This window comes from Schistocerca americana, chromosome 1 (assembly GCF_021461395.2).
Source record: "Schistocerca americana isolate TAMUIC-IGC-003095 chromosome 1, iqSchAmer2.1, whole genome shotgun sequence".
Lineage (NCBI taxonomy): Eukaryota > Metazoa > Arthropoda > Insecta > Orthoptera > Acrididae > Schistocerca > Schistocerca americana.
In genome coordinates this window covers 649,409,691-649,481,779 of record NC_060119.1, presented here as the reverse complement: position 1 = coordinate 649,481,779, position 72,089 = coordinate 649,409,691, and positions in this window count along the sequence as shown.

The window sequence follows — 72,089 nt, the reverse complement described above, 5'->3', positions numbered from 1 at the left end:
GTTTTAATGACCAGTACTGTATATCCCCAAACGGCTAACCCAGTCCATGGTGCAGTCCCAATGTATGGTTGCGTACGTAACAGCTTCGATGGACAGTAAGTCTGAGTTTCAGTATTTCGTACAACTACTAACCCAGTTTAAAACTAGGTCAATATGGACTGGTGAAAGCGAATGAAAGGGGAAACCGCCAGGTAGAGTTTTTCACAGAGCACAATTTAATCACCGCCAACAGTTGAACTTATAAAGAAGTTTGTACACGTGGAAGAAACGTGGAGACGCCGGATGGTTTCAGATTGATTACGTAATCGTAGCCCAGAGATTTCGGAACCGGACTTTAAATTGTAAGACACTTTCAGGGGCAGATGTGAACTCTGACAACAATTTATTGGTTATAAACTGTTGATTAAAACTGAAAAAAATGCAAAAAGGTTGGAAATTAAGGAGAGAGGATCTGTACAAGGTGAAAGAACCAGAGATTGTTGAGAGGTTCAGAGGAAGTATTAGGCAACGATTGACTAGGAGAGGATAAAGGAATACATTACAAGGCGAATGTGTAGCTTTGAGAAATGAAATAGTGAAGGCAGCAGTGAATCAAATAGGTAAAAAACGGAAGATCTAGTAGAAATTCTAGGATAACTTAGGAAATATTGAACTTAATTGATGAAAAAATAAAATATAAAAGTGCAGAAAATGAAACATGCGAAAGGGAATACAAACGTCTAAAAACTGTCATTGCAAAATGGGTAAGTAGGAATCGCCAGAGGACAAAATATATATGGCTCAAATGGCTCTGAGCACTATGGGACGAAACGTCTGAGGTCATCAGTGCCATAGAACTTAGAACTACTTAAACATAACCGTAGCGGTCGCGCGGTTCCAGACTGTAGCGCCTAGAACCGCTCGGCCACTCGGCCGGCGCTAGAGGACAAATGTAAGGTTTTAGAAGTATATATCATTAGGGGAAAGACGGATACTGCCTACACCAAAAATAAAAGAAGCCTTCGGAGAAAAGAGAATCACATGCATGAAGATCAAGAGCTCAGATGGCAAGCCAGTCCCAAGCGAGGAAGAGAAAGCTGAGAGGTGGAAGGAGTATATACAGGGTCTATACAAGAGAGATGTACTTGAGGGCAATATTATGGAAGTGGAAGAGCACGTACATGAAGATGAAATGGAAGATACGATACTGTCAGAAGAATTTGACAGACAAAGATCTAAGTCGAACGAGATCCCGGCAGTAGTCGACGTTCCGTCATAACTGCTCGTAACCTTGGGAGAACCAGCAATGACAAAGCTTTTCCATCATATGCGACAAGCTGTACGAGACAGAAGAAATTCCCTCAGACTTCAAGAAGAATAAAATAATTCCAATTTCAAAGAAAGCACGTGCTGACAGGTGTGAATATTACCGAACTATCAGCTTAATAAGCCATGGTTGGCCGACCGCGGGGAAGGTCAGTGGGAACACGCGAGTCAATACTGACACTACGACATCTTTCAGAAGATATATTAAGGAAAACCGAACCTTCATTTATGTCGTATGTTAATGTAGGTTTAGAAAAAAGCTTTTGATAATATTGACTGGAATACTTTCTTTGAAATTCTGAATGTAGCAATACAGGGACGAAAGGCTATTTACAACTTCTACAGAAACCGGAGTCTAGAGACATGAAAGGGAGGCAGTGGTTGAGAAGGGAGTGGGACGAGGTTGTAGCCTATCGATGATGCTATTCAGTCTGTGCACTGAGCAAGCAGTAAAGGAAACGAAAGAAAAATTTGGATTAGGAATTAAAGTACGGGGTGAAGAAATAAAAAATTTGAGATTTGGAGAATACATTCTCTCAGAGACAGTAAAGGACTTGGTTGGTTGGTTGGTTGGTTGGTTTGTGGGATTAAAGGGACCAGACTGCTAAAGGACTTGGAAGAACAGTTAAACGGAATGCACAGTGTCTTGAGAGAAGGGTATAAGATGACCATCAACAAAATCAAAACACGGATAATGGAATGTAGTCGAAGTAAATAAGGCGATGCAAAGGGAATCAGATCAGGAAACGAGAGACTTAAAGTAGTAGATGAGATTTGCTATTTGGATAGCAACATAACTGATGGTGGCCGAAGTAGAGAGAATACAAAATGCATAATGGCTGTGGCCAGAAAAGCGTTTCTGAAGAAGAGGAATTTGTTAACATCGATTTAAATCTTAGGAAGTCTTTTGTGAAGATATTTGTCTGGAGTGTAGCCTCATCTGGAAGTTAAACGTGGACGACAAACAGTTTACACAAGAAGAAAATAGAAGCTTTTGTAATATAGTGCTACAGAACAATGTTGAAAATTAGATGGGTAGGTCATGTAACTAATGAAGAGGTACTGAACAGAATTGGCGAGAAAAGAAATTTGTGGGGCAACCTGATTAGAAGAATCGATCAATGAGTAGGAAAAATTCTGAGACATCAACGGATTACCAATTTAGTACTGGAGGGAACATTGGTGGGTAAAAATCGTAGAGGGAGACCAAGAGATGAACACAATAAGCAGATTCAGAAGAATATGTTGCAGTAGTTATTCGGAGATGAAGAGGCTTGCATGTGGAGAGTTGCATCAAACCAGTCTTCGGGCTGAACGCAACAATAACAATAACAACGAAATGCTGTCATGATCTACTCATTAAGCTTATAGACTTACATTAATGGTTTTAGCGCAATAAGACAAGTATTACCGTCAGAAAGTGTGTATATAACTTGAGGCAGCGTAATCCACAGCGTGCAAGTTACCCGGACTATATTCATTCATTCATCCTGCATTTCCAGTATTTGAGAATGACAGCATTTAGCTGCTTCCAAAAACCAATGTCATAGCTTTGCAAAACTTCTCTCGCTGATGCTACTCCTCCCCCGCCCCCCCCCCTTTTTCTCGAACCTCATCACCCATCTCACAAAATGGCGAAAGTAATAAAGTCTCTCTCTTACTATATTTTCACTGTTGGTGTAGTAAAACCTCAGCATCTGACATGACTTCTTAATTTATTACGTTTCTACTACCAACTATTCGCTACACGTTTTGCAGCTGGTGTCCACATATACTACAGAATGCACCTAAAGCTTTGTAATACCGTACGAGGCATAGAAGGGTTGGACAAAAATATGGAAACACCAAAAACACAACACAACACATTACCATGTCTAATACGGTACAGGAAACCCCATTGGGATTCAAAACAGCTTCCTGTAGTCTCGGAACGGCTAAATACAGTTCGAGTATGTATTCAAGGGAATCTGATCTTCCTGAAAAGTGGTAGCAAGTTCAGATAACGGTGACGGAGGTGGATGGCGATCACACACCCTTCTCTCCAAAGCAGACCACAAAGGCGCAATAATAATGAGAACCAGAGGCTGTGGTGACCAGGGGAGATAAGACAATTCATCCTCGTGCTCACAAAAACGGTGCTGAATGATGCGAGCTGAGTGAACAGGGATTCTGTGGTCTTGGAAGACATTAGTTCAAATGGTTCTGAGCACTATGGGACTTAACATCTCAGTTCATCAGTCCCCTAGAACTTAGAACTACTTAAACCTAACTAACCTATGGACATCACACACATCCATGCCCGAGGCAGGAGTCGAACCTGTGACCGTAGCGGACGAGCGGTTCCGGACAGAAGCGCCTAGAACCGCTCGCCACAACGACCGGCGAAGACATTAGTGATGCGACAGACCTCTGCTTCCGCTTCCACACATTTTTTCACATCTACATTCATTTGCATGAAGTGTTAGTGAATTTCTTGGTGTTTGACTACTTACTATTTTCAATTAAATTTAATGATTACAACACACATATTTATAACTACCAAGGACTAAATGAACAAACGCATAGATTTTTCCTGAAAATGTGTGCCTGTCGTGATTTCCGAAATCCCATATGCATGCAGTCTGGTAAGGCACCAGAAGCGTGAGACGTTGCTTATGTAGCAAGAACGAATAGTGTAGGTGTACATTTTTGGAATATCACAGAATTTACGCTTATACTACAAAAATGAAGGTTTGAGCAAGAGTCGAAACTTCGCCTCATACACTTCCGTCTTACCTAGCTCGAAAGCTACCCACTTGACCACTATGAACTGTTAACGCCCGCCACATACAGATACATCAGTTACATAATAAACGCTTGAAATTTCTCTTGCGATTTTCTCAGAATTCAACTTTTGTGGTCCTGTCCTCCTCAGTTGCTCATAATACTACGGTATATTGATAAGTTTCACATATGGACCGTCTGACAGCAACTGAATAAAACACAATTTTAGTGCCATACGCGTTTCGCCTTTATTTTCTGCAAGGCATCATCAGTGGCCTGGAATATGTACATATGTTAGCTATTTTATTTACATTTTTGTCACTGTGCCTATAGGTTATTAACAGTTCTGGTGGATGGTATTTCCTATTAAGTAGTAATGTTTTGAACTGTACTTACAGGTTGCGTAGACAGTTTCTTACATATTACGCTCCTGTTGCATTTTTGGTGTTGTTCTTCTTCCTATGAGCGCCAGTTTGCTGTTTTTTCCACATTCCACAGCACTATGCACTGAACGCTTGTTTTAATGCAATGTTTTGGTTTCTGTTGCCGACTGTCAAATGTTTTTGCCAAAGATCGAATATTACTGCCAAACTTATGAGCGTAACTATTGAAGTATCTGTGGTCTGTTCGTGTATGCGTTTGTGTATGTGTGCGTTTGTGTATGTGTGTGTGTGTCTGTCTGTATTTTGGTGTTATACACTCCTGGAAATGGAAAAAAGAACACATTGACACCGGTGTGTCAGACCCACCATACTTGCTCCGGACACTGCGAGAGGGCTGTACAAGCAATGATCACACGCACGGCACAGCGGACACACCAGGAACCGCGGTGTTGGCCGTCGAATGGCGCTAGCTGCGCAGCATTTGTGCACCGCCGCCGTCAGTGTCGGCCAGTTTGCCGTGGCATACGGAGCTCCATCGCAGTCTTTAACACTGGTAGCATGCCGCGACAGCGTGGATGTGAACCGTATGTGCAGTTGACGGAGTTTGAGCGGGGCGTATAGTGGGCATGCGGGAGGCCGGGTGGACGTACCGCCGAATTGCTCAACACGTGGGGCGTGAGGTCTCCACAGTACATCGATGTTGTCGCCAGTGGTCGGCGGAAGGTGCACGTGCCCGTCGACCTGGGACCGGACCGCAGCGACGCACAGATGCACGCCAAGACCGTAGGACCCTACGCAGTGCCGTAGGGGACCGCACCGCCACTTCCCAGCAAATTAGGGACACAGTTGCTCCTGGGGTATCGGTGAGGACCATTCGCAACCGTCTCCATGATGCTGGGCTACGGTCCCGCACACCGTTAGGCCGTCTTCCGCTCACGCCCCAACATCGTGCAGCCCGCCTCCAGTGGTGTCGCGACAGGCGTGAATGGAGGGACGAATGGAGACGTGTCGTCTTCAGCGATGAGAGTCGCTTCTGCCTTGGTGCCAATGATGGTCGTATGCGTGTTTGGCGCCGTGCAGGTGAGCGCCACAATCAGGACTGCATACGACCGAGGCACACAGGGCCAACACCCGGCATCATGGTGTGGGGAGCGATCTCCTACACTGGCCGTACACCACTGGTGATCGTCGAGGGGACACTGAATAGTGCACGGTACATCCAAACCGTCATCGAACCCATCGTTCTACCATTCCTAGACCGGCAAGGGAACTTGCTGTTCCAACAGGACAATGCACGTCCGCATGTATCCCGTGCCACCCAACGTGCTCTAGAAGGTGTAAGTCAACTACCCTGGCCAGCAAGATCTCCGGATCTGTCCCCCATTGAGCATGTTTGGGACTGGATGAAGCGTCGTCTCACGCGGTCTGCACGTCCAGCACGAACGCTGGTCCAACTGAGGCGCCAGGTGGAAATGGCATGGCAAGCCGTTCCACAGGACTACATCCAGCATCTCTACGATCGTCTCCATGGGAGAATAGCAGCCTGCATTGCTGCGAAAGGTGGATATACACTGTACTAGTGCCGACATTGTGCATGCTCTGTCGCCTGTGTCTATGTGCCTGTGGTTCTGTCAGTGTGATCATGTGATGTATCTGACCCCAGGAATGTGTCAATAAAGTTTCCCCTTCCTGGGACAATGAATTCACGGTGTTCTTATTTCAATTTCCAGGAGTGTATATATATATATATATATTTTATGTTATCATTTCCTTTATTAAGTGTAGTAGGGAGCCTGTGCTGATGTGTGTTTGTTCATTTGTCACATGTTTGTTTCTGCTATGGCTTTCTGGATGTGGAAGTTTTCTTGCATTTGTATAAGATGTTTGTCATGGTTGCTTATTCTCATTATTTTCATTTCTTGTTCCATGTTTGTAAGATGATGGTTGTAGTGTTTTAAATGCTCTGCAAATGTGGAATGGTGTGTATCATACTTCCAACATCTGATATGTTCTTTGTATCTTGTTTCAAAATTCCTGCATGTCATGCCTATGTATACTGCATCACAACTTTGACATTCAAGTTTATATATTCCTGATTGTTGGAATTTGTCCCTCTTGGTAGCTGGCTGGCTTCGGTGTGATTGAAGGGTTTGCCCAGGCTTATATGCTATTTTGAAGCCCTGTCTCTTTAGGATGTTTGCAATTATGTGTGTTAGTTTATGTGTGTAGGGCATGGTGTACCATCTGGTTCTTTTCTGTGTGGTGTTGTCATTGTGTGTGTTTGTTGAGTGTGTTTGTAAGTTTTCAGCTTGTGAGTTCTTTTGTATTGTGAAAATGTTGTGTTTGTTTTTTATTTGTGTTTTTATTTTTTGATTGAGCCTGTGTACCACATGTGTGTCATACCCGTTGTTCCTAGCTATTTGTATGATCGTGTTCATTTCTTGTTCATAGTTTCTCTTGCTAAGTGGGATTCTGTTTAATCTATGTAACATGTGTCTTAGTGCTGCAAGTTTCTGACTTTGGGGGTGGTTGGATGTGGAATGTATTATTGTGGCCGTGGCTGTTGGTTTTCTAAAGATGTTAAACGTATGTTTTCCATTTTCTTTTTTAATTGTAATGTCAAGAAAATTTATTTGATTTACTTTTTCTTTTTCAAGTGTGAATTTTATGTTCTTATGAGCTTTGTTTATTTCTGAATGGAGTTCATCTATTTTTCCACTTGGCTCGTCCACCAGACAAATAATGTCATCCACGTATGTGTACTAATATATGATTTTGAAACTTTCATTTGTGGTTATCTTATCAAATATCTAATTCTCAAGGTGACTGATGAAAATGTTTGCTAGTGTTCCTGATATTGGTGATCCCATGGGCAGTCCATCAGTTTGTAGATAATATTCTTCCTCAAACTGAAAGTAGTTTTGAACAAAACTACTTTCAGTTTGAGGAAGAATATTATCTACAAACTGATGGACTGTAGTAGTTTTGAACAAAACTACTTTCAGTTTGAGGAAGAATATTATCTACAAACTGATGGACTGCCCATGGGATCACCATTATCAGGAACACTAGCAAAAATTTTCATCAGTCACCTTGAAAATCAGATATTTGATAAGATAACCACAAATGAACGTTTCAAAATCATATATTGGTACAGATACATGGGTGACACTATCTGCCTGGTAGACTAGCCAAGTGAAAAAACAGATGAACTCCATTCAGAAATAAACAAAGCTCATAAGAACATAAAATTCACACTTGAAAAAGAAAAAGAAAATCAAATAAATTTTCTTGACATTACAATTAAAAAAGAAAATGGAAAACATACATTTAACATCTTTAGAAAACCAACAGCCACGGACACAATAATACATTCCACATCCAACCACCCCCAAAGTCAGAAACTTGCAGCACTAAGACACATGTTACATAGATTAAACAGAATCCCACTCAGCAAGAGAAACTATGAACAAGAAATGAACACGATCATACAAATAGCTAGGAACAACGGGTATGACACACATGTGGTACACAGGCTCAATCAAAAAATAAAAACACAAATAAAAAACAAACACAACATTTCCACAATGCAAAAGAACTCACAAGCTGAAAACTTACAAACACACTCAACAAACACACACAATGACAACACCACACAGAAAAGAACCAGATGGTACACCATGACCTACACACATAAACTAACACACAGAGTTGCAAACATCCTAAAGAGACAGGGCTTCAAAATAGCATATAAGCCTGGGCAAACCCTTCAATCACACCGAAGCCAGCCAGCTACCAAGAGGGACAAATTCCAACAATCAGGAATATATAAACTTGAATGTCAAAGTTGTGATGCAGTATACATAGGCATGACATGCAGGACTTTTGAAACAAGATACAAAGAACATATCAGATGTTGGAAGTATGATACACACCATTCCACATTTGCAGAGCACTTAAAACACTACAACCATCATCTTACAAACATGGAACAAGAAATGAAAATAATGAGAATAAGCAACCATGACAAACATCTTATACAAATGCAAGAAAACTTCCACATCCAGAAAGCCATAGCAGAAAACAAACATGTGATAAATGAACAAACACACATCAGCACAGGCTCCCTACTACACTTAATAAAGGAAATGATAACTATATATATATATATATAAACACCAAAATACACACACACACACACACACACACACACACACACACACACACACACACACACACACACACACACACACACACATACACAAATGCATACACGAACAGACCACAGATACTTCAATAGTTACACTCATAAGTTTGACAGTAATATTCGATCTTTGGCAAAAACATTTGACAGTCGGCAACAGAAACCAAAACATTGCATTAAAACAAGCGTTCAGTGCATAGTGCTGTGGAATGTGGAAAAAACAGCAAACTGGCGCTCATAGGAAGAAGAACAACACCAAAAATGCAACAGGAGCGTAATATGTAAGAAACTGTCTACGCAACCTGTAAGTACAGTTCAAAACATTACTACTTAATAGGAAATACCATCCACCAGAACTGTTTATAACCTATAGGCACAGTGACAAAAATGTAAATAAAATAGCTAACATATGTACATATTCCAGGCCACTGATGATGCCTTGCAGAAAATAAAGGCGAAACGCGTATAGCACTAAAATTGTGTTTTATTCAGTTGCTGTCAGACGGTCCATAAGTGAAACTTATCAATATACCGTAGTATCTCTCAGAATTACTTGCTACTTACGCATTATGTTGTCTTAATTGCCTACTAAAGGTGTACAAAGTTTGAACCAAATACGTGATCCCAAAGCCGTGGTTTCCCCTTCTTATTTTGACTTCCCATAGTATTTCAAAGGATTTTCACAATATATTCTTAATTCTGAAATGTGAAGTCATGCCTGGACGTCATATAGGTGACGTAATATCGACAAAATATGAAACAATACTTCAAGAATGGGACGTAAATCACCAATCAGTGCATTGTATTGTTCTTGATAGTGGATCTAACATAATAAAAGCATTGCAGTTGTCTGGATTTGCTGATGTGAGTTGTCCAATAGACCAGACAGAACTTTGTTGTCGAGCTGCTATGGGATCATAAGTGGCTCCTTCAACCTACTGCTACATTGAAAAAATATTATCACCCACTTCAGCAATTCCTTGGTCGCAAACACCGAGCTGGCAAAATTGCAAAGGGAACGCATTAATCGGTAAATATTGTTAAATACATATAACTGAATTTTAATTTTATGGTATATCTTTAGTGTATGTATTGGGTATTTTGTTTATATGAAAATCCTATCTGTTAATTTAATTACCACTATTTTTAGCTGAAACAACTTCCGTATGATAGAACGATTTTCAAAGTTCAAGGATACTCTAATTTTTTACCTATTTTCAAAACCAATCACGATGATCTCCACTGGAGACTAGATAAAAATTCAAAATTTTTTGGAAATAATAAAACTATTCGAAGAAATTACTACAAACCTAAGCAGTTCTCAAGCGAATATCCCATCATCCGTACTGCTTGTAAGAGGTCCGAGCAGATGTAATTTCAATGTATTGCTCACGCGCTGCCGGCGATATGTAAGGTATAAGAGAATCTCAGACCAGAGAGCAGTGTTGACTGCAGTAGGAACTGTGTAGCTGTAGCAGTATGTTGTTGCTAGCGAGCAGTCTAGTCTGGTGTATCGTGTTGGCTGGGCCGGTCGTGGTGCAGCGATGCCGGAGCCTGAGCATTATTGTATATGGTAAAAAAAGCAGCCTCGCGCATAAGTAGTATTGTTACCTCAAGTCCTATGTAAATGTTTTAAAAAATGTCCTAATAATAATCTTTCTCATAAAAAAAATAACTTTTAACAACCATTCATTTCAATTTAAAGAATTTACTAATTTCTCCAATCCATGATCATCCCGATTATTGCAAAAGAAAAATCAGTTGCTTCCTTTCATAAATGACAAATCTATCGGCCAGCATTGCACAGGGCTGTGCCAGAAAAATTTATTGTAAGAGCAGATATACATATGCGTTATCGGGCGACTTCATTGAGGTAAGAATTTTTCTTTTTTTATTCAGAATGATCTTTCAGGGCCATGACGCAGCACTGCTGACGTCCAAAATTTACCAGGTTAAATTCACAGTCAATTATTGAAAAGTTATAAGTGAACGATAATTTAATTGAGAGGTTAGTTACATTGTATTATCACCACGTTACTGAATTTATTTTTTGTTGCGACGTTACACAGAATGTGAACGACATAATTATATTTTTTACTGTTGAGAGGTTTAGCAATTTTTCTGTTTTGAGGTTACACTAAATGAGGATATTATTTATATTACTTACTTTATTTTGTGGGGAGGTTACACTTGGCGACAACCGGCCAGGATCGTATTTTTGTGAATTTCTGAGAAGTAGTAAGTTATATATCTGCTCTTATTTACTTAAATGTAGTTTGCATCTGGCGCAACACATTTACTAATTTGTCACTCTTTCTTTCACAGATCATCGGCAATTTATTGCTCTTTGTTGTGTGTTTGTTCCATTTTTGCTTCGTCTTTGTTTCATTTTTGTGCTTAATTTTGATTTGTGAAAAATGCCGCGAAAAACTGTTAACAGTACATCGCGATGTGCAATGATTGAAATAGCCAACTCGAATAATTTGACCGATAATACTTGCAACACTCAGTGTAATAGCGATAATCCTCTAATTACTGATAATCAGTGCGTACTGACCACTAGTAATGATTTTAATTCTAATGATTTTAATTCTAATGATTTTAATTCTAATGATTTTAATTCTAATGATTTTAATTCTAATGATTTTAATTCTAATGATTTTAATTCTAATGATTTTAATTCTAATGATTTTAATTCTAATGATTTTAATTCTAATGATTTTAATTCTAATGATTTTAATTCTAATGATTTTAATTCTAATGATTTTAATTCTAATGATTTTAATTCTAATGATGAGTAAACAAATTCAATTACGTCCACAGTAAATGTAACAATTGATGACGCGGCACGTTCTGATACAATGAACGCTGCCCAGTTTGACACACCCGGTTTGCAAAATTTGAATTGTGAACAGATAAATTTTTCTCACGAAGATGAACAATTTAGTCAGACTACGTCAGATTTATTTGATTCCGATGTAGTGGCCAACAGTGCACATCCGATTGGCAAACCTTTTCAAGAATCACAGAATGACCAAATGGTTATACAAAACGTGACACATACAGATACATCATCACACAGCACAGAGAATACAGCAGCTAATTTTGGCATGGACCAAGTTATAGCATTAATGCTACAACTTAATGAAAATTTCAAACAACTAATTAATGAAAATAATGAAAATCTCAAACAACAACTTAATGAAAAACTAGACAGCAATTCCAAGCAGTCGAATGATAAACAAGACAACAATTTCAAACAACTTAATGAACAGTACAAACAACTTAGAGAACAGATTACAGCCGTTGCCATGCAATGTCATGATACCAAAGAACAATTACGTGAGGAAATTAAGGCTTGTGCTAGGAATAGTAGTGAAGAAATTAGGTCTATAACACAAGAATTAAGTAATATACATGCAGCCACACCTAAATTACTTAGAGATGAAATTAGTACAGTCGCTAAACAATGTTCTAAAAACGCAACACAGTTACGCGACGAGTTTAAATTAATGTCATCAGAACTTTCACGCACACTGGATGCGAAAGTAGACACGCAATTTGAGCAACAGAACAGACAAATTGACGAACGTTTTAATCACCACCCACAAAACAGTGAAACGCGTTACCGTAAATTTATACAGGAACAGAATAAAGTAAAGCAAGAAGTCATGGAAACAATTACTGCACAGAGACAGGAAGATAAGCGTAAATTGTTTGCGAAAGCAAAAACATACGTAGACAATAATATTGCTACAGTATCAGACGAAATTAATACTATCAAACAGTTGAACACTGAATTGCATGATGAAATCTCCACTCTTAAAACAAAAGCAGACAGTCACATAGTAGACTTTCAGACAATGACCAACAGACTTGAAAAGTTGGAACTAATGTAGGATCCCGATGCCATCAAAGCAGACGTTAAAAAATTGAACAAAACCACACGTGAAATACAAAAACAAATTAATGCTTGTGATACTAAAAACGATGATCAGGTAAAAGCACTGACTGAAAAATATGATGAATTGGCCAGTCGCATTGATGTTATCGAAAATAATAATGACACCAAATCAGACGATACGTCACCAGTTTCGTTTAATAAAACACCCGAATTCCAAAACTTACACCAGACAATCAGTGAGATAGGTTCGTCCAATAATACATTACGTAGAAAATTGTCATCTTTACAGCATGAAGTGACAGAGATGAAAAATATTTCAGCCTTTAACACATCACAGCATACGCCACTTTCCGAACATTTGTCAGACTCACACAGCCAGTATAATTTAGGTAATTTACAGAGAGTACGTGACTTAGATTCCGAACAGTCACAGACAAACAGATTATCATTCAATCCTGAAACTGTTCATACAGAGACGAAAATTTTGATTACAAACACGTTCTATCCGTTAGGAAATTTAAGGTATTTAAAAATGACAGAACACAGATTCACGCTTTGGACTGGATACAACAATTAGGCTTTGCATTTTCACCAGCATTGCCTGTAATGCAGAAACTAGAATTGGACTGGATACAACAATTTGTTTTTGAATTTTCACCGGCATTGCCTGTAACGCAGAAACTAAAATTTATTTGCAGCGCGTAAGGGACCTCAGGGGATTCATTACACTTCGATGAATATGTGCCGTAGCGTGCACAGGGCCCCGAGTCGTAGTAGTGCTATTTCATCTTTAGTTTTCTGCACTGCTGCCTTCTCTTTTACTATCCTTTATCAAAACAGCTCTTCAACTATCGATCTATCTAGAATTAAGAATGAGTACAGAAAACCTGATACAAGTTTTACCTGAAAGTGACAGTTTTCATTAGACACTCCCGAAATGACAAGAACTACCAGCGTAATTTTAATAAGTGACAAAAGTTTAATCATCAGTATGTACAAAATTTTCAGCAATCGCAGACACATTTAGGCAACAATAGAGGTTTTTTCCAACAACAGCAACAAAACTAGCCGGTTAGCATACCTAACCAACAATGTAATGTGCAAGGTCAACCAAGCTTTAATGTTTCGCCGCCTACACGTATAGCGTCGGCTCCGCCAAATAGTAACGCACAGCAACAAGGAAATCACTACGTACAGAACACACATCATTTCGATTCCTATCGCAACGCACCGTATAGCAATGACTATCATGACAGACGCAAAAGTAATGAGCACAGATTTCAGCGTACATTTAATAACAGTAGGTCTTTCCAGCAGCAGAATCATCCGCAACAACAGATTATCATGAATGAACCAGACACGTATGTTCGCAACTACAATACACCAGACGAAGCCGACTATGACGTTATGCAAATGATTTCCGATAAAGGTAAACAGAGCAGTGCAAATACAGACGACGAACGTACAGAGCTACGCAAAATTCTTTTACAGCAAGCTCCACTTTTTGACAACGTCCGTGGTACTATGTCCGGTTTTATGTATGAATTTCAAGTTAAACAGCACGACACATTTAAAGCCAAATATTATCCCATTCCTTATATCCACAGAGAACAAGTTAAGAAAGAATTACAAGCTATGCTAGACCAAGGAATTATTGAACCGGCAGTTAGTCCGTACATAAACCCGCTCCATATTGGAAAAAAAAAGATGGCTCACTTCGCCTCGTACTTGATTCGCGTCACATCAATGACATTATTATTAATGAAACAGATCGCCCACAGACACTAGAAGAACTTCTACAGAAATTTCATGGTACTGCTATTTATTCCACGTTAGATTTGAAATCGGGATTTTGGCAAATTCAGCTCCATCCGAACTGCAGAAAGTACACAGCTTTTCTCTGTTTTGGTGACTGTTATCAATTTTGCAAATCACCGTTCGGTTTAACTATTTCTCCACCAGCATTTATTCGCGGTTTGAATAGTATACTTCCGACAGAACTTAAAGACAGAATCACAACGTATTTAGACGACATCCTTATCGCCGAAGCTAACTGGTCTGAACACAATTTGATTCTTGAACAACTGTTGCAAACTTTTCGTGCACAAGGACTTACAGTTAATCTTAGCAAATCGCACTTTGGCAAAACTTCCATAAAATTTCTTGGACATGTGATTTCAGCAGAATGTATTGCGCCTGACCCGGAAAAACTTCAAGCTTTACGTGACATTACTGTTCCTACGACGAAGAAACAACTACGCAGCTTTTTGGGATTAGTTAACTTTTTACGTACATTTATTCATTACTCTGCTTTAGACACCCCTAGATTATGCCAGTTGACGGGTAAAAACACTATTTGGTCATGGGATAGCCAAGTACATTCTGAATTTGTTAATTTGAAACATGCCTTGTTGAATGCACCACTTTTATCACACCCAGATTTTACTAGAAATTTTTCCATTGCCACCGACAGTTCTAACACCGCTTTAGGCGTACACATTTTTCAGGAAATTGAAGACGGTACTACAGTAATCAAAAACATCGCCTTTGCGAGTCGCATTCTGTCACCTGCTGAACGCAATTATTCTGTTACAGAATTTGAAACGTTATGTGTTGTATGGGCATTTACGAGATTTAGGCATTTTCTTTATGGAAGACATACTACCGTTTACACAGACCATAGAGCTATCCAGTTTTTACTTTCAGCAAAATTTACACACAACAGATTAAGCAGATGGAAACTTTATTTACAGGAATTTAATTTTACAATTGTTCACATTCCCGGTACACAAAATATTGTAGCAGACGCACTATCCCGTTCTCTCAGCAACAATCAGCAAGACATCGCAACCAACTTCTGCCAAGCAAATTTTAGCGTCCTGTACATTCAACAAGTTGCATTCGAAAATTTTATTTCGTCATCATTACGAGAGATAGCACAAGAACAGAACAAAGACAACGTATGGAAAGAAATTAAACGCCTTTGGCAAGATAAGAATAATGTTACCATTAGAAACCATTACACTGTATGCAATAACATTCTGTTTCGCCACTCTCACCCTGACAGCAACAATTGGTTACTATGCATGCCTGAAGAGCTTGTTAACAAATTAATTTGGTATACTCATTTAAGTTACGCACATTACGGAGCCAGAAAATGTTTTCTTATACTGAGACAGAACTGTTATTTTGCCAACATGGAGAAACGTATTCGACGAGTTTTAGCGTCACGTAAAATCTGCCAGAAAGCTAAGTCAGACACAACTTCACATATTCCTCCGTTACATCCTATTGTACCTGTTAAATTGAGACACATGGGCGCTGTAGACATTTTTGGTCCGATTCCCAGAACTAATAGAGGTTTTTGCTACATCTTTGTCGCTGTTGAACTCACTTCGAAATTTGTTACCTTCACTCCGTTACGCAAAGCTACTGCTAAATCTATTTCGAATGCATTTGTAAAACATTTTCTATTTCATGTAGGGCATGTATTGAAAGTAATTTCCGACAATGGACCACAGTTTCGATCTGTTTCATGGACCCGTATGTTACGAGCTACAAACATTTCTCCGATCTATATATCCAAGTATCACGCTTCTTCGAACCTTTGTGAACGTCTAATGAAAGAAATTGGTAAACTACGTAGAATATACTGCCATAAAAAACATATTGATTGGGATACACACATACTGTCATTCCAGGATGTCATTAACTCCATACCAAATGAATCTACTATGCTATCTCCGACTGTTATATTGAAAAATGTTGAACCAGCCAACAAAATTAAAGACCTAGTATCTTTTCCTACATCTCGTCGACTATGCCACCATGGAATAATTGACATTGCACTCAACAACATCAAACGTGCCGCAGAGCGCTGGAGAAGACAGCAAAAACAGGTTTGTACACGCCGTGACTTTCACGTTGGATAGAAGATATTAGTACGTACACACTATTTATCCAACAGAGGAAAGAGTAGATGCAGTAAATTTGAGCTTCTATACGCAGGTCCATATCGAATTTGCAGCATTCCTCACCCCAATGTAGTACATGTCGAAACTTTGAGAACCAGAAAAAGCAAAGGCAATCACCATGTCTCCAATATTAAACACTTTATTGAATGAATATACTTTACAATTTATCACACTGTAATGCCATTTCCTGAATTTTATATGACCACTTATGCAATTATATTTATATGAACACTTACTGATAATTATAATATTTTTTCCTGGCAAGTGCCCGGCAAGGTAAGGTTAGCAGGTCGCTTTTCTTGTCGTTACACATCAGACCGTGCACATTTTTCCAGATAAACTTACATATTTGATGACCACTTATGCAATTCTATCAATGTGACTACTTACCAATGATTATCATATTTTTTCTTGGCAAGTGCCCGGCAAAGTAAGGTCGCTTTTCTTGTCGTTAGACATCAGACCGTGCACATTTTCCATTTTTTGGTGTATGAATGATTGTTTTCCTATCGAAAGTAGAATTTTTGTCTGTATGCACTATAAAATCTTTAAGATGTAACAAACACCAGTTGACATTGACATTTTGCCTTATGATATCTCAATATCGTGACTATTTTACATTTTTTGCTACTACATTATGATACTGTGTGTACATTTTTGGCACTTGAAAACTGTCTATGTTTTTGACCTAATACGTTTTCTTTCATGCTATGCTTAATTATATCACTAGAAACAAGTTTTTATCTAATGGGCATATGATTTAAATGCAAGATATTAATCCTTATTCATCATTTTCAGAAAGCAATACCGTGAAAAAGAGATAAATTAAACAACCACAGTGGTTTACTATGAAATGGGAATTTTACCATCAGAATGAAGGAAAGAAAATGCAATATCTTGTCATGAAGAGTAAATGGATCAGAATTAACAAGCATTAACAAGAATATACTATACACATCGTATGATAGCAGTCTATTCTTTCAGAATACGAGGCGATTCATGCAGGCTGTCAGATAGAACTACAGATGTTAGTTTTAGTGATGAAATATGCTAGAAGTAACAAACTCTATACTATGAATAGTTGTATGAAGTAAATGGTAATTTGAATAATGAAGTGTCTATTTTTTTGCAGATGGTAATAAATGATGACGAATGGTTGTATGAAGAATATGGTAATATGAATAATGAAGTTTTTCTTTGCAGATGATGATAATGATGAGGTTTATATATTTTCTATTAATTAAGAGATGCTATGTAGTTATTTAAGCATTTGTTGCAGTTCCTTTTGACAGTATGTCTTATGTCGCATCGTATAATGACTGAATGCTTTGGAAAGGACAGCTAGAGTACATACATATTAAGTACACTTTTCATTACATGTTAATTCGAAGTTCACTACTTTTCAGCATAATATGCGTTTCTTCTTTCAGCTCAATAATCCATTTTGTATTTTTTCCAGGAGAAGCTATTCATGAAATTAATGTGCTATAAGCAGTTAGTCATTAAACCTGTTCTAGTACTTGCATTTTTTGTTACCCAGTTGTGTCTATCATTGATGAATGTTATCACATATACTCTACTTGTTTCATAACGTTGCTACAGCTGACTCATGACGAATGACGTTATTAATCCTTATTTCCAGCAATAAGTCAAAAGCAAATATTTTCATGCCCCAGCAATTAAATATCGATCCCAACGCAATGCATTGCTAGCACAAAAATATTTATTACCAGTCCCAGCTTTTACCGGTATACAACCAAATAATGCTACCAGTTTAAAATACATTTCTAGTTCTAAATATAATACAAATTTCTCTGTTGTATTGAATCCATTATATCTATGTATTATTGGACCACAGACCTTGAGTAATAGTTACAGTGTGTTACATTTTAAATATGTCCTATGTTTTGAATGATGAATTCTGAATAATACTGCATAATGTTTTGTAAAACTATATGAATACTTTGTAACTGGCCAATGAGTGCCAATAATTAGCGCAATCAGATGAGTTATGAATAGTGTTTTGTAATATTCCATACTTGCTACATGTTTAGTAACTGGGCAATGAATGCCAACGATTACTATAATTAGATGAATTATGTGTAAATGCTATGCCAATAATTAACTCATTTTGAATGATGACTTCTGAATAATGCATAAAACAATACTTTGTAACTGGCCAATGAATGCCAATATTTACTGTAATTAGATGACTTATGAATAATGTTCTGTAATAATTACTGTAATAAGATGACTTATGAATACTGTTCTGTAATACTCCATACATAGTACAGAAATGTTTAGTAACTAGGCAATGAGTGCCAACAATTACTCAAATTGGTTGATAGATTAGTGTAATTCTCAATGATGACTAGCATAAGACTTAATGTCCTTCACCTTCTGACCTAATTACCAGAAATTGCTGCAATATCCGTTTGTCCTGTCTATCCTCATGATCATGGAGCACGATATTTGGTTTTGCACTAACTCTACGTTGGTGAAAGAGTATGGATTCTACAAGAATGTGGTGTTGACACATCCATCTGTCCACCACCTTGAACGATGGAGATGTTATTATGGTCCTACTGTTTGGTGTACCTAATGTACTACCAAAATGATAACATACAATATTAATACAACATCTCAGTGTCTTGGCTACACTGATAACTACTTCAGGGAAGAGAACTTCAGATTGTCTCACTTGGTGTTGTGCTTCTGTAGAAAGATATGGACTTTCAGTGCAGCTACGTGCAACCTACTGTGCTACAACCATAATTCAATCCTCCCATTCCTTTCCTAGTTCTTGTAAAATGGTAAAGACTTATACAATGCGTTTAAATTCGTGTAAAATGATACAGACTTATACAGTGCGTGTGCACTTTGTCATTTGTTAATATCTTTTGTACTCATTGCGTATACTTTTTGTCATTTCTTGATATATTCTGTACTCAGTGCGTGTGCACTCTATTTCATTACTTAATATGTTCTGTACTTATCAATAATGTATATACTCTGTGACTGTAGACTTAGTAACTAAATAGATTTTAGAAAAATTTGTTGCTCATGGCAAGTCCAATTGACTCACCATCGCTACCAAATTTGTGCGCCCCCCCCACCCCCCCCCCACCCAGTGGAGGGTTATGTAAGAGGTCCGAGCAGATATAATTTCGATGTATTGCTCACGCGCTGCCGGCGATATGTAAGGTATAAGAGAATCTCAGACCAGAGAGCAGTGTTGACTGCAGTAGGAACTGTGTAGCTGTAGCAGTATGTTGTTGCTAGCGAGCAGTCTAGTCTGGTGTATCGTGTTGGCTGGGCCGGTCGTGGTGCAGCGATGCCGGAGCCTGAGCATTATTGTATATGGTAAAAAAAGCAGCCTCGCGCATAAGTAGTATTGTTACCTCAAGTCCTATGTAAATGTTTTAAAAAATGTCCTAATAATAATCTTTCTCATAAAAAAAATAACTTTTAACAACCATTCATTTCAATTTAAAGAATTTACTAATTTCTCCAATCCATGATCATCCCGATTATTGCAAAAGAAAAATCAGTTGCTTCCTTTCATAAATGACAAATCTATCGGCCAGCATTGCACAGGGCTGTGCCAGAAAAATTTATTGTAAGAGCAGATATACATATGCGTTATCGGGCGACTTCATTGAGGTAAGAATTTTTCTTTTTTTATTCAGAATGATCTTTCAGGGCCATGACGCAGCACTGCTGACGTCCAAAATTTACCAGGTTAAATTCACAGTCAATTATTGAAAAGTTATAAGTGAACGATAATTTAATTGAGAGGTTAGTTACATTGTATTATCACCACGTTACTGAATTTATTTTTTGTTGCGACGTTACACAGAATGTGAACGACATAATTATATTTTTTACTGTTGAGAGGTTTAGCAATTTTTCTGTTTTGAGGTTACACTAAATGAGGATATTATTTATATTATTTATTTTATTTTGTGGGGAGTTTACACGCTGATTCAAGTTTTTGTGACCACTTCACAGCAAGAAGTAACAAAGACTGACAATTCAGAATAATTCCAAATTTAACAAGCAAATTACGCGATAAATTGAATTCAAGCACGAGATTTGGAGAACTAACTAAAAATGATAAGTACACAATTACGATATATTTAGATCCGCGATACAATTCAAAATTTTTCAATGGCACCGTCACAGAGCACGTTGAGTCCCAAATACTTCATTTGATGATGATGAAAGCCAGAGATCCAAACTCATCTCAAGATGACTGCATACCTACTAGCTCTAAAAGTTGCCGATTTACAACTGAAAATCAGCCTTCAACAAGCTGTGGCTTAATCACAGAATATTAGAAACATAGTTACAAATGTTAGAATTTATGTTAAGTATGAATGAAGATCAAGACCCGACTACTACTAACGAAAACGACAATCTGCTTTTGATACTACAGTCAAACTTGCTGGAGTACAAACAGGAAAAAAAGAAACTTCGTGGCAGATTAAAACTGTGTGCCGGACCGAGACTCGAACTCGGGACCTTTGTTTTTCGCGGGCAATTGCTCTGCCAACTGAGCTACCCAAGCACGACTCACACCCCGTTCTCACAGCTTTACTTATGCCAGTACCTCGTCTCCTACCTTCCAAACTTTAGAGAAGCTCTCCTCGAAGGAAGACTTCCTCTAAAAGATGATCCGCTAATGTGGTGGAAATCAAATGGACACAAGTATCACTATCTAATCCACTACCTCGCCAGTATTTGTCAACTCCTCACAGTAGCGTAGCCAGTGAATGGAGCTAGCCCTATGTATGAAGGACGTCGAAATAGACTACACGGTGAAAAAGCGGCAAAATTACTTTTGTTACATATAACCTGCCACTGATAAATTCTGTGTGCTAATATAACAAAAAATAGTGTTTGATAAAGATCTGTTACATTTTTTAATACATACACTTTCGCTTCCGGGTCCGCTTCCACTTCCGCTAAAACTGCCTTTTGACATCTATTTCCACTTATGCTTCTGCTATCACACTTCCGTCGCATCACTAGAAGACAACATCGCCATTCGGGAACATACAATGTACCATGGGATGTACCCGATTAGCCAAATGGTCACATAAACCTTGCCAGTAATGCGACCCTGCAAGACACACAGAGCTCATGGAATACAATGATATGGCAGCCCAAATCATAACTGAACCCCCACCACGTTTCACTCTGGGCCTGGAGTAGCAAACAATCTCAAACAAGATTCATTCCACCAAATTGCAGTCGTCTATTGTTCCATAGTCCAGTTCCCCTGCAATTCCCAACTTATTGAACTCCCTTCATGTTGTTCTGGTGCGGACAGGCTTTGCGAGTGCGACATTCAGCTCAACAGTGAATTTTGCAGCTGTCGTACCCTTATCTTTCGTCAAAATCCTCTTCAATGACTGTTCTTCAAGATCACTCAACAAAACCGTTTCGCCTGCTTAATCACTTAGCGGACGAGGTTTCTCCGCTTTCCCTGCGTGCTGCATAAATCTTCGATACGATGCCACTTGAAACACACAACATTTCGGCTCCCTCGGTTACGGAAGCACCCACCACACGAACGCCAACAATTTTCCGACTTTCGAAGTCACTTACCTCCGACATAATGCACGCACAACTACACAAAACGCTGTTCTGTCCACAACAGACACTTGCATCGTAACGGACACTGCAAAGGTGCCGTTAGTCGTCAAACAGAGCAGCAAAACCTGCAAGCTTGACCATCATCTGTGTTTATGTCCATGCATGCATTTCTTGCCGTGTTTCAATATTTTGGTCTAGCCCCCTGTAGTTCGGAAAGAAGGAAGAGTGGGTTGGTTCAAATGGCTCTGAGCACTATAACTTAGAACTACTTAAACCTAACTAACCTAATGACATCACACACATCAATGCCCTAGGCAGGACTCGAACCTGCGACCGTAGCGGTCGCCCGGTTCCAGACTGTAGCGCCTAGAACCGCTCGGCCACTCCTACCGGCAGGAGGAGTGGGCTTAATGTCCCGTCGACATCGGGGTCGTTAGAGATGGAGCACAAACTCGGATTGTGGCAAGGATGGGGAAGAAAACTATCCGTTCCCTTTCAAAGAACACATCTCAGCATTTACCTGGAGCGATTTTGGGAAATCACGGGAAACCTAAATCTGGATGGGCGGACGCGGGTTTGAACCATCGTCCTCTCAAATGCGAGTCCTGTAGTTTGGGAGGTATGACGTCATAAACTTTGAGCTACCTGAGAAACCAGATTTTGCTTAAAACGGAGCGAAAATTTCCTGAACTGTACTTATTTACTTTTTTATAATGAGAGAAATTAACGACTTCCAACAAACTTTTAGCATAATTTAAAGTTTTTTCCAAACTATTTTTAACTTACGTGGTTAACCTCGAATGTTTAACATATCATCTTATTTGTAGAGCAATCAGACGTTTGAAGCAGTTTTATACGTGAGAGTTCGCTTCTTTAAAGAGTAAGGGGTGGAGGTTTTGCAAGTTGTCACTTTAATGAATAACGGAGCATCAGAACAACTACGTGAATGGTTAGAAGAATTCCTAGCAAATTGAACGCATCATTTGCTTCCCAATGGAGAGAAATCTTCAGACGTTTACGTGGTGTGCCAGAAGGGAGTGTTAATAGCAACATTGTTACTGCTGTTGTGGCTCTTAGCCCGAAAAGTGGTCTGGTGCAGCTCGCCACGCTACCCCGTCCCACACACTTTCTTGACCTCTGCGTAACACATTCAACCTGCTTATAGTCTAGAATGTCAAATCGAACACCTTTCAGCTTTCTAATTTCCGAACTGTTATTTTATTTGGTTACCAGTTACGGCTCGCAGCGTTCGTGGCGGGAGAAGTGGCCCTTCCTAGATGAACTCCATAACTGCTGTACACAGCAAAGAATCAGTTACCCGTCCTGCAGAATAGTGCAGCGTGCCGCGATTTATGCAGATTCTATTCGTGTTCGTCTCTTCCATGAGTTGTGTTAGTAACTTCTTTCTGTATTTCGTATAGTATTAATGCCCTTAGTGAAGCGAAACTCTCCTCGAGCTTGTCTGAGCACGGCATCGCCCAGTGGTTTCAAGGGCGCGCTGCGGTAGGGCCTGTTGAACAGCCTGTAGTTGCTGCTTGTGACGTAGTTAGGTAGGGAGAATGGTCACTCACCTGCTCGCTGTTCAGTTTGCAACATTTTCAACATTCTTCTGTAGCACCACATCTCAAGAGCTTCGATTCTCTTCTTTTCTGGTTTACCCACAGTCCACGATCACTATCACGCAACGCTGCGCTCCAGACGTACATTCTCAGAAATTTCTTCCTCAAATTAAGGCTACTACCAGATTTCTCTTGGACAGAAATACCCTCTTCTTCTGTGTTAATTACTTTTTATGCCCTTCTTGCTTCGTCCATCAACCCGCCAATCTACATCTGCATTTATACTTCGAACGACAACGCACAGTGCATGGTGGAGAGTGTGTGGTACCAGTATTATCGATTTTCTGTTCTATTTCATTCATGTATCGAGCGTGCCGCCGTCTCTGTTACCTGATTCTCACGATCCCTACGCGAAATGTTCGATGGAGGTAGCATGTTGCTCAGATATTCTTCGAATATACATTCTCTAAATTTACCCAACAGGTTTTCCTCATTCATCCAGATATTCCCGTTTAAATTATCTGAGTATTTCTGTTACATTTTCCTATGGGGTACAACGACCTTTCGAATCCTACCAATGAATATCTGAATACAGTCCAAGTCTGTAGTCATACTTACTTGATAAGTATCGCTTATTTTAGTCAAGTTATTCAATACAGATCTTTTCTCCCTGACTCGGTACAGAACCTGTCTACCTATATTTTATTTAGCACTGTTCTGTAATACCGTGTTTCAGTGATTCTGTACCCTTCTTGCCTCTGTTGGCTGTCGTTCTGGTTTCACCTCTATATAAGGCAAGACTCCACACCATTGCCTGGTGGATAACGTCGAAAGCTCAATGAGGGTTCCCGTAGATGAATCTGTTGTACAGAGATAAGTCGAAATGCTAGAAAACTGTAGCAGAGTGCAGGAAGGCCTCAGTGGACCGACGCTTAGTACTGGGAGTGTCAGCTGAACCTCGACATGAACAAAAGTAACGTATTGCTTATAAATAGGCGCAGTGACCTGTTATTGCCTGATTACACAATTACTGAGCAATAACTCGAAACAGTCACAGCCATTAAATTTTTGGAAGTACGCCCACGGAACGATTGCAAGTGAAACGAACACACAAAACTAATCGTAGGAAAGGCATATGCGAGACAATGGAGGAAAAAATATATGTATAAACTATAGGAGATTTAGTGGTATTCGTAGACTTACAATAAATATTAAAGTGTTATACGAGTTGTAGGAGCTTGGTTAATAACAGTGTCACTGACAGCCTTTAGTTGCAAAATAAATAACAACCAAAAGGTAATATAAGAGCTATCAGTCTATGGACTGCGTAGTATTGTGGCTGCGAATGTGAAGCTCAAGTACAAGAGAAAGAAATGGTACAGTTACTTTGGAAAATCACAAAATATTGATTAAACTTAAGTTTTACTGTGTGTGTTTCATGTAAAAGTGGCTGAAATAGAAATCTGAAGCCAACACATCGTTCACTACGGCGATTATTGTAATTGTACAAGAAGTCAATTACTGTGAAGAATTCAGTCTTGTCACCTTTTCATTTATTTAAAAAGAGGTTTTTGGCTAAAAAATAAGCAGCGACATAAAGTTGGTAGGTGTCCTTCTACGTCTGAAAGATAGATTACGTCTGTTCAGATTTCGTCAATAGAGTAAGAGTGGCTCTAGTACTGTCAATATGAGGGATACTTTAAACACACGGTGTAACGTTACATTTAAGGTTCCAGTTGATGTTGGTCAAGAATGTCTTTAAGAGCTCAAAGACGTCATTATCAACTACTCATTTAGTTTGAACGAGGTCGTGTAATAGAGCCACGAGAAGCTTGATGTTCCTTCTGCGGTACTGCAGAAAGACCTTGCAGGAATATTGCCACTGTACATAACCGCTGACAGTGTTGGTCACGAGAACGTATGGTCGCAAGAAGACCGGGCTCTGGACGGCCTCATGGTACTACCGAGAGGGAAGACCGACGTGTTCGGCGTATGGGGTCTGGCGCATCGTACTCCATCTGCACCAAAAAATTTGAGCAGTAATTGGCATTACAGTGACACAAAGAACTGTTACAGATCGGTTACTACAAGGACAGCTCCGGATCAGACACCATGTAGAGTGCATTCCACGACCCCAAACCACAACAGTTTGCGACTTCAGTGGTGTCAAGCGAGAGCTCATTGTGTTTCCTGATGAAAGCTGGATTTTCCTCGGTGCCAGTGATAGCCGTGTGTTGATTAGAAGGAGACCAGTTTAGGACCCACAACCAATCTGTTGGACACTGGAACTACACCTGGAGTTATGGTCTGGGCTGTCGTATGACAGCAAGAGCATTTTCGTGATTATCCCTCGCATCATGACTGCAAAATTGTACGTCAATCTGATGATTCCACCTGTTGTTTAACTTTCATGAACAGCATTCCAGGGCGCATTTTGCAACACGATAAAGCTCGCCCACATACCACCGTTATGCTCTATGTTGCCTTCGCCTGCTCGATCAGCAGATCTGTCTCCAGTCGAGCACGTATGGGACAACATCGGACGACAGCTCTGGTGTCATCTACAAACAGCATTAACCGTCCCAGTATTCACCGACCAAGTACAACAGGCATGGAAAGACATCCCACAAACTGACATCCGGCACCTATATTGTACGATACAGTGCAAGCACGCTTACATGCTTGCATTCCACATTTTGGCGGTTACACAGGTTATTAATGCACCAACATTTCACATTGCAGTAGCTTATATCGTGTTTACATCAACCTGTGACCTTGCAATGTGGATCACTTAAATATGTTACCTTGACGAATGTATTCCCGAAATTTCATTACTCTACATTAATTTCTTTTTGGTGTTGCGATTTTTCTTTTGCGTTGCTGTATTTATCTTACTTCGATTGTCTATGCCTGCACCTACCTTGCCTGTGTTTCGGATTGTAACACATCTTTTCTTTTTAAAATGGCTTCGCCAGATTATGCTTGCTTTGGTCTAAGAAAATTGCGACGTTGTTAAGGAAATGCTAGATATTAATCTGTTGATTTTTCTAAAACAATAAAATACGCGGGACTTGGACAATACAAATTAAGAATGTGGAAAGTGATGTATACATTAAGAACTCAGTCATTTATTCAGAGATAAAGCTACAGAATACGGCGTACTAGTGCCTCGACATGTATGGCTTCCAGGAGACGAGAGACGACTGTTTCGTCTTTGCCAAACAAAAGAAGAAAGTGGCAGCAGTGGTACAACGCTCAAAGATAGCACTGTATCCGAAAAATACCATCATGAGACTCAGTTTTCTGCGAAACTAACCGGAAAGACTACTGTAGCTGATGGGGGATGTATATATCACAGTAAACTAATGTTCCGGCTGTGCAGCCAACATAAGTTGTTTTTAAGGTCTGATGACGAATGTAAAATCGATACCAATAGTGTGTTTCAGTAATTCAAAATGTGACCAAGCCAATGAATTCTTCAGTTCATTTAGCTGTCAAGTTCGCCGGTCTACTGTAGAAGTACAATTGCCCGAAAAATACCACAGCGCGTCTTACGACAGCAGTCGCATTTCGTTGAGACTGTGCTCCGCTGTACAGTGACGGGAAAACGCTGCCGCCGCCCGTCCCACAGGAAGGGTAGGCAGGAGGAGGAGGCAGTGCGTGTGCAGAAGGGGGCGAGTCGGCCACCGGCCGACGCGATGCAGATAGAGCACGCCTGGGAACGCGCCGTCTGCCCGCACCGGGCGGCTCGCCAACTGCCGCTAACAGACTCTTTTTTAAAACAGAAAAACTGTCCCGTATTCTCACAGCAGGCAGTACTAGGCAAAACTTGAAAAAAAGTTCCTATAAACGTACAGGGTTACACCGTAAACATATTATAAACTTTCATGGATAATGGAAGAGGGTAAATCTACAAATCTGAGGTAAGGAATCCCGTTTCGTAAACGACCAAGCCGAAAGTTATAAGCTGAAATTGTTCTGATACCTGTGACAGTGGAATTCATGCACGGGTACTGCTGTTGCTAAGATTGTAGGGTAAGCAACTTTCAGATGTGGTAGTACGGATCAAAATAATTGGAAAAATGAGCAGTAAACATGGCTTGAAAGTGCACGTCTTAAGAGTTTTTGGAATTTTCCCATTTTCGATCTGTCGAACACATCTCTTCTACCTAAGCTCTTTGTTCGCCAAATTATTGGAGCAGGTGGTACGGACTGCAACAGGAAAAAATGTGCAATAAATATGGACTTTAATTTGGATACCTTTGGAGTTATGAGAAATTGTTCACCTTCGCTACTGTGAAGCTACTGAACAAATGCCAGTAGCTCTTAAGGTATGACCGGCCGTTGTGGCCGAGCGGTTCTAGGGGCATCAGTCTGGAACCGCGCACCCGCTACGGTCGCAGGTTCGAATCCTGCCTCGGGCATGGATGTATGTGAACTCCTTAGGTTAGTTGGGTTTAAGTAGTTCTAAGTTCTAGGAACTGATGACCTCAGATGTTAAGTCTCATAGTGCTCAAAGCCATTTGAACCATCTTAAGATGTGCAGTCTCAAGACAATGTTTACCAAACATTTTTCTTTTTTAATTTTGGTTCATATTAGCACCTCTGAAAGTTGCCTACCCTATAATCTCAGAGATAACAGTACCAGCACTGTCAGAGGTACCACAAAAATTCCGCTTATAACTTTCAACTTGGTCTTTCCGGACCAGGATTCCTTACCTCAAATTTATACATGTACCCTTCTCCATCATCCCGGAGAGTTTGTAACATCATCACGGAATCATCCTGTTTACATGTCGAAATATGAGCCATTCTGTCGTATGACAGACGTCTCCCTGTTGACACTACAGATGGTCAACATTGTTACCACTCATTCTTAAAGTGCGTTTACATGGACCTCATTTTAAGGCGATATTTGGCCGAAATAGCACTGCCATCGACATTGTTGCAATGTGGTTGTAATACACAGTAATTTTGAGGTATGGCAAGACAATATTGTTCACGTTGAGACTGCTGCAGGTGGTGTTGGAACACTTGTAAGGAGTGGCACTTGCACGGAGCCTGGGGCGCTTACCGGGCTAACCGGCTTTTCACAGGTACAGACAGGCGCACTAAGAAGTCCAGCAGTTTAGCACAGCTGACAGTGCGAGATGGCTCGCACTCTTACCATAACAGTGAGCAATCACGTATCGCTTCAGGGTGCCTCATTAACGCGTTTCGTGGCCAATTTATTTTTAAGACTGTTATATTAATGAGAACTGACAATGAAATTCAATTCTCTTTTAATACTTTAATGGTGCAAGTAACGGGGGAAGGGAGGAGGACGTAAGAAACGATATTTCTTACCACTGTCGCAGCCTTATGATAACTGCAGCTCTAGGACGAAATTTAAATTGGCAAATTTATGTTTCGTTACCATTTTATTTAAACCTTAAACTTAAAAAATGCAGAATGTCATTGAATATTAATTTTGTTTTTCACTAAAGGATCAATGTCGGGTACCGCTTTTCCATTAATACCTATTCAAAGACAAGCTCTTAAGTTCAAGTCTGTCAGTAAGCTTCTGTGGTTGGATTTGGTTCTCTTCATTGCGAAAAAAAGCAGCATGTGCATGTAAGTCTAAACATCGACATAATCGTAGCTGTAGATTTCCAAAGTCGTGAAAATTAACATTGAGGAAACAGAAGTTTCAGGAACTAATTTTGCCTTGAAATTAACCACGCAAACGTCACACAATAGGTGTGTAAGTTCAAACTGTAGCCGAGTTTCCACATTGTCAACATAAAATGGAAATCAGTGAAACTGCGCAACCCTCTGCAAACTGAAAAGCAGTATGATAACTTGAGCTAGGTGCAGATTCATTGTTTAGTGTTATTCCTGAAAACAAAAATGTATTTTCATAGTGAAAATGTTGGCAAAATTATTGACGCATTGCCGTTGATGGGTGTGACCTCTCTGAAGTTCCTAACCCCACCATCATGTTACTTTTCATCCTTTTCAAAACATCTACACTCCATTTTAAGGGGAGACTCCATCCTCAAACTTCAGTCTTTTTTTCAAAAACAAGTTAATGGCTTGTTAAACTCTTTAGAGTGTTTTACTCTGAGATCCCAGAACTATTTGGCTGTATTCGAATTACAAGTACGTCTAAGAAATATTTGAAATAATGACTGCGTAAGGGGCTGGCACACAGAGAGATGCCAAAGATAATTTTTGATTCCTATCACCATCAAACATAACCATCTTTGCTCCGAACTTCGCGTAAACTCAAACTGGGAAAATTAAGTTGCAAGATTTCCAAGAAAACTGAAGCGAAACAATTAGAGCCATTCGTTAGAAATCAATTGCTTTGTCTATTGACTCTGTAAAAATAAATTCAGGGAATACACTGAAGTCTTGTTCAGTACAATCAACAAGCTCCAAGAAAACATGCATTGGCTTACAATCAGATATCACGACCATCGCACCTCCTCAAGACGACTGAGACTAGATTTTTATTTAGAAAATTCAGGAAAAAGGCTACCCCGATCTTGAAGCAGTCTCATATAAGCAGGATGGGAAAATGTTATGATGCTAGTGAATTGTAATGGGTATATGTCTTGTAGTGACATCCATTTTTTGATAAAATGTTAAAATCCGTTTTATCATAAGTTTGTTTTTCTAAGGTCACTGCCAACTTTTTATCGTAAATATCAACCAGTACGAAATTTTTGCAGGAAGTAGTCTTGACTATTCTTTAATGCTGTCGAAAATGTAATTTGTTTATTTTATCGGCACATTTATGGAAAGATAACTAAACAAAAATTTAAGGCTGAAGTTTTAAATAAACACTGAAAACAATTTATTAATATTTCTTATAAAATCAATGCACAGAATCGTTTAACCATGTCTTGTGAACGTACCTACGAAATCTGGCATGTGAAAATTGTGGTGTTAGTACCGCAAGTTGGTTTTCCAGAATACCATTAAAATCATATTAAAATTAAGCTCGAGGACCAAAGAAGTTAAGGACTTCAAAACTTGGGTGTTGCTACAGCTTTACATAATAGGCACGATTTTCAAATTTCGTCGATTTCAGCAAAGTAGAAGAAAAGTTAAATCTTTTCGTGGCGCCTCCCCTTAAGCACTGCCCCGCATATACTGTGTGGTCATTCCTCTGAAGGCAGCACATTGTTCGCAGTCCTCCTGAGCTACCAGTTGGCCGTGCTGCGGTACGTAACGACGTCTGGCCGTTCCACTTTGCCGCGGGCGCTCACAACAAGGCGGCGGGCGAGCGTGAGCGCTCCTGCTCGTCTAGCCGCTTCCTCAGCAGGCCTACTGTATGTAGTCTAGCACCTGTGTTACTACAAATTAGTTTTAACATATGTTGAGAGGTTGCAAAAGTGCGACCAGTCACTTTTTTATGATAATTTATTTTGTATTTATCAGTTTCATGCTATTTTGCTCATCTTCTGACGTAGGAGAAAGTATGGGTTTAATTGCATGTCATTTGCCTACGTTCCCCCTGCAAAGATGTGGTACTCGGTGTTCGCCCATACAGATCTTGATTTTAAGAACCTCTCAAGGCAAATGTTTCGAATATTCCCTAGGAAAGGCTTGGCATTTAAGACAGTATAGTTAGTCTTCATTTGTAGTCTACATTCATATTTTACAAATTTCAAATGACATTTAGTCGACTTTCTGGGACACCAGGAAGAAGCAGTCTCTTTCAGTCTCCTATTAAAATTATTCTCAATATTTACAGAATTGCCAATGATTGCATTAAACTACTTTTCAAAATTTACAAGTTTTTGGATGAATCTGACGTTTTCTTCGTTATTGTATCTTCTGTGCGTAGGCCACACAAGTCAGAAATGATTTTAAATTTCAATCAGTTTGGGCTTTCTTTAAAGCCGTTGCAATCGTTTCGTAAGTCTTCATTGCTGACTTTTTTCCCATCAAAGCTTAAAATTAGTCGGTCGAACTGGCGGCCGTGGTACTCTGCCTCTTGTCGAAGATTTTTCACTAATGACTAAACATTTTGATATTAATGTGTTTATTTTTCGGTTGCATCCTTCTGAGACATTATTAGTGCGATGGCGCCTTCTACTGCAATTTCACATCTCCGTTACCATACGTTCATTATGAGCCATTGGTCCAAAAAATATTCATAAAGATCCTGAAGCTCTTGGTTTTCAGGCGTGCTCTCTTGAATACATAGCCAACCATCGTCCAACAAATCCGGAGAAGATGTGCTAGAACAGGACACACTCTTACGGGACAGCGTATTTCCTCGTTTTCCTTACAGGCTGAAACGAGGCCGCAACATTGAACTTTTTACCACAAACATTGATTAAAATGGTAATTGCAGTCAGTAATTTCTGTTCCAGGGAACAAACTTTAGCTCCTTGTACGATGGCAATTTCGAAGTCCATCATCAGAGATGTAGGGTTCCATCCAGGCACGGTAGTTTTAATACATTAAAAATGTTCATTTGTTTTTCGCTTTTTATTTTTCAGCAAAGCGTTAACAACTGGAATGGGTTTTTTTCGTCCAACGAACTATTACGGTTGGCGAGGAGTATAAACAACTGTCGATCCTACTTGCTTGCGACTTTCGAACGGCCTGTTCAGGGAGAACGATTCGCAATTTCATAAACACACTTTTCCCTTTTCGCTGGCAAACTCCAGTATTCTGTCATATGGTTCCCTGTTATCATTTGCAAGTAACAAAGTTCATCAGTAAATTACTTTCTTGGAAGTATGTTCTTCCAGAATCGGTTGGATCTTATGTAGTTCCCACATATTTTCGCCTAATGCAGTGTAACGATTGTTTCACATCTCTGTGTGGTGCTAACAATGTTAGTAAGTCGCAGCCTCGATGGAACAGCTGCTGTAGCGTCTAGGGTTTTTTTTCTCCACTTCTTTGAGCTGACAAAATGTTTTCGCACTTTATCTGCTGCTTAATCTGGAGTACTTTCCCCTAAAACTGTGCTATCTTTTTTGGATAGTCTTCCTTTGCATTTATTCTTTTCAAAGTACACACAACGCCATTAAGTCACTTCATGTTTGTTTGTATAGTCCACTACATACAGATGCCCGTTATAAATCAGTAAAGCCTTCCCCTTGGTGGTCTCTGTGAACTCAGCTACCTCAGCACTAAAACTCAGAACAATAATTGCCAGTCAGGGGTCAACTGAGCTTCTGAACTCTGGGAGAAAGCCACGCACACTACAAACTGGTCCAGGGACATGGAGCGTTGTGCCGGAACTGGGCCTTGGCCTTCTCCATAATAGGTTGCAGGTCGCGGCGTACAGGGTGGTGCATCCGACTTCTGGAACACCCTGTTCACCACCTACAGTGTCCTGGGCTCAATGCAAATGTCAACACATTCCGTCTCCGTACAAGTGTCACTCCGTGCAAGTGTCACAAACTCGTTTCAGGCAGTCGCCGACGTATTACCTAGACGTGCCTTACACAGGGATTGATAGTGGAAACAGTGGTGTGATTGCTACACACTCTCTCATATTTGTATCCATTTTAGGGTAGTCCTCCAACCAGTTGCTTGTACGAGGTATTCATGTATCGAAATTCTAGTAAAATTCTGAAATCGGTTTGTACCCAACATTAGTTCACGAGTTAAATTTTCTTAAGCAACGCATTTACTTGAAATAGAATCCATCCACAAAACCCGATTTCTCTTGTCCTTCCCAGCTTTATTCCTCGTGTTACATAAATTCAGGGGATCCGCACTCACTTCCACTAGCTCGAGTTTGTCCTCTTTGTGGCAATATTATGGCCCCCGTCCAAATACTTCTGACCCGGAGATGGATTGCTGGAAACGTTGTCGGGAATCAGTGGCCGGTAATGTTGTTGTATGTGGCTGCAGTTCTTGTGGTTGCCATGTTTTTGGATAACATTGTCGGGATATACTTTCGGCAAATGCAATTTTGATGGTCCTTGTAAACGTACCTTTAAGTATAGCTGCAAAAGTGACGACTAAATTTTGCACCGTGTTACGTAATATTAGTTACTCGTTACTTTCGTTACTGAAAATGATTACTGATGTGCCCATTGCACACAAATATATTTTTTAAAACGTAAACATGATCCGTAATATGCTGGAATCGTTCCCAGGTTAGCAATATAAAAATTTACAGTGAGGAATAGTACTACAAATATACTTTAATCAGATATTCAGGCATAGAGAAGAGTCCTTAACTACTGTGTAATATGCTTCATTATTATAAAAACATGCTTTTATTTATAGAATCCTTGTAATCTTACTAATGTTCAAAAGTAACTATGTGCTAATCAGGTTATAAAACAATTACTTAAATTTCTGCTTGTATATTCATCTGTACATAGATAGACGAACAACGTGTAGGTCACTTTTTTATTTTAGTGGATAATTGGTTTCTACCATTTTTAGGACTTCCAAATATCGATTAAATATTAATTACCTCGAGAAGCAGTCGTTATTTGGCAAACATCCAGTTAAAACTAGTAAACCCTAAATAGTTTTATCTGAGTCCTTACCAACTGACGATATTCTCTTCAGTCGCAATTAATGGATTTGAAAATGGCCTAAAAAGGTGTCGAAAGCGGTTATGCAATAAAATAAAAATGTGATCTTGATGCTATTTGTTTTTCTATACATTGGAACTGGTCACTCGCCCTGTAGACACTACTTCTTCAGTTGTGTTATTCATCTACACTCCTGGAAATTGAAATAAGAACACCGTGAATTCATTGTCCCAGGAAGGGGAAACTTTATTGACACATTCCTGGGGTCAGATACATCACATGATCACACTGACAGAACCACAGGCACATAGACACAGGCAACAGAGCATGCACAATGTCGGCACTAGTACAGTGTATATCCACCTTTCGCAGCAATGCAGGCTGCTATTCTCCCATGGAGACGATCGTAGAGATGCTGGATGTAGTCCTGTGGAACGGCTTGCCATGCCATTTCCACCTGGCGCCTCAGTTGGACCAGCGTTCTTGCTGGACGTGCAGACCGCGTGAGACGACGCTTCATCCAGTCCCAAACATGCTCAATGGGAGACAGATCCGGAGATCTTGCTGGCCAGGGTAGTTGACTTACACCTTCTAGAGCACGTTGGGTGGCACGGGATACATGCGGACGTGCATTGTCCTGTTGGAACAGCAAGTTCCCTTGCCGGTCTAGGAATGGTAGAACGATGGGTTCGATGACGGTTTGGATATACCGTGCACTATTCAGTGTCCCCTCGACGATCACCAGTGGTGTACGTCCAGTGTAGGAGATCGCTTCCCACACCATGATGCCGGGTGTTGGCCCTGTGTGCCTCGGTCGTATGCAGTCCTGATTGTGGCGCTCACCTGCACGGCGCCAAACACGCATACGACCATCATTGGCACCAAGGCTGCACGATGTTGGGGCGTGAGCGGAAGACGGCCTAACGGTGTGCGGGACCGTAGCCCAGCTTCATGGAGACGGTTGCGAATGGTCCTCGCCGATACCCCAGGAGCAACAGTGTCCCTAATTTGCTGGGAAGTGGCGGTGCGGTCCCCTACGGCACTGCGTAGGATCCTACGGTCTTGGCGTGCATCCGTGCGTCGCTGCGGTCCGGTCCCAGGTCGACGGGCACGTGCACCTTCCGCCGACCACTGGCGACAACATCGATGTACTGTGGAGACCTCACGCCCCACGTGCTGAGCAATTCGGCGGTACGTCCACCCGGCCTCCCGCATGCCCACTATACGCCCTCGCTCAAAGTCCGTCAACTGCACATACGGTTCACGTCCACGCTGTCGCGGCATGCTACCAGTGTTAAAGACTGCGATGGAGCTCCGTATGCCACGGCAAACTGGCTGACACTGACGGCGGCGGTGCACAAATGCTGCGCAGCTAGCGCCATTCGACGGCCAACACCGCGGTTCCTGGTGTGTCCGCTGTGCCGTGCGTGTGATCATTGCTTGTACAGCCCTCTCGCAGTGTCCGGAGCAAGTATGGTGGGTCTGACACACCGGTGTCAATGTGTTCTTTTTTCCATTTCCAGGAGTGTATATTATTTAACGTTGTATGGTTTTATTACCTACCTACTAATCGTTTTGCCCCTACACTTATGATACGTTAATCATGCCAAATGTTTCAGATAGATGGGTGCAAGGACTCTTAGTTAGAACCTTACAAAATGAGAATGAATTAAAAATCTCCGTGACTGATATTCCGCCGAACATCTTCGTGGATTTTGCTTTCAGGATGTCACAGCCCATTTCTCAGGATGTCTGTGATACTGCCCGTGAGCGACAAGCTCTCGACGTTCGAATAATCTCCATCCACAAAATTCAAGTGGGAATAATAAAAGTGGAAGGCCAAGAGAAGTCATTGTCCTGTTAAGAAATGTATAAGGCAGAGTTGTAGCTTATCATTAGACTTGATTTTTAGGTGAAAAGTGTGACGAGTTTTACGAAAAAAAGTCGTTAGAAAGAGGTTTATTCCAAATCAAGAAATTTGTTATCGAATGCATGTATGACATTGAATCACAACCCCCGCCTCCTCCCACCCAAAAGCAGAACAACACACATGCAAACATCACGTAAAACACCCACGTAAATATTTCACTTTATGATGAGAATAAATTCTCGAAACGCAACGTACTATGTAAAAAAAGCTCTTAAATCATTGCGCGTTTTATTATTTAGATTATCAATGACAAGAGTTATAGGCTTCCTAAAAACATCACTTATGATCGATGAAATTACGACATTCTGAAACTGTTGACACAGGTACTATTCAACAATTTTTTTGCGTGAGATTGCAGCTGTGACCATTCATCAAATATTTATAAATATAAAATGATTGTTCTTCATCAAAAGAGAGGTGCATGCTTTGGAAAGGCAGTCAGCTAATCACCACTGTTGTCCTTTGCCACGTCATTCACATCAGGGATTTTGACCAAGCGTTACTTGGGGTTCTTGTTTTCAACACCTACAAGAGCATCCTTCACGTCTGTCAAAATGGTCCACTGTACTTCTTTCCCGAAATATTTCTCTTCCAGTTTTCTTATGATTGTTGTCAAGAAGGAATGTCGGTATACGACATAAACTTCATCTTATAGATTTTGCTTATCTGGTAGTTACAGCTACGCGATCAGGCCCAGAGGATCGTGCAGTAACGACCGGCCGCCACGTCATCCCTGCCACTGACGTCCTTTGATATGATATGGAAGAGCATAGGGTCAGTCCCGGCCATTGTCCGATTTTACCTACTAGCGCTTCTTACAGCTGGCCATCTGCACACAGACAAACAATGCCGCTCTCATGTAAGTAGCGATCAAGGGGACTGTCGTGAAGGACATAGGTGATTTGTATGTACTTTTGTGTTCTCGTAGGAGCTTTCTCAAGATTTTCTTAATCATCATCATCATCATCTTGGACAGTTTCCAGCCACTGGCTGGGTCTGTCGGGAACACAAGCCTCTCCATCGTGTTCTGTCTTTCCACCATTCCCCCTCTTCCACCTTCGTCCAGTTCTCTCCTCTTCTCGTCACACATTCCTTCACTCCCTTCACCCATCTATCTCTTGGTCTTCCCCTGGGCCTCTTCCCCTCCAGTTGCAGATCAAACATCCTCTTTGGAATTCTTCCCTCATCCATTCTTTTCACGTGTCCATACCACTGCAGTCTTGATTTTTCTATCCTGTCCTGTACTGGTTCCTCCTTTAGTCTTTCCCTCACATACACATTTCGCAATCTGTCTCGTCTTGTTACATTCAACCTGCTCCTCTGGAACTTCATTTCACTAGCTTGTATTCTACTTTTGTCGCTTTTGTGCATTACCCATGTCTCACTTCCGTATGCCAATATGGGGACAAAGTAGGTTCGGTATATAATTCCCTTGGATTTCTGTGGCACCTCCTTGCTCCAAATAAGCCCCCTAATGCATTTGAAGAACTGCCCTGCTTTTCTGCACCTTTCATTTATTTCCATTGCGTTTCCCCCCTTACTTTCAATCATGCTTCCCAGGTACTTGAAGTTCTCTACCGCTTGTAGTTTTTCCCCTCCACAAGTTATATCCACATTTGGCCTATTCTTCTTCCTTGTTGTGACAATTATTTCACTTTTCTTTGCAGAGAAATGCATTCCATATTGTGCTGCCGTTGCCTCCCATACATCTAACTGCTCTTGCACCTCCTTCTCGCAATTTCCCCATATCATCAGGTCATCGGCAAAAAGCACTGCTTTCATTTTATGATCTCCAATTGCATCTGATACTTGCTGTAGGATTTCATCCATAACAATAATAAACAATAAAGGCGAAAGTGCACTTCCCTGTCGCAGCCCATTTTCCAGCTTGAACCATGCAGTACGCTCCCTCCCCACTTTCACACAACTCTCACTTCCCTCATACTCTCACTTCCCTCATACATTTTTCTGACTTTTCGTGTTATCTCTTCATCTATCCCTTTTGCGTTCAGCACATCCCAGAGCTTGACCCTATAGATACTGTCATACACCTTCTCAATATCTAAAAAGGCCATGATTAAGTCCTTCCCGTAATCATAGTGCCTGTCCTGCAGTTGCCTTACCGCAAATATGAGGTCCGTTGTTGATCTTCCCGGTCTGAAACCATACTGCTCCTCTTGCAGTCTTCTTTCAATACTGCTTCTTATTCTCTTCTCCAGGATCTTTTCATAGATTTTTCCACAGTGGCATAGCAGGGTGATTCCTCTGTAGTTCTCACACCTCCTTTTATCCCCTTTCTTGAAGATCGGGACTATAATTCCTTTCTTCCAATCCTCAGGAATTCTGTTCTCCTTCCACATCACCCTCAGCACTCTGTATAGCCACTGGGTTCCTACTTCTCCTGCTGCTCGTATCATATCCACTGTTACTTCGTCCCAACCTGGTGCCTTGCCCCCTTTCATCCTCTTTATGGCTTCTTCCACTTCATTCCAAGTTTTCTTAATACAGTATTCAAATTCGTTCAAGCAAGAATATTCTTCTTTTGATAGCATGCACGTTGCAGGCAATGCGTTTTAAACTACAAAAAATGGTTCAAATGGCTGTGAGCACTATGGGACTCAACATCTGAGGTCATCAGTCCCCTAGACCTAGAACTACTGAAACCTAACTAACCTAAGGTCATCACACACAGCCATGCCCGAGGCAGGATTCGAACCTGCGACCGTAGCGGTCGCGTGGTTCCAGACTCAAGCGCCTAGAACCGCTCGGCCACTTCGGCCCTTCTTTAAACTACAGGACATAGACTTAAAGAATGGAAAACCCTAGCAACATGTAAGAAGCTTGATCATATTTTACTCCATCAGGGCACAAAACTAAATATACATTGACGAAATTTTGCTTCACGGTGGCATTTGTCTTCTCAAGAAAGCAAGTTCACAAAAGGGTCTTCATTCTAGGGCCCCAATAAAATATTGGTAACATATCTGTTCCACCTGTCAGTGGATTCGTCTAGAATAAAATACACTGAATGGCGCAGCTAATAACCGTTTGTTTTGTGACACTTTTCCGTCTTATAAAAAGTGAATGTGCAACTTTCTTAAAGTACTCTCTTGGGAACAGACTTTCCAGTATGCTTCTCCAGGTATGATTTCATAATGGGATCGTTGATCCCAGAAAGGGGAATACCACATGCTTGAAGTTCCGCCGATGTATTAGGTTGTTGCATATGTTCGTAACGTTTTTCCATAACTTTAATTTATTTATTTATTTAATCGCATGGCTAGGGCCCTCCGTCGGGCAGACCGATCGCCAGGTGCCGGTCTTTCAATTTGACACCACTTCGGCGACCTGCAGTCGATGAGGATGTTAGGATGATGATGAGGACAGCCCAACACCCAGTCCCTCGGCGGAGAAAATTTCCCGACCCAGCCGGGAATCGTACCCGGGCCCAGAGGATTGACAATCCGTAACGCTGACCATTCAGCTACCGGGGGCGAACGAAAACTTTGATAAACACAACAGATACGCCTAGCAGCGACTTTAGTGATAAATAATATATTCCCCTTCACTATATACAACAGCCTGCCAACCATAGAGTAACTTTTCAATTCTGCGACTGAAGAAATCACGTGGTTTTTAGAAAAAAAACCGTCGAGGCATGTTCGGATCTGTGTAAATAACACCTACGAAAGTTGCATGTCATTTTATCTTTGCTTGCAACATTCAGTTTTCACCTGAAGATGACCTAAAAATCCCAAAGTTGTTAAATAAATTTTATTTTGCAGAACCTTAGAAAATGTTTCCTATTTAATAAAATGTCCTGCCAAGTACTGACAGAAAATTCAATTAATATTAAAAATACTAACCTTGCGTTAGTGGGATGCAATAGAGAAAATAATTTAAAAAATTTGATTTCAGTATTATTAATTACATATTTTGCTATGAAGAGAGAGTCTACCGCAAAAATTACTACTTTACTAAGATGGTCATCTATAGTCCCTCTGGTAGACATTTAATTGATTGATATAAAGTAATACCAGGCTGGAAACAATCGTAATATAACGTACCCACTATTTTATGCGAAAATCTTATGCACTCAACAAATTCTTCACACATAAGAAGACATACACAACAAAAAATGTACCGGAATTAACTGGCCCAATCAGATATAATCCTAAGAGTAACTCTGTTTCTTTCAATATTAGTAAACTTTTAAAAACATTCTCATAAAAGGGACCATAGACACAATTCACAGTAACTTAAGGACAACAAACTACTTTCAAGTGAAATCTGTGAGCCCAATCAACTATTGCGACTTACTCTTTCCTGTAACTGATTGTGCTTTCAAAATGAAATATACTCGCAATTTGGTGATTGCTGCATGGTGGGAACCTTGGCTGGCATATTCAATCACGGGACTGAGGTAAAAATCTTTGAGAAATGTAAACAGTCAGCTGTAAATGTTATTTACTATAAACGCTATATTGATGACACATTAGCTTTGATGAACGATACAGAAGAAGTTATTATGTATATGCGAAATTTAGAAGTAGAAAATTGTATGTTCATACAATTATCTACTTTTTATACAATTATCTCATCATCATCAGCCAGTTCTGTCACTTAATGATGTGGCCTCTTTGAGTCAGCGTGTAACAAAGCATTCCAATAATGTCTTCCATTTCTTCCAATCCTGAGCTTCCCATTGCCAATTGAATCCCACTGCCTTCCTTATATCTCTATCTCATCTGTCTGGTGGTCTTCCTCTAGGTCTTTTTTGGTAAATTGGGCTCCAGTCTAGGACTTCTTTAGACCATCAGCCATCTTTTGTTCGAGCAACATGACCGGCCCACTGCCATTTCAATGTATTCGCTCTTTCAAGTATGTCGGTGACCTTCGTTGTTTGTCTTACTTCAACTGCTCTCTTCCTGTCTTTTTTCGTGTAACCCAACATTGATCTTTTCATTTATCTTTGGGCTACTGTTAGCTTCCTAACAACGAGCATATTTAATGTCAATGTTTCACAGTCATAAGGTATTACTGGCAATATACATTGGTCAAAAATAGATTTCTTCAACTCAACCGACATCTTAGATTTCAAAATTGAAGAGTGCCTTTCATAAGCTTGTCGGCCCAATTTAATTCGTCGTAATATTTCGGGTTTTAAATCTCCTTTCACGTTCATCAGTTGACCCAGATAGATATATTCTGTGACTCTTTAGAGTTGTGTACATCCAAATGATATACTTCCCTCAGGTGTCCATTCATTGATCATTACCTTGGTTTTATCAATGTTCATTTTTAGTCCAGCTTCAGAGCAGACTAATGCAATTTCGTTAACTAATACTTGAAGTTCTTCTATGTTATTTGCGAAAAGGACACTATCATCTGCAAACATCAATCTGTTCAATCTTTTTCCGAGAACTTGAATTCCGTTTTTTACTCAATTCAATTTGGACATGACTTTTTCTAAGACTGCTGATAATAGTTTAGGAGATATAGAATCACTTTGATTTACACCATTTTCAATGGAAAATTCATCAGTATCTTTGGCAACACTCACAAAGGCTGTGGAGGCTTTATAAATGTTACATATGATTTCAATATAGCCCTGCTCTACTCCTTATTCTTTTAGAGCCGCAAACATACTGGGTGACTGATCGAATCAAAGACCTTTTCAAAGTCTATAAAAGCAAGCCAAAGGCGTAGATGGTATTCATTTGTTCTACTAATTATTTCCCGTAGTGTGAAGATATGGTCAACTGTGCTAAATCCTGATCGGAAGCCGGGTTGCTCAGTGGGCTGAGTCTGGTCCAGTGAAGTGCTCGATCTGGTAGTCAAGATCCTAGTGAAACCTTTGTACACTATGGAGAGTAAGCTGATAGGGCGACAGTTCTTTATATCTTTGGTATTACCTTTCTTATGTATTAGAATTATTTTGGCTTTGTTCCAGTTTCTTGGTAATGTTCCACAGTGCAAACAACCTGAAAATATCTTAGCTAAGTGCTTTATGGATTCCTCTTCCATCAGCTTTAGAACATCGACTGGGAAGTCTTCACTACTTGGAGCAGTGCCTTTCTTCATATTGTCTACTGCATGTTTGATTTCTGACGGTGGTATTTCTGGAATTCGGGAGACAGAAGCACCCAGTTCGTCTAGGATCCAGGTATCATCACTGGTTTTACTTTATAGGTTAGTATAGAAATTTCTAATATATTCAAGTATTTTCTTCTTGTCTGTAATTCGGCCTTTGTCTGTGTCTAATTCTATTAGCTGATTCCTTCCAATCATAAGCATTCTCTTGGCTTTCTTGATTCTCAAGGCCGGCTTTTAGCATGTCTTCTCCATACTTCTTGATGTCGTCTTTCATGCTCTTTCTCAGAGCTTTCCTCAGCTCTGCATATTCTATCTCATCTTTGTCCGTAACAACTTTCATTCTTCTTCTCTTGTCCATCAAATCTGTTGTTTTATTTGTCAATTTCTTGGGTTATTTTGAGATTTACATAAGCCACCCACTTCTTCAGCTGTCGTAATAAGTCTCTTTGATATTTCTTCTGCTTCACATTCTTTTAATTTTCTCTGAATACTTTCTTGAAAATCTTCCTTCCGTTCTTCAAGATTTTTTACATTTAAAATTTTACTTTTTAGTTTAATTAGTTTTAATCTTTCATATTTTGTATTAAACTCAAATCTTGCTCTTACTAATCGATGCTCACTGCTTGTCTTGAACCTGTTTAACACAGTGACATCTTTAATGTTTTGAGGCCTGTTGGTGAGAATGAAGCCTATCTCGTTTTTTACTTCAAAGTTAGGACTACTCCAAGTCCATTTAGGACTTGGGTGCTTCTTGAAAAACTTATTCATAATAGGTATTTTCATGTATTCTGAAAATTGTACCAATCTCTCACCTCTATCATTTCTTTCATCTGTCTCATATTTGCCAACAACTGAATCACCTCCTTTGTATGTTCCAACTTTGGCATTAAAGTCTCCATTTATGAATTTATAAAAACAATCTCTGCCTTTCTCATAGCTTTCCTTCAGAAATTCGTAAAAAGATCTCTTCATCCGGGTGAGTAGAAGTAGGTGCGTATGCTTGAACTATTTGGATCTTATACCTGTCTGGTATTTTTAGAACCAAGCGTGCAATTTTGCTTGAAATTCCTTCTAATACTGTTATCTTGTCGACAATGGTTTTGTTTACTAAAAATCCAACTTTATTTCACTTTCCATTTGGTTCTCCACTGTAACATAAGAGGTTCCCTGAATTCAAGCGGAGGCAATTTTCGCCTTTACGGCGCACTTCACTTAAACCAACGATGTCCCAGTTAATTTTCTCTAGTTTCCCTTCTATTTCCGTTAATCTGTCATTTCCCACTAACGTACGACAATTGTACGTACGTATTTGAAGGCATTGCTTCTCTAGTTTTGTAGACTTAGAATTTTGCGACACTAAAGCAGCTCCCACCTGGAGATCCGAACTTGGGGCTATTTTAACTCCGGAACATTTTACCTTATTGTCGCACATCATGACTCAAAGGTGAGAAGCATAATCGCCACGCTTGCTTCAGAATGGATTGGCTTTATAGCTTTCCATGCCGCCTCTAACATGGGGTACAGACGCCTCTGACAGGCCGCTTCTCTAAAGTACAGACGCCGCCTATGCGTGAGAAGTATAGGTTGGAAAATGAAAAGACCCCTACCCCACGAAACCTAATAGCGTCAGGGTCGTAAAACAACAAGTTGGCCGAGGATGGCCAGATAGGAAAGATGAAAGTGAGGAGCCTGGCATAAGTAAGTGGAAGCAATGCCAAGACTCATCTCGGGGCCCCATGGTCGCCAGCCACGTACTCACTAGGTGTCAGTCCCCTGGAGCTTGAATAACTCTGAAATTATGATAGTAGCTGAAAGGTTTGTGGGACGAATTTTACATGGGACAACGGGGACCATAATATGACGTTACTTTTTGTTGCTAGGTGGGGTCGCGTCAGAGATATGGAGGTCAACTTTTTTTTTTTTTAATGGGCTGCTATAGTTTGGTTCTTATTTTCTGATAGCGGCTATCGAGACGAATCCAGTGATGTGTAACAGTAAGGTCTTTGAAGGTCAACGATGGTAAAAAAAGGTAGCATGAACGTCCATTTACAGAAAGTGTTTGAAGTGATGACCATTGGTATCAATGCAGTGCTGCAATCTTCTTATCATCGATTGGTCGAATGGTGTTTACATGTCAATGCCACGTTGGAATATTTACTATTTGCGCGATATACGAGAGAGAATTGTCAGAGCATGTGCTTCGATAAGTGCCGATGTGATAAGGAATACCACTCAATCCATGATAAGAATATTGCAGCACTGCATGGTCATCACTTCGAACACCTTCTGTAAATGGACGTTCATGCCACCCTTGTGACCCTCGTTAACCTTCAGTGACCTTCAGTCTGATTTAATCCTTTATAAATGGATTCAAAGACCTTACTGTTACACATCACTGGATTCGTCTCGATAGCCGCTATCAGAAAATAAGTACCAAACCATAACATCCCATTAAAAAAAAAAGTTGACCTTCATATCTTTGAAGCTATCCCTTCTAGCAACAAAAAAACCAATGTCATATTATGGCCCTCGTTGTCCCATGCAACTTTTGTCCCACAATCTTTTCAGCTCCTATCAAACTTTCGGAGTGTCAACGGTCAGTGACTCACCCTTCATATAAAATGTTAATATAACAATAAAGAAAAAAGACTCAATGAAAAATTTGGAATTTTTCAAAAACCAACAACTACTGACACATTAACCTGTAATATATCATGCCGCCCAGCAGCCCACAAAAAGCACACTTCCGCACAATGTTACGGAGAATGACAAATTTTCAGCTGGATGAAGACGAAATTAAAAAAGAAAATTTAACTAAAGTGAACTATTTTGACCCAGAACTGATTTAAGGAACCGCGAGATTGCTACGGTCGCAGGTTCGAATCCTGCCTCGGGCATGGATGTGTGTGATGTCCTTAGGTTAGTTGGGTTTAAGTAGTTCTAAGTTCTAGGGGACTGATGACCTCAGATGTTAAGTCCCATAGTGCTCAGAGCCATTTGAACCATTTTTTTTTTTAATTTAAGAAATGTACTAGTCGAAGTTGAAAGTTGCACAGATGTCAGCCACCAATTATATTACTCTAGAAAGAGAACTAACAAAAGAATAATTTTGCAGTTCTCCCATATTATGATCTATTTCATGCAAAACAGCAAGAACTTTTAAGTCAAAATTGGATTTCTCACAGGAAACAGCATTAAAAATATTATAAGACAAGCTACCCATAAAACGAAACCATTAAATAGAACTGCCATATACTAAATTATATATTATGACTGTCACATGATACAGATTGGCCAAACCAGTAGGAATTTCCTGATTAGATTAATGGAACATAAAGAGATCTAACGAAAATAATCCATGTGCATTTTCCATGCATCGAATAACAACACACACACTCACACACACACCTAGAAACATTTTCAATGAATGCGAAATCCTTCATCAGACAAATAAAGGGAAGAAATTGGATATTCTGGAAGAAATCGAAGTTTCTTGCCGTTTTAAAAGCCATCCACATAAGCTTATCAAAAAACAAACTGAAATGAAAAACAAAAGATAATTTGACAATTTTGCTGGCATTCCACTTACAACTAATCACGATCAAAATAGCAATTCCCATCCTAATAGATAAGATTAGTCATACATATTTTCCACAGTGACAGATAAAATTATTCTTACATACTAAATGAAATTTAAGTTTTCGAACATCCATTATCTTACTAATTCCTTTCTCTATGTAAACAGTTAGATTATTGGCACCCACTCTTTTATTCTTTGATCACTTAAAAACAAATAAATAAAGTATATCCTTGCCCATTTCCCTCCCTTCGTACGCATACCAAATGTCAGAACTGTCATAACATAAAGTATAACTGCATTTGTGAACTATTACGAATGGGAACACAGATTGGGAAGCTGTTGCCAGTTTAGACGATTGATAAATTTAAAGGAAATTATTTTTCGGCAAACCTTCACATCATTACTCTCATTTCTACTGGCAACATATAGCGTTCTTTTCCACACAGAAAATCACTAGTAAGTGATTTCACGAGCTGAAACTGACTGTGAAAAGAAAGAAAGATTAAATAAATAACAGCCTAAGTACAAAAAAATGCCGCATTCATTCAATATGATGAAAGGATTTGGTTCTGTGTTACCGTAACTTCATACATTGTGCTTCGATCGTAACTTCATATACAGCCAAGCTTATATATCAGTGATCGACTCCTACATTACTTAATGTGCACTGAAGAACAACATAATCAATCTTACTCACAGCCTCTTAATACTGATGATACTCTCTTTGAATCGCTAGATGTGTATACTGATCTGAGAGCTTACATTACATCACTGACTATTTAAAAATGCAAACGAAATGGGAAATTATATGATGTTAAAAGTTTTGTGCTTGAATTGAATTTAAAAGAATACTTGTAAGTTAGAACGTCATCTAACTTGAGCTAGACGTATTTGCATGCACTAGGCTTATTTATTGAAAAGAATAAAGGTTTAATATGAATTTGATGACTGCTAATTATGCCTTGAAACGGAAAACTTTTGAATTTGATCTATTGTCATCCGCAAAAAGTATTAATGCATTTGTCCGTATCTCATACATTTGTACATCGATGAATTTAAATTTAAGCTGAAAGTAAATATATTTGTATTGGTGGTTGTGACATGCATGCAAATATATGTAAGTACAGAAAAAATGGATGATTTATTCAAGAGAAACAGTTTCGCATATTAAGGCCCTTGATGTTGTTGTGGTCTTCAGTCCTGAGACTGGTTTGATGCAGCTCTCCATGCTACTCTATCCTGTGCAAGCTTCTTCATCGCCCAGTACCAACTGCAACCTACATCCTTCTGAATCTGCTGATTGTATTCATTTCTTGGTCTCCCTCTACGATTTTTACCCTCCACGCTGCCCTCCAATACTAAATTGGTGATCCCTCGATGTCTCAGAACATGTCCTACCAACCGATCCCTTCTTCTAGTCAAGTAGGACACAAACTCCTCTTCTCCCCATTTCTATTCAATACCTCCTCATTAGTTATGTGATCTACCCATCTAATCTTCAGCATTCTTCTGTAGCACCACATTTCAAAAGCTTCTATTCTCTTCTTGTCCACACTATTTATCGTCCATGTTTCACTTCCATACATGGCTACACTCCACAGAAATACTTTCAGAAACGACTTCCTGATACTTAAATCAATACTCGATGTTAACAAATTTCTCTTCTTCAGAAACGCTTTCCTTGCCATTGCCAGTCTACATTTTATATCCTCTCTACTTCGACCGTCATCAGTTATTTTGCTCCCCAAATAGCAAAACTCCTTTCCTAATCTAATTCCCTCAGCATCACCCAAGTTAACTTGATTACATTCCATTATCCTCGTTTTGATTTTGTTGATGTTCATCTTATATCCTCCTTTCAAGACACTGTCCATTAGTTCAACTGCTCTTCCAGGTCCTTTGTTGTCTCTGATAGTATTACAATGTCATCAGCGAAACTCAAACTTTTTTTACTTCTTCTCCATGGATTTTAATTCCTACTCCAAATTTTATTTTTGTTTCCTGTACTGCTTGCTCAATGTACAGATTGAATAACATCGGGGATAGGCTACAACCCTGTCTCACTCCCTTCCCAATCACTGCTTCCCTTTCATGTCCCTCGACTCCTATAACTGCCATCTGGTTTCTGCACAAATTGTAATAGCCTTTCGCTCCCTGTATTTTACCCCTGCCACCTTTAGAATTTGAAAGAGAGTATTCCAGTCAACATTGTCAAAAGCTTTCTCTAAGTCTACAAATGCTAGAAACGTAGGTTTGCCTTCCCTTAATCTATCTTCTAACGTAAGTCGTAGGGTCAGGATTGCCTCACGTGTTCCAACATTTCTACGGAATCCAAATTGATATTCCCCAAGGTCAGCTTCTACCAGTTTTTCCATTCGACTGTAAAGAATTCTCTGTAAATAATTCGTGGTAGTATTTTGCAGCCGTGACTTATTAAACTGATAGTTCGGTAATTTTCACATCTGTCAACACCTGCTTTCTTTGGGATTGGAATTATTATATTCTTCTCGAAGTCTGAGGGTATTTCGCCTGTATCATACATCTTGCTCACCAGATGGTAGAATTTTGCCAAGGCTGGCTCTCCCAAGGCTATCAGTAGTTCTAATGGAATGTTGTCTACTCCCGGGGCCTTGGCCAGGCCCTTATGCGAGACGTTATTTGACTTGCCACTGAAACGTCTGTTGAGTGTCCTCCAGAAGAATATCGTGCCAAATTCTGTCCAACTGACGCCTTAGATCGTCAGAATCGTGAGATGGTTGTAGTGCCCTGCCTATAATGCTCCAGATTTTCTCAACTGAGGAGAGATCCGGCGACCTTGCTGGCCAAGGTAGAGTTTGGCAAGCACGAAGAAAAGCAGTAGAAACTGTAGCCATGTGCGAAAGGGTATTATCCTGCTGAAATATAAGCCCAGAATAGCGTGCCTTGAAGGGCAACAAAACGGGGCTTTGAATATCGTCGACATACCGGTGTACTGTGAAGGCTATGAAAAGCGATGGCACCCCAGACCGGGCCGTATGCGGTGACAGCCAGGTTGGCGTCCCAGCGCTGTCCCAGGCATCTCGAGACACGTCTTCGCTGGTCATCGTGGCTCAGTTCGAAGTGGGACTCATCACTATTGACTATTCCGCTTCAGTCAGATTCCTGGCCGAAGACGCGTCTGGAGACGCCTCAGACAACCATTGGATACCAACCTGACAGTCGCCCATCATACGGCCCGACAGCCAGGAGTGATGGTCTGGGATGCCATTTCTTTTGATGGCATGATCCGTTGGGTTGTCACATGCGGCAGCCTTTACAACACAGCGGTACGTCGGCGATGTTTTACGCTCGGTTTGGATGCCCCTCATGGCAAACTATCCTGAGCTTATATTTGAGTAAGATAATGCCCGCCCGCACAGGGCGAAAGTTTCTACCACTTCTCTTTGTGCTTGCCAAACCCTGCCTTGGCTAGCAAGATCGCCGGATCTCTCCCCAGTTGAGAACGTTTGGAGAAATATGGGCAGGGTCCTCCAGCTAGCTAGGGATTTTGACGATCTAACGCGCCAGTTGGACAGAATATGGTACGATATCCCTCAGGAGGACATCCAACAACTCTATCAATCAAACCGAGTGAGGTGGCGCAGTGGTTAGCACACTGGACTCGCATTCGGGAGGACGACGGTTCAATCCCACGTCCGGCCATCCTGATTTAGGTATTCCGTGATTTCCCTACATCACTTCAGGAAAATGCCGGGATGGGTCCTTTGAAAGGGCACGGCCGATTTCCTTCCCCATCCATCCCTAATCCGAGCTTGTGCTCCGTCTCTAATGACCTCGTTGTCGACGGGACGTTAAACACTAATTTCCTCCTCCTCCTCCTCTATCAGTTAATGCCAAGCCAAATAACTGTTTGCATAAAGGCCAGAGGTGGACCAACGCGCCCAATTTGCGAAGCTTTTTCTCTTAAATGAATGACCAATTTTCTGAAATAGTAATCATTTGTAAAACATTCTCGGTTTTCTTGCCGCGTGAATTCGGGATTAAATCTCAAGCTTTCGACAATACCCTCCATCGTCATCGTGAGGAGCAACTGACTGTCTTCACTGCTGCTGTGGTAGCCTTTTATAGCCTGTGGACGGCTTCTGATTGGTCTGCTTGTGATTGGTCGGCGATTACCTACTGCTGTCGCAGACAGTGTCAATGTGTGCGCTGGTGGCGCCACCGAAGTTGGAACGTAAACCTTGGAAGGAATGTCTCTGCTGCTTCTCTGCATCGAGTGCTCGTTTTCATGCACCGCTCAGATAGTATCCGCTATCACGGTTAAAGTTCTTCTGGCTCATTCTTTTTTCAACAGCCTCCTTAATAATAGAATCCCAGTATGTGGAGGCATGGGACAGAATTTTTGCTTCAACCAACAATATGTGCTCCGCAATTGCCGATTTCTCCAGTTCTCTATTTTTAATATGGCGTTGGTGTTCTGCATAGCGGTCGGAAACGGTACGAATGGTCTAACCTACATAACTGCTTCCACACTCACACGGGATATTATAAATTCCAGGGACCCTGAGGCCGAGACTATCCTTAACAGGGCGCGTCATCTCCTTAAGTTTCTTAAAAGGACGAAAAATCTGTCTCATACCCCGTCTACCCAGGGCTATAGGAGTCATCAACTTAGTTAGGTATTTGACCAGCTTGTAAGCACGCGATATAAAGGCAGCGTTCTCCTAAAAAAAGAAACATGAAAATGCTGCACACTCACAGGATGAAACACCGATTGCGGTTCTTCCTTTTTGTGGCGCTATATCCAGCAAAATAGGAAGAATGGGCTTGAACATGCGTTTAATTACTAGTAGGCCGTTAAACAAGATACGATACAAGTACATGACTCGCAAATGCCAACTAATTGCGATCCCGAGGCCTTAATATGGCAAACTGTGTCATTCATTTTAATTGATTATTAACTCATAATTGAAGATAGTTACAGATAGTGAACCCACGAATTTTTATTACTTGCACAACGTAGTCCCACGCGCTTGCTGTGAAGCGACTTGAGTAAGTCTTTGTTGAATGAGCGTTTGGATAGCAAGAATATGCAACACTTATACCCTGGTATTAAACGGTAGTTAGGCTGAAGACGTTTCGTAACGCATGTAATGAATAATGAAGATTTCTGCTCCACAGATCACAAAGGGACTCATCTAACGCACTCGGAACAGCTCTTCTGTTTACTGCTGCCACCAAAAGCGTTTACTTACGTGCGTTTCCTGCAGAGGGAAGTTGACATCACATCTCCTGATCGACTTCAGAAGTTTAATGCATGCTGCAGTAATAAGAGCAGAGTGGTGACAATTTGTTATCGTATGTACAGTCACCTTTTGCATCCGAAGTACGCAAATATTGGTTCAATGTATTCCAATTTCTGTTTTACGCTATGGCTTTAGTACTCTACAGATGCCTCAAGTGCCTTGGAAGTCATTCCCTGATGTATTGACATCTACCACCCTGCTCCTTCTTCTTCTCAGTGTCTCCCATATGTTACCTTCTTCGCCGAATCTGCGGAGAATGACCTCATTTTTTATCAGTCCACCTAATAGCGAACATTCTTTTAAAGCAGCTCGTCACAAATGTTGCGATTTCTTTCTTTTCCGGTTTTCTCTCAGTTCATAACAGATTGCCATACAATGCCGTGCTCAAAATGCACATTATCAGAAATTTCTTTCTCACATTAAGACGCATGTTTGATAGTAGCAAGACTTCACTCGGCCAGGAACTCCTTCTTTGCCTACGCGTCTGCTTTTTATGGCCTCCTTGCTTCATATGACATGTGTTATTTTGTTTCCAAGGTAGCAGATTTCCTCCTCTTCGTGTACTTTGTAGACAGCGGCTATTACACTAAGTTTATCGCTACTCTCCTTACTGGAACTCCTCATTGCATTTCGCTTTCTTCGGTGTACCCTAACCATATCTTTTACTCATTTTACTGTTCATTCCATCCTACATGTCCCGTATTTCTTCTTAATTTTAAATGAGGATAGCAATGTCATCAGCGGTTCTTATCACTGACATCGTTTCACTCAGAATTTTAATCCGACTCTTTAACCTCTCTTTTATTTATGTCACTGCTTCTTCGACATATCGATTGAACAGTATGGGCGGAAGATTGCATCTTTGTCTTCCATTCTTTTTAATCGCAGCACTTCGTTCTTAGTGTTTCGTTGTTGTTGTTGACGCTTGGTTCTTGTACATACTTTAAGAGGGGTGTTCAATAAGTCAGGCAACAATTTTTTTCTGAAACCAAGTTGATTTTATTCAAGATTCCATTACATCAAATTATACCCCACTCTTTCGGCTACAAAATCCTGTTTTTCTACATAATCTCAGTTCAATGTGACAGCCTCACGCCATCTTACTGGGGTGGCCTGTGAGCCCGCATGGTACCACTCTACTGGTCGAGGTTGGCGCTAACATCTTGCTGCAACAATAACCTCCCCATCATCTACATACTGCTTCCCGCGGAGTGCATCCTTCGTTGGGCCAAACGGATAGAAATCGGAAGGTGCGAGATCCGTGATGTAGGATGGATGAGGAAAAATAGTCCAATGAAGTTTTGAGAGCTCCTCTCGGGTGCGCAGCCTTGCGTGAGGCCTTGCGTTGTCATGGAGAAGGAGAAGTTCCTTTGCCTTTTTGTGGCGACGAACAGGCTGAGGTCTTTTTTTTTTTTTTTTTTTTCAATTCCTGAGGGTAGCCCATTACGCTTCGCGTTGATAGCTGCACCATGAAGGAAGACATCAAAAAGAATAATGCCTTCAGAGTCCCAAAAGACAGTCCCCGTAACTTTACCGGCTGAAGGTGCGGCTTTGAACTCTTTCTTCGGAGGAGACGTGGAGTGCCGCCACTACATGGATTGCTGTTTTGCCTCCGGTTCCGAAGTGACGGACACATTTTTCATTGCCTGGGACGATGTTCGACAACAAATTATCACTATCAGCCTCGAAACTCGCAAGGATTTCCGCGTAGATGGTCCTTCGTTGCTCTTTGTGGTTTCCTGTTAAGGCGACGAGGAACTCAGCGGGTACGTACCTTCGAATGCCGTGTGTTACAGAGACGAACAGAGACGTCCAGTTGTGCAGCGAAGTATTTGATTGTGATCCGTCAATGACCTCGAATGAGAATTTCCTCACGTTTTAACATTGTAGGGGTCACAGCTGTGTGCAACCGGCCGGCACGCGCAAGATCGGAGAGGTTTGCGAGACATTGTTGCGATGATAACAGACGCCTCGCCCAACGAGTCACCGTGCTTTTGTTCACTTCCAGGTCTCCGTAGATATCCCGCAAGCGCTTATGAATATGTGCGATGCTCTGGTTTTGGGCCAAAAGAAACTCTACGACAGCTGTCTGGGTGGTACGCACCTTCATTACACACGCCATTTTGAAAGTGTGTATAACGGCGCCACCTATCGGAACTTCATAAAACTGTAGGGGCTGAATCGCGAATATTCCACAATGTAGCACAAGAAATTCCGCATTTATTTTTAACCAAAATTGACCAAGTTAACACTGTCGAAGGTTTTTTTCTCGGTCGACAAATCCTATGAGAGCGACTTGATTTTTCTTCAGTCTTGCTTCCATTATCGCAACGTAAGAATTGCGTCTCTGGTACCTTTAGTGTTCCTAAACCCAAACGGATCGTCATCTAACATATCCTCAGATTTTTCCATTCTTCTGAATATCACTCTTACCAGCAAGTTCTTCAAACCAACTTCAGTAGTTGGGTGGTCTCTCAATTAATTGTTTTAGAAGTCCTGAGGGAATTTTATCTAGCCGTTATTATAAAGTTACGAAATTTCAATGATATACATCGAGTTCCCAGCGTAATGGGATACACGAAGCCGCAGCATGTCAATCTGTGGCGCAAGCTGTCCGGTAGCTGTGTTCAGCTCGCACGGTGCTGCGCTGAGAAGCGTAGGTGGGGGACGTGTGCAGGGCAGGACAGCGCGGCTCGCGGCTGTTCGCCGAAGCGGTCGAGGGGCGGATAGCGCGCCGCAAGGGGAGTCGGCGGGGGCGGAACGGGGGCGGCAGGTCGTCAATCAAGCGGGCCGTGCTATTGGATTCCTGGCCATTATCCGCGCTGTCTCTGTGCCTGCATATTGCGACCCGCCCGCCGCGCGATTAAGGCCCGTGAGAGGGCCGTCTGCCTCTGGCTGGCCTGGCAGGTAGACGCGCGCCCGCTGCCTCCACAGTCACCCGATGCCAGCCCGGCGCGGCCCTGCCCCGGCATATTACGTTCGGAATTTCATTAGAGCAGATTAGCGGGCGCGTGTGTCGCAAGTTTCGCTGTATTAGACGCGGCCCACTCGTGAAGCGGGCGCGGCGCCGACCGTCCCGTCGCTAATCGACAAAGCGCCGGTCCGTCTCCAGCCACGAGAGCGGCCACGTGTCCACCCGCCCCGCTCCCTTCTCGCCCTGTCTTGCTGTGGCGGACGCCGCGCTCACTGCCCGTGCACTCAATGCCACACGACTCTCCGGGCAGTACTAAACCGTCAACACAGCGCCATCTTCATTTCCAGCCATTGACAGGCAGAGCTTATCGTTCCACATGTCCTCTCGTCGTTACCTTCGATGTATTGCGCACAGTCCTAACGCGTTATACTGCGCACTGTCCTAATTCGTGACACAAATTTACGAGAGGATCTAAACGAGGTAGTGACCCTTCGGCTAGTTACTTGTATAGCTCGTGCAATAATATGAAGTCCAGGAAATAATGTCCCTGGTGACGACGACTGTATACAAGTAACCAGTAAAACACTTTGTATCAGAAATGTTCGAAATTCTGATTGCTTTACAGATGAGTTAATGTGTTAAATTTGACGTTAAACATGTAAGCGAAGAAAGTATACAAGAGGTTTGGAATTAGGTTTAAAATGTTTTGAAGTCCAAGTATTTTGAAGTGCCTTCATTATGAAATGCTGGACGAGTATAGTCTGGCTACTTTTTGACACATTTCAGTATTTATGACGCCGTGTCTCCTGAACTATGCCTCATACGATAGTATAACGTGGCACGTACATTCAGTGGTACGTGTGGATACTGTATTCAAAATGTGTCACGAACAGAATTAGTAGTAAAGAAGTAAGACACTATGCCTGACACTGTAGGTTTACTGTAATAACAGCGAAGATGTAGTAAGCGTTCAAAGTTTTTCCTTTCATCATTTTGTGGAAGGTATGAAGGAGAAAAAGTTTCGTAAAAGTTTGAAATTATGTATAAACTTTAATTTACTAAGTTTTCTCATTCTGAAATACTAGATAAATATAATCTAGGCATTTACGTGCATTGAGTTACATAGCCTTAAGACATATAAACAGTTTCTAACTGCAAGACTCCAGCATTAGTAACATTTTACACATGTAATTGAAGAAAGTGAAACATAAACAAAATCAAGTTGCACAGCAGTAAATCACAACCCACAACACAAATCTGGCAGTACCAAACACTTAGCAGAAAAACCCTTAGTCTCGAGCGGCCAACTAATACGCAACAGGATTAGCAATATAATTTCAAACAGCAAACATATAGCCCACAGTGGCTGTCCTCACTCAACAGTTTCCCAAAATTCTATAGCCAACAACGCGCGTCGGTTGTGTCCCTTAAACAGAAGACACCAACTTCACACACACATGAGCTTTCTAACAATGCTACAGTAAAACAACTGCAACACATATGCGTAAAGTCGGTTAACAAACAAGAAATAAAGGGACACAGCCGCTCGCTGTTCAGTTCCGAACACTGAGCAGAATAAAGGAGTTACAGCTGCAATATGATTTGCCAAACAATTTACCTGAGACATACGACCGTGAAAAACTTTAAATACGATGCTGACACAAGTTACTGTAGAATCACATGAAAAACCAGTAAAGAATGCGAAAACAAGTACACAGTCATTCGTTGTTTAACTCCGAACACTCACGAGTACAAAGGAGGTACCGTACCACGAAACAGTATTATGACTTACCATACAATTTACTCAAGGAACACGACAGCGAACAAATATGAAAAAGATACAGCAGAATCACCAATTAAACAGATATGTGACACTGACGAGCTAGTTCAAAAAGTAAATTCGGCACAAAGAATCTGCACAAATTCAAGAAATGACCAAGATGTAGTGCTTTCTAACCAAAGGCCAAAACAGAAAATTTCTCACCGAAAACGAAGTGGAAAATGGTTCAAATGGCTCTGAGCACTATGGGACTTAACTTCTGAGGACATCAGTCCCCTAGAACTTAGAACTACTTAAACCTAACTAATCTAAGGACATCACACATATCCATGCCCGAGGCAAGATTCGAACCTGCGACCGTAGCGGTCGCGCGGCTCCAGACTGTAGCGCCTAGAACCGCTCGGTCACAGCGGCCGGCTCTTCCTGGTAACTCCGGCGCATGTAGCCACACGGCATTAACTGCTTCGATGCCCTGTTCCAACGTTTCCTGCCAATGGCAATATTCAACCTTCTGCAGCACAGTGGCATCTTGCACAGCCATATAGGGCGCGTACCGACGTTCTCATGGCGTCAGCTCTTCGCTCGCACGGAAACAACAACCCTATCTACGCAAGCGCACTAACGTCTTAACATGTTTCCTCAACGGCTTTCCTGCCCTCAGCAGACCCCGTGGCTCTGCTGAAGATAAGCCCACGACCAAAGCGGAATCGATAGTGTGTGCCGCGCCATTTGCGTTGGTATGCACAGCACAGAGGGTTGTAGTCACCTTCGAGCCAAATTTAGAACTTCTGCGTCATAATGAGGGAAAACGATGGGGTTCCAAAAAAGTGGCTCTTTAATTATTTTGCGCAGTGGACTTTGTTTTATTTCCCATAAGCATGTTGTTTTGGTGTTCATGTATGAAAGGTTTCCAGATTCTTTAATTTCTTCAAATATTATGATTGAAGCACTACTTTATTCGACGAGGACAGAATCGGAGACTGCGCAACATCTGTAGAACAGAGCGATCTTGGACTAAGGACCGCCGGGCGCTGTTGCCGAGCTGTTCTAGGCGCTTCAGTCTGGAACTGCGCTGATGCTACGGCTGCAGGTTAGAATCCTGCCTCGGGCACTGATCTGTGTGATGTCCTTTCGTTAGTTAGGTTAAAGTAGTTTTAAGTCTAGGGGACTGATGACCTCAGATGGTAAGTCCCATAGTGCTCAGATCCATTTGAATTTGAACTTGCGCAAGCTTCTTGGGTACAGAGTCCGGCGAATGATTGCTGTGCATATTTGTGGGCCGACTTGAATCCGTAGCTGACTATGAGCGTTGTCTTTGTGTGTGGCATGGATAGCCAGCTATGGGACGTGGCACACCGATGAGAGAATTGAAGCCATTCCGCTGTGCTGAATTCTGGGCTCCCTTTGGAACTAGCAAGCTTCAGCTTTGATTCGTGAACTTCAGCTAAGTTTACGATTTTGACGACTTAACTGTTATTTTCTTATCGATACCTACAGGTGTGTTGCGATCAAATGGCTCTGAGCACTATGGGACTCAACATCTATGGTCATAAGTCCCCTAGAACTTAGAACTACTTAAACCTAACTAACCTAAGGACAGCACACAACACCCAGTCATCACGAGGCAGAGAAAATCCCTGACCCCGCCGGGAATCGAACCCGGGAACCCGGGCGTGGGAAGCGAAAACGCTACCGCACGACCACGATCTGCGGACGCGTTGCGATCATTGCAATTTCTTAGTTGATCTATTTCACCATTCGTTAATTCTTTAAATTGTGGCTGTTGTTTGCTTTTCCTGGGTCGATACTGGCCTTGGTTGTTTGTTAAGGGGATATCTTAAACTGTGTGAGCCAATGGTGTTTCCTGAGCTGGAGAGATAATGTGTTTCTTCCACGCTGTGACCGGACCCCCCGCCCCGTATTCCCGCAGTATCTAGATGGTTGGGTTTTAGCCGACGTCCCTACTAAACATCATCGACTAAGGACCTAACTGTGAACCGCTCCCCACTCTCTCGGTATCACGAAGGCAGCACCAGCGCTGGCGCAGACTGCGAGACCCCGTGGGAGTACACCTACAGTGAATCGTTAATTCACGGCACACAGCGTAGCATTACGGTTAAAAAAATTCTTAAACACAGTGATTTATTCGACAAATTAAGAGAACAGAAAATTAACCAAAGACAATTCAAGGATTTTGCCCAGTTCTCGAGAAATTAAGCAACAGATTTACACAAGTAAATTAAAATTCCTTTCAGCACAATCGTAAAACAAATCAGTGTTAAATACTGCCTCAAGTGACACCAGACGGGGGAAGAGTATGAACAATTTATAAATCACAATATTCAGCCTCTTGGCCCACAAAATCACAACGACAGGATCAAAACTACCTCTCAATCAAAATCAAAATAATAATACAAACAGTAAAATAACACTCCCACCCTCAGACTTTACAATAGGGCACTCATTGATATGCAATGAAGTACACCTCTACCTCTACTAACCAGCCCCGCAATTAACTACTTGCTGCTACGAATACTGCTGTCAAAGAGCTAGAATTCTACATACGCTTATAAGAGTAAAGCTCACAAATCTCTGTACCAATACATATATACAATCTTAGTCACGATCGCAGCGTAATAATCACAGTGCCAAATTTCACAGGTCTCTCTTCTCGATACACACAATTAAAAGCTCACACAGAGTAAGAAACATAATTGTTAAAACACACGACTCTCTGTTCACGGCTCCGTCATGAAGCATATGACTGGCAAGAACCGTTACACTCATGGCACAACGCTTTTTCTGTTCCCTGTACACTGTACTAACCTCACACAAATGTAAATGTGGCTTTGACTAGCCGACAGAAGATCACTGCAGGACACTAAAGCACACTGCTAGTGTTCCTTTTTCTTATAGCAACCGAAGTCGTTGCCTGTGTATCTTCTTAAAAAGACCGCCCTCCTGGTCCTGTTCACACCGCTCGACCGAGTCCCGCATTGATCGTTAGTGACTGCAATAGCCCGGCCTCAAGGCAGTTGGCAGTCGACTTCCTAGGCTGTTGTCTCCCAGATGAATCAGTTACTGCTGCGGTCCACTGCGACACCTAGGCATTCTACGCCTCGTCCAAAACGAGTTGAGCCGTCGCCCCATAGCAGGACCTGCTGTACCCACAGAATCGTAAGACGTTCGCAACATGGCCCCCGGCGGAGGCTGAAGTTGTCGCTGCCGCGTCTTCTGGTCCACTGCCCAACAACTGCAGGCCCAGTCCGCTTCCACCTGCAGCTCAATCCGCCACCCAAATCTCGACCACGCCCCACGTGCACCACAGGCGCCGCATCGCAGGCTTCATGTCCGCTCCACTGTAGCCACGACACCGACTTCTAGGCGATGTTAGACGTTCAGAATAGAGCAGGCGACTGGCTTCCTTCCGCTCTCGTCGCTCCAGCTCACTTCGGAGCGGTGGTAACTGTGGCACAGGCGAGCCTTCTAGCCAAACGCTGGCGCTAGAGCAGCGCTGCCGTCACCAGTTGGATGGGGCAGGAAGACAGACGTGACACGAATTTAAAATTCATGACACACTGTTTTTTTTAAATTCTTTATTCAAAATTAATTACAGGGATACATATCAACCCACTACCTTACTACATTAGTGGGTCTTAATATAACAATCATATTACAATTACTGCAGCTTGTTAACCCTACAGGTATGTTAATTCTACTCGTACGGGTATGACACACTGTTCAAAGTTCGTGTGGCCCACTGAGTGTCATTAGTAGAACATATCGGCAACATGCGTTTCCAACATCAGGTGATTACTTCTACGTTGGCTGTGGATGGGATGTTGTTCGCTTGGTAACCGATAGTCCGGATTTCACTTCCCAGTGGGCTCTATTATTTCCTACCTGTCAATTCCGTATTGTTCCACTGCTTTCATGTTGTTTTTTTTTTTAAGTCTGAAATAGCACAAAGCTGGCGTGAGGTTTGGATTTCATGTTAACATGCAAGTTACACAAAACCTGTAGTACTAATCACTAATCAGTTCACATGACCAAATGTGGCAACGGCATACCATCTCCAGTTGCACCAGTCAATGTTACGTACACTGAGGAGCTAAAGCATTACGATCATTGCCCACAGCGAGACTCAATTTCGCCTGGCCATTGAAAACAGTAGAACAGCAACGAAAGTATACGAACAAAGCTGAGACGAACGGGTCTTGGAAATAACTAATTCAGGATCGACAAAGCTCGTCGGCTGTTTCATGGCTACTATTGTAAGCATTTATAGAAGGTGGCTCAAGGACCCAGAAGCCTCAAGTAGGCAACGAGATGTTGGACGCCCACACCTCATCGCAGAACGTGGAACGTAGATTCGTGGGTTTGCTCGCTATTTTTTTCTTTTTTTCATTTTTTTGTTTAGTCGTCAAACGTCTGACTGGTTTGATGCAGCTCGCCACGAAATCCTCACCTGTGCCAAGCTTTTCATCTCAGAGTAGCACTTGCAACATACGTCCTCAGTTATTTTCTGAATGTATCCCACTCTCTATCTTCTTTTACAGTTCTTACTCTTGCAGCTCCCTCTATTACCATAGAAGATACTCCCTGTCGTCTTGACAGGTGACCTATCATCCTGTCCCTTCTTCCATACATTCTTTTCCTCGCCGATTCTACGGAGAGCATCATCATTACTTACCTTGTCAATCCACGTAATTTCCAACATTCTTCTGTAGCATCAAATCTCAGATGCTTCTGTTCCGGTTTTCCCATAGTCCATCTCTCACTAAATGCTGTGCTCCAAACGTGGCAGATTCTCAGAAATTTCCTCCCCAAATTAAGACCTATGTTTAATACGATAGACTTGTCTTGTCCAGGAATTCTGTTTTTGCCAGTACTAGTCAACTTTTTATGTCCTAATTCCTCCGTCTGTCATGGGTTATTTTGCTGCCTAGCTAGCAGAATGTCTCAACTTTATCTACTTCGTGCTCATCGACTCTGATGTTAAGTTTCTCGCTGTTCTCATATCCGCTATTTTCATTTCTTTCAACTTTCTTAGGTTTACTCTCAATCCAAATTCTGTACTCATTAGACTGCTCGTGCCATACAGCAGATCCTGTATTTCTTCTTCACTTTCACAAAGGATAGCAATATCATCAGCGAATCTTATCATTGACATCCTTCCCTCTTGAATTTTAATCCCACTCTTGAGCCTTTATTTTATTTCTGTCATTGCTTCTTCGATGTACGGATTGAATGTAGGTTGAGCATTAGGAACGAAAGATTACATCCCTGGCTTCTACCATTTTTAATCCGAGCACTTCGTTCACGGTCTTCCAGAGTCATTGTTCTCTCTAGTTTCTTGAACATATTGTATACTACCCGCCTTTCCATATGGCTCACTCATTTTTTCTCAGAATGTCGAACATTTTGCACCATCTGACATTGTCGAAAGCTTTTTTAGAGTCGGCAAATCCTATTAACGTGTCTTTATTTTTCTTCAACATTGCTTCCATTATCAACTGCGACACCAGAACTGCCTGTCTGCTGCCTTTATCTTTCATATAACCAAAGTGATCGTCAACTATCAGAGCATAAATCTCTTTTTCCATTCTTCTGTATATTATTCTTGTCAGCAAGTTGGATGCATCAGCTGCTAAGCTGACTGTGCGGCCGGCCGGAGTGGCCGAGCGGTTCTAGGCGCTACAGTCTGGAGCCGAGCAACCGCTACGGTCGCAGGTTCGAATCCTGCCTCGGGCATGGATGTGTGTGATGTCCTTAGGTTAGTTAGGTTTAATTAGTTCTAAGTTCTAGGCGACTGATGACCTCAGAAGTTAAGTCGCATGGTGCTCAGAGCCATTTGAACCATTTGACTGTGCGATAATTCTTGCACTTAGCAGCTGTTGCTATCTTCGGATTTGTGTGGATGATGTTTTTCCGAGAATCTGATGATATATCGTCACTGTCATACATTCTACATACCAACTTGAATAATCGTTTTGTTGCCACATTTCCCAATTATTTTAGAAACTCCGATGGAATGTTATCTATCCCTTCTCCCTTATTTGATTTTAAGTCTTACAAAGCTCATCTAAGTTCTGATTCTAATACTGGCTCCCCTACCACTACCATATCGACTCCTGTTGCTTCTTCTGTCAGCTCATCGGATAAGTCCTCCCTCTCACAGAGACCCTGTGTCGCGACGTGCGCTACTGACACGGGCGGGACGTGAGAGATCGGCCTCGGCTAATGTCCTACAGCGGAAGGTGCTGGTCCGCAGAGTGATGCCAGATAGCCTGGAGTTAGGACCCCCGAGGGGTGGCTCTATCGCGGTTGCATGTAGGTAGAAAGGGAGCAACCTCATAGAAAGACATGGCTATTGGGCCCATCGTCCAGCCGTTGACCTGGATCTGTGAGCAGGCTGCTGGCCGAAGGTGCCACAGGGTGTCGATGAGCCTCGAGGGAAATCCCATACAGCCCACCACCTGTAGAAAGAAGTTATGGTGCACTCTGTCGATGCCATTTAAATCGATGGAGACGATTGCTGCTCGCAGGCGGCACACCGAGGTGATCGCTCTTAAGTCTCTGCTGTCGTAGGTGGCCATTTGTATGTTCACATCTCCCCCCTGCGACGTCTGTTCTGGGGCAAGAACTTCACTGGCAAAATCTTCTTAAAGTGGCCTGCCTAAAAAGCGAACATCCTGTAAGTGGTCGATAGTCATGGACCTATTGGCCCCCGACTGGTTTGTGCTAGAGTATGAAAAGTCCTTCCCCGAAAGTACGTGGTACTGTGCAGTTCGGGACATGAGTCTTCGGAACATGTGCGCGTCATGTCACAGAAGGTCCAAAAAAAACTCGAACTGGTAATCCATTGGGCCCTGGAGACATACTTAGCGCACCATTGCCCAAGGCGCCCCCACCTCCTCAAACCAGACTTCCGCCATAACCACCGTGCTGTTGCCGTATCGACTGTGTGTGTCACCTGTTGTAATGCTTCCGCAGCGACCTCATCATCTGCGGTTCTTTCTTGGTAAATATGATGATAATGATCCTGCATAGCTTTCACTATGGTTGCTTGGGTCTCATAGTAGCGACTTTCTTGTATCGTAAGGCGTATGATTAACCGTCGACGGTGACGGCCGTTCAGTAGTGTCGTCGCGAGTGGACTACGGTGACTCCTAATCGGTGCCTCATGGACTATACTATGTGAGCTTCGATTGGATATCGTTATTTTTCTGCGTCCGGTTATGGGGATTGCGCAACGGGGTTCCTGAGCGCCGCATGGTAAAAATTCAGGGTCTTCCGCTGCCACGCAGCCGTGTCCTTGCCAAACTGCGAAAGTATCTTGCAGATTGCCAATTTGGCGCAGAGGAGGCACCGCGCCAAAGTCGAGTGGTATCAGGACTGAAGTCGTTCACAATTGACCCACGCTGCGGCGATTTTCCGACTTCAGCCCCAATCGTGCCAGACTTGCTGAGGGTGGAGATGCATCGTGCAGATACAGCCACTGTGATAAGAGAAGGCCAGAGACCATCTTTCGGCGGCCACCACTCGCTTTGTAAGACCTTGTGACACATATATGTGATCCAATCGGCTCGTCTATATGCGATCCAGTCGGCTCGCCAAATGACTGCTAAGACGCGTGTGTCCAGATATGTCGCCATGTATCTTTTCCCACGTGTCCACAAGTGAAGGCAGTGAATCACCACACCCAGCTCTGGACAAGGCGTGTAGTCCGGTATTTGGTCCTTGGGACCCAATTAAAATCGCCAGCGAAGACGCTGTGTTCGTACCGTCCTAGGTAAAATGAACCAATGTCAGCGGAGTAGAACATAGCCCAGTCACGAAGTTTGGTGGTGCCCGACTGCGCATAAATATTAATGAAGCGAGTGTCGAGTACCGTTACTGCTAATCCTCGTGCGATGGGGAGATACTATGGTAACAATTTTTTTAAGTTATCGTACTCCCGGTTTCGGTTTATTTTATTTTTGCGTCGATATTCAATTCGCGACCATGTCTCAACTTGTGATATACAATTTCGGTGGCTTCGATACCGTCACGCACTAAAGCCACAGCGTAAGCGTCAGTGAGACAAACAGGCGTCACGTACATTGCGTAGCCGAGAAAGTTCGGGAGTGCGTCCGTTCGCACTTCTTGTAGAATGTAAGGTCGACTCCTATGACTCGCATTATTTCTGTCAGAAGTTGGACTTTGGCAGGAGAGCTAACCATGTTGATATTCATCGTGTCCAGGTTCAAAAATGGTTCAAATGGTTCTGAGCACTATGGAACTTAACTTCTAAGGTCATCGGTCCCCTAAAACTTAGAACTACTTAAACCTAACAAACCTAAGGACATCACACATATCCATGCCCGAGGCAGAATTCGAACCTGCGACCGTAGCGGCCGCGCGGTTCCACACTTTAGCAACTAGAACCGCTCGGCCACCCCGGCCGGCCGTGTCCAGGTAGTAAGCCTGGCAGCGCGGTTGTTGAGAAGAGTTACCTGTGATGATTCTGGAGATAAGTAGACGTCGCTAGTGGTGTTCCACCTTACAGACCGCGGTCTTCTCGGTTCAGACCTAGATTCGGGGTCCTGCCCAGTCTCGACGTCCTCGGCCCACGATGTGCGCGTGGAAGTCTGTTCATATTACTTAAGGTCATGGTGATTGATAGCAAGGGGCCGAGTCACTTCGCAGCCTGCACTGGAACCTCCCTGCTGATCACTGTTGCCCCGACAGGCAGACGGACACCGTCCGCCTCGCCGTCCGTTCTGCGGGGGTGGATTCAGTAGCAATGTTGTCAACCTCACGGTCGGCGTCCTCCTGCGAGTGGGAGCTGCCGTGTTCCGACATGCTCCTACGGCGTCGCTTTTGACGTATCGGTGAACGCTGTTTTCATTTGTGGCCTTCCGTGTCGGTCGATGGCACTGACAGTGTATCGATTGACATCCGGCTGTTAGCGGTGCCTGCAGTGACCAGTGGTATCGATACCTTTGCACGGAGTTCTGCCGCTAGCCAGACTGGCTCATGGGCCTGGCGTCGGTCTGCAGAATGTGGTTCCGGTACTGCAACGACGGTCTGTTGCGTCTAAGTATACGGAGACGTAGTGACCTCCACGGTGTAAGTTGCTGGAAGCATTGTCGGCGTCGATGGAAGTGCCACGTTCTGCAGTGGAAGTTGTGCGATCCAACGTTGGAGGCACTCGAAACGTAGGTGACCTTCCTTGCCGCATCAGGAACACGTTTCAGGTTGGTGTCATAAATGTGGTTCGGCAGCCTCTTATTTGTAGGTATGATGGTACGTGCCGTCGGAGTTCAAACCGCACCTGGCGTATGCCGTTGAGAACTGGACATGTCTTAAACTGGATCCCCTTTCCAGCCACATGTGCCTGTAGCGTACCATACGGGCGAGGCGCTGTCACGTCTGTCTCCGGGAATTCGAAGGGTAGTTCGAATATGCACATAGTCCGCAGTCCGGCATGGTCAACTTCAACGTTACCGTCTGCGTGGCAGAAGCGGAGACCTTGTTTCATGTCTCGAAGAACCAAGTCGCATGTAACGTCGTTAATAAATTTCACATTATCGTGTTACTTACGATCGAAAAGTGGATGCCGACGATGTCGGTAGTCGGGATCTTGGCCTCTTGCTTTGAAAAGCGCTCGACATAAAGTGCTTTTGATCTAGCAAAGTCGTTTTAAAAGTGAATTTCAGTGTTGATTTTCGGTACTGATTCGCCATGATCTCGTCGCGCTACGGCGTCACGTTACGAGTCGGCTGAAGGAAGTAAATATGGCGAGCGCGCTCGGGCTGCTGGCGGAAACACACAGCGTGTCCGCTCTGCTCGGCTGATGAAGCCGGACTGATCATTGCTGATTCTTCCTCCTTTGGCGGCGGTTTCCCATGTCAAGAGCAAGAGAGTGCTCTGGACCTGTGGCCGCTCCTCCATCGTCCTTGACAAGGCGTTGGAAGAATGAAAGTGACTTAATATGATGGATATCTTCGGCTGCCATTGCTGATGCTTTTTATTTTTTTATTTTCAAAATTTCATCAGTAGGGGGTGGGAAGGGGGTGGGGGTGTTGGAATCCAGGACCGACAAGATTTTGATTATTAATGAAAGATACTACCTCTAGACCACGGGTGTTTGCTCTCTCTACTAGGCAGTATATATGGTGGTCTGCAGCACATCAAACGACAGAGGACAACGATGGCGCAGGCAGGAGTACTTCAGAGCACGTTCAGCACTTATTGTTAAACATGGGGCTCCCAGTAGACAACTCGTACGTTTCCCATGTTGAACCAATAACTTCGTCAGTTACGACTGGATTGGGCATGGAATCATCCAGATTGGAGACGTGTCGCCTTGCCGTATGAATCACGCTTCGCCGGCCGCTGTGGCCGAGCGGTTCTAGGCGCTTCAGTCTGGAACCGCGCGACCACTTCGGTCGCAGGGTGGAATCCTGCCTCGGGCATGGATGTGTGTGATGTCCTTAAGTTCATAGGGTTTAAGTAGTTCTAAGTCTAGGTTACTGATGACCTCAGATGTTAAGTACCATAGTGCTCAGAGCCATTTGAACCATTTTGAATCACGGTTCCTGTTACACCAGGTCGCTGGTTGTGTCCGTATGCATCTTCATCGAGGACGCAGGCCGATAGGGTAGTAGGGAGAGGGGAGATACATCCGCGTTTCCGTGCAACCAGTGGTACTAATCAGAGGTAGTGTGACATCCGTAGACTACACCAGCATTACTGAGGACCGTTGCGTCCCTTCGTGCTTCATGTTTTCCCCGAAAATGATACCATCTTCCAGCAGGACAACTGGTAAGGTCACAAGCTCAGAATCGTACTGCAATAGCGTGCAGAGAATGAGAGTGAACACAAAGTGACGTCTTGGCCACCAAATTCGCCTCATTTGAACCTCTGGGATGCTATAGAGCGACAGCTCTGGGTCCGCAAAACACTGACCCATAATTTACGGGAATGTCCACAAAACACTAGCTCATAAGTCACGGGAATTGGGAAATCAGTGCGTAGACATCTGGATGCACGTACCTCCTAAAAACTGCTTGTCAAATCAGTGCTTTGTAGTAGACTTGGCTCTTTTGGCTGCTGGCAACATTGTTTTTACTCATCAATGTATATTAGGTGTTTTTGTATTTGTGTCGATGAGTATGAAGATTACCTGTAGATGTGGTGACGGAGAAGGAAAAGATGATGAGATGATGATGAGTATACACTCTCATCTTTCTTCCTTCTTCTGGGTAACCTATGTACTGATGACGATAAACTCGCACTGGGTACCTCCGAACACAGCGCTACAGCACAAGCGTGCGTAAGCCAGCGGCGCCGCGTAGAGCGTTGACTTGGCATCACTTGCTCGGCGTCACGTGCTCCCTGGCGGCGGGCGAGTTTTAATTTGGGGCGTGCGGGCCAGGCGGGCGCGCCGTCACGGCCAGGCGTCTGCTGGCGCGCTATTTGCATGCAAAGTTGGTAATTACCGGCACTGGCGCCAGCGCTGCCGGGGCCTTTTTGTGCTGGACGCGGGCCGAGACAGCCGACACCTCCCTGACCGCCGCCGCCGACGCCGCCGCCGCAATCTGAATTTATAACGTACAAGGAGACCGGCCGCGGCCGCGGCGGGGCGGGATGCAGAATTTCAATGTCGTCATGAATTATGAATCAGGCGGCGCGGCGCGGCGCGCTGCGCTGCTGACGAGGTTTGTTATAAATTCCCGCTGACCCGATGGAAAATACGGGCGGCGCGCGGTGTGCGGCCGGTGTTTGCGCTCCCCTCGAGACACGTGGCCGGGCGCCGGCTGGCGCTCTGATTAGAGCTTAGCTGAATGCTAATGCCCGGCCCGCCCGCCTGCCACCACTTAGCCACGCGAGCAGCGCCTCGGCGCGCAACCGCCCCCGTCTCCGCACCTCTCACCTTTGCTTCTTATGCCTTGTAAACTGACTCCCAAGCAACGTACATCTACTTACACTGGCTCTCAAAAATTATATTACACACGTACACATTATTTTTCTATTAGGTTGGTTCATTAGTTCGTAGCACTTTTGTTTTCATGTTGGTATTCCGATTACATCAGTGGAACGACACTGACACAAACTCAAATTCAGACTCAGACTCAGATTCAGTTGTGGACAACGACTTGGTATGAAGGTTCTGGCATCCCAAGAGCGACTGGCTGGAAGTCAATTCCGAGCCCTCGCACTTGGGTGTGCATGCATACGAGTAGTTGTGTATTAATAATTCATATAATTGTATAACCACTATATATTGCTTAAAATTGTTCCTGTTTTGGTAACTAATGTTAATGTGAACTGTACTGGTATTTATGTACAATGTTTTGGTAACAAATGTTAATGTACTTCTAAGATCAAAAATTAGTATACACTTCTCATGAACACGGTAGTATATATTATTCTTGTTTTCTTGTATGATTACTAATGCTTATGCTTCTCGTTTGCAATAGAGTAACGAACATATATAGAGGTTCAAATGTACAAAAGCCACGTCCACTATGACAGGCTCGAGGATTTGCCGAGCCCTCATGTGGGTGTGGCTTACCGTGGAATCAGAGCTTCCAGTTTTTAGTCATTCTTGTTTTGTCCATCTGCTAAGGAAGTAGATCTTAAGTTTACAAATTATCTTACGTAAATTATATTCTTCTTTGATTTTATATATTTCTTAAATTTCAAACTTTCTAAATTGTTTTTAGAGTTTCTTTGTATTAACAATATATACAAAAAAAAAGAATAATAAACAGAGGAAGGTTAGTGGCACGCCGTGCAAGAAATCTGGTCCGCCTCCACGTGGCTAGGGACGGGCAACGGTGTGAGAACTTTTATGACCATCTAAAAGTTCTCACACCGGCTAAGAGACCATGAGTGCCACTAACGCTACATATTGTAGTAGCAGCACAATCCACCATAGCTACTAGACGGTGGGTTTCTCTGTAAGTTAAATGAAAAAAAATTCCGATTGCTATGGGTTTCTTTATTGGGACTGTGATTGTTTATTTGTAGTCCTTTGTCGCTACTTGAGTTTACTTGCTGTCATTTTGTCGTTTGGAGATAGTGAGTGGAGCTGTGGGCGCTAGAAAATGGACTGCCAAGTGGAGAAATCGGAACATTTCCCACATATTTTTCTGTTTGATTTCGGTAAAGGGTGACAGCAGCGGACGCAGCCAGAAATATTTCTGGCTTGTGTGGGGATAATGCCACCGGAAAGAGCACGGCAAGAAAATGGTTTTCTCATTTTAAGAAGGAATGTTTTGACATTAGCGATCCTCCACGTTCAGGAAGACGTTTGGCTTTTGATAAAGATCATCTAAACGCAGAAATTCGCCATGATCCGCGTCATTGTACTCCAGAGCTGGCAGATGTGATGAATTGTAATCATTCCACCATCGTGCGACATTTGCATGCTATGGAGAGGATTCAGAGAATCGGGTGTATGGGTACAGCATGCTATCAGCCAAAATCACAAAAATCAGCAGCATGCCTTACTCGCATCTCTGCTTGCTCGTCATCAACTGGCTCATGAAAAACGGCGACCATTTCTATTCTGTGTCGTTAGTGGTGACGAGAAATGGTGTCGTTATGCTAACATAAGGAAACTAAAAGAATGGCTGAGCCCAAACAAAGCAGCAACTCCCCGTACAAAGAGCTGCGCGCATTCTCAAATGTCAAACAGCGACGGTGTGGTGTACTATGAATTGCTTCCCCTAGGCGTAGCCATCTGTGCTGACATTATTGTCAATAACTAAGACGTCTTGCAGACGCAGTCCCAGATCAACGACCAGGAAGACTGCATGAAATGATCCTACTCCGCGACTACGCCCACCCGCATTCTGCTATTCTGACAAAAAAAAACTATACAACCTTATTCGCTCTCTGTCGAACAACTTTAAGGAACTTCCTTTCCCGATGAAAATGCGCTCCCAACATGACTCGATGAGTTCTTCCACTCATAACAACGTGATTTCTGCAGCAGCAGAATCGAAAAGTTATCTCAGCGTTTGCCGACCGTTGTAAATAGTGAAAAAGAATACATTATTGGTGGCTAAAGTTTCTGTTATGTGTACGTGTTGTGTTTATTAAACTTATGGGCAAACGATACGAACTTATGCATCAACCCAATATATATACGCACCACAAAAATTGGTGGAGATAGTATATTCCGTTCCGACATGGGAACTGACTCCCATTGAGGAAGCAGTAAAGGACGGCTAGGAGAAATTAGGAACAGGGAACTGAATTTCAAGGAGGAGGAATAAAAACTTTGAAGTTTGCTAATGACATTGTAATTCTGTCACAGACGGCAAAGGACTTGGAAAAGCAGTTCAACAGAATGGTCAGTGTCATGAATAAACCGTTAAAAGATGAACATCAGCAAAAGTGAAACCAGGTTTTTATTTTTTTCTTCTTCTATGTATAAATTGAACACCGAGGGCGAGAGATTACGTTCCTGTCTTACACCCTTTTTAATCCGAGTACTTCGTACTTATTCTTCTACTCTTATTATTCCCTCATGGTTCTTGCACATGTTCTGTTTTACCCGTCTCTCCCTATAGCTTGAATCTTTTTTTTTCAGAATTTAACATCTTGCTCCATTTTACATTGCCGAACGCTTTTTCCAGGTCGACAAATCCTACATATGTGTTTTGATTTTTCTTTAGTCTTGCTTCCATTCAAGAATGGAAGCAAGACTACGGAGAGCTGGCAGTGGACAAAAGCACGGTGAGTCGTTGGGCGAGGGGTCTGTCATCATCACAACAAGTTCGCGCACACCTGCCCGATCTCCCGCGTAACGGCCGGCCGCACACAGCTGTGATTCCTGCAATGTTGGATCGCGCAGACACTAATGCGAGGTGATTGACGGATCACAGTCAAACTCCTCCCTGTTCAACGGGACGCCTCTGTTGCTGGTGCTGACACACTCGTCCACCATTTGGAGTATTCAAAGGTGTGTCCCCGCTGGATTCCTCGCCACCTAACAGAACATTTATTTATCAGACATCGTCACAGGTGAAGAAACAGACGTTCATCGTTTCGAAACGGAAACAAAACGGCAATCCATGGAGTGGCACCACACCACCTCTCCTTCGAATAAAACGTTCAAAGCCGCACGCTCTGCCGGTAAACTCACAAAACACTCCTTCGACCTATACTTGAGTATTGCTCATCAGTGTGCGATCCGTACCAGATCGGTTTGACGGAGGAGACAGAGAAGATCCAAAGAAGAGCGGCGCGTTTCGTCACAGGGTTATTTGGTAAGTGTGATAGAGTTACGGAGATGTGTAGCAAACTTAAGTGGCAGACTCTGCAAGAGAGGCGCTCTGCATCGCGGTGTAGATTGCTCGCCAGGTTTCGAGAGGGTGCGTTTCTGGATGAGGTATCGAATATATTGCTTCCCCCTACTTATACCTCCCGAGGAGATCACGAATGTAAAATTAGAGAGATTAGAGCGCGCACGGAGGCTTTCAGACAGTCGTTCTTCCCGCGAACCATACGCGACTGGAACAGGAAAGGGAGGTAATGACAGTGGCACGTAAAGCGCCCTTCGCCACACACCGTTGGGTGGCTTGCGGAGTATAAATGTAGATGTAGATGTAGATGTAATGTCATGGCGACGGGGTATTGTGTTTTATGTCGTTTCACATGGTGCAAAGTTCACCTCTGGAGTGTATTGTGCTATTCTCAGGAAACTGAAGAAATGACATCAGCGTGGTCGTGGCAACAAAAATGCAAACGAACTACGCCTTCCCCATGACAACGCAAGGCCTTATACAGGTCTACGCACCCGAAAGGAGCTCACAACACTTCATTGGAGAGTTCTTCCTCATACACCCTACAGCTCACCTTCCGATTCCCATCTGTTTGGCCCAATGAAGGATGCACTCCGTGGCAAGGAGTACATGGGTGATGGGGAGTGCATGATGCAACAAGACGTTGACTCCGACGTCAACCAGTAGTCTTACTATGCGGGCATAAAGCCCTTCCCATCAAGGTTGCGTACGGCTGCCAAACTAAGGTGTATTGGGATCTTGAATAAAACCAACCTGCTTTCAGAAAAAAATATGTTGCGTTACTTATTGAGTGCCCCCCAGATTAATCATACTGGGTAAGGGTCCCAGACTGATGAACAGTACTCAAGAATATGCCGAATGTTTTGTGAATCATTTCTTTGGTGGATTAATTACATTTCCTTAAGATTCTCCCAACGAGTTTCGATGTGGCCTTTGGTTTTCCTACTTCTTGTTTTAAGGGGTCATTCTCCAGTGACTTGTTGTCAATAGTATAACCG